A 72089-nucleotide genomic window follows, 5' to 3' on the forward strand; every position below is an offset into this window, starting at 1 on the left:
GTAACAATCCTCGTTCTTTGTGTAGGTTATACCGCATATTCTACCATTTGAGCTACATCCCCTTTTAATATAAAAATATTGACTTTTGTCCATTTTAATTACAACAAAGTCCTAATATCTTTTTCTGCTCATTTTCTTGCTAAATAATTTTTTAAATATGATATTTTAAGAAAATAAAATAAAATATGATATTTAACGAAAAATCAATAAAATGAATGGAGATGCAAGGTATCGATCCTCGTTCCTTGTGTAAGCTGTTCCACATGCTCTACCATTTGAGCTACATCCCCTTTTAATATAAAATTACAATCTCTGTCCCATTTAATTAGAACTTGTTTACTATTTAAATTTTGTAAAGGTTAATCTCTTTTCTATATTTCAAAAAGTTAATTATTGCATTTTTCTTTACTTTCAAAATTACCCCAATTTAATTAACTCATCCTTATTTCTAAAACATAAGAAATAGGGTTAAAACCATAAACTAACAAAAATTAAAAACAAGAAACCTACCGGGTAAAAATTCCCCACTAGATAGTAGATGGATACAAGTTCCTATCACAGGAAAAAAAAAATATTCCCACTACCCCACTTTTTTATATAAACAAAAAAAAAACAAACTTAGAGTTAATTTAAAATTTGATTGGACTAATATTTCCTTTTGGCAAAATTTATGTGAATAAAACACCCTCACTTTATTTTTTATTTCTTATTTTTAATCTTTTTGGCAAAATGTTTGGGCACAAAACACCATCACGTTACTTTTGTTTTTGTTCAAAATTCAAAAAATTTCTATTAGCAAAATTTTTGGGAGTCATTCTCAGTAAAAGAATTGTTTATTCTTTTCCAAATCAACTTTAGAACATTCTATCAAACTCATACTTATTTACTAAAGCAGCAATTATAGCAAAATATAAATAAAAAGAGTTACACCAACGTATTTTTCTACTCATTTTCTTTAGTATTATTCCTTTTTTTTTCCTACTCATTTTCTTGCAAAATAATTAAATATGCGATATTTTAAAAAAATAATAATAAAATTAATGGAGATATAAGGTAACAATCCTCGTTCTTTGTGTAGGTTATACCGCATATTCTACCATTTGAGCTACATCCCCTTTTAATATAAAAATATTGACTTTTGTCCATTTTAATTACAACAAAGTCCTAATATCTTTTTCTGCTCATTTTCTTGCTAAATAATTTTTTAAATATGATATTTTAAGAAAATAAAATAAAATATGATATTTAACGAAAAATCAATAAAATGAATGGAGATGCAAGGTATCGATCCTCGTTCCTTGTGTAAGCTGTTCCACATGCTCTACCATTTGAGCTACATCCCCTTTTAATATAAAATTACAATCTCTGTCCCATTTAATTAGAACTTGTTTACTATTTAAATTTTGTAAAGGTTAATCTCTTTTCTATATTTCAAAAAGTTAATTATTGCATTTTTCTTTACTTTCAAAATTACCCCAATTTAATTAACTCATCCTTATTTCTAAAATATAAGAAATAGGGTTAAAACCATAAACTAACAAAAATTAAAAACAAGAAACCTACCGGGTAAAAATTCCCCACTAGATAGTAGATGGATACAAGTTCCTATCACAGGAAAAAAAAAAATATTCCCACTACCCCACTTTTTTATATAAACAAAAAAAAAAACACACTTAGAGTTAATTTAAAATTTGATTGGACTAATATTTCCTTTTGGCAAAATTTATGTGAATAAAACACCCTCACTTTATTTCTTATTTCTTATTTTTAATCTTTTTGGCAAAATGTTTGGGCACAAAACACCATCACGTTACTTTTGTTTTTGTTCAAAATTCAAAAAATTTCTATTAGCAAAATTTTTGGGAGTCATTCTCAGTAAAATAATTGTTTATTCTTTTCCAAATCAACTTTAGAACATTCTATCAAACTCATACTTATTTACTAAAGCAGCAATTATAGCAAAATATAAATAAAAAGAGTTACACCAACGTATTTTTCTACTCATTTTCTTTAGTATTATTCCTTTTTTTTTCCTACTCATTTTCTTGCAAAATAATTAAATATGCGATATTTTAAAAAAAATAATAATAAAATTAATGGAGATATAAGGTAACAATCCTCGTTCTTTGTGTAAGTTATACCGCATATTCTACTATTTGAGCTACATCCCCTTTTAATATAAAAATATTGACTTTTGTCCATTTTAATTACAACAATGTCCTAATATCTTTTTCTGCTCATTTTCTTGCTAAATAATTTTTTAAATATGATATTTTAAGAAAATAAAATAAAATATGATATTTAACGAAAAATCAATAAAATGAATGGAGATGCAAGGTATCGATCCTCGTTCCTTGTGTAAGCTGTTCCACATGCTCTACCATTTGAGCTACATCCCCTTTTAATATAAAATTACAATCTCTGTCCCATTTAATTAGAACTTGTTTACTATTTAAATTTTGTAAAGGTTAATCTCTTTTCTATATTTCAAAAAGTTAATTATTGCATTTTTCTTTACTTTCAAAATTACCCCAATTTAATTAACTCACGCTTATTTCTAAAACATAAGAAATAGGGTTAAAACCATAAACTAACAAAATGTTAGGAATTACTTACTGTGGTCATTGGATGTACTATCTATAGTTACCTAGTGTATTCTAATAAGTGACTGCCTAGTGTGATAGTTACTACCATAGGCTTCTATGGTTAGGATTCTATGGTGGTTAGTTACATTGACAGGTAATAGGAGTTAGTTTGGTTAGTTAGTGACAGCTGGGAGCAGTTAGTTACACGGGGTATAAAAATAACAAGAAGCTGTGTAAAGAGACGGATGAAAGAGTTAATATCAAAATACTTCTGATTCTATTCTTCTTTCAATTCTCTGTTCTTAGGAGGCCTAGCTAACCTCGAAAATAGCTACAATCTTCCATTTTTTCTTTGGGTTCTTTACAATTATTTGATAAGTTGCAGAAGGAGCTCTAAGATTCAGCAAGACACAGGTAAGCCATCTATCTTGGGTCTTCCTAAAGTTGATACCTTTGTAGAAGCTAAGTCAAGAATTCCAATTAAAAGAATTTCCCCTGCCCAAATGGAAGAGAGGATGAAAAGAGTTAATATCAAAATACTTCTGATTCTATTCTTCTTTCAATTCTCTGTTCTTAGGAGGCCTAGCTAACCTCGAAAATAGCTACAATCTTCCATTTTTTCTTTGGGTTCTTTACAATTGGTATCAGAGCTCGCTTTCCTCGGCATCCATGGCAGAAACCCGTGCTTCTGCTGCAACCAACGAGGCCATTGCCTCACTTCGAACTACCACTGATCATCACACAAAGGAGTTACAAGAGATAAGAACCATTCAAGAGATCCATACAAGAACGCTGAATGAAAATACAAGAACGATGAATGAGAATACAAGAGTGATGAACGAAATGAGTCAACAGTTGACTTCAATCTTGCAGAAATTGAGTTATGGAGATCAAGGAGGATCTCTCCAATCTCAGAGAATTGGGGAAAATCATAACCCTAATTTGCCAGTGTCTAATTTGCCGTTGTCTCGAACCGTGAAGCTGGAATTTCCCAAATTCTCTGGTGAAGAACCTGCGAGCTGGATGTATAAAGCTAACCAGTATTTTAGATACTATAATACTCCTATTGGAGAGAAATTGATGCTAGCTTCGTTCCATATGGAGGGAGAAGCACTAACCTGGTTCCAAGAAAGTGAAGAAATTGGAGTGTCCTGTGACTGGGAGTCTCTAGTTCAAGCTATGCAAGTGAGGTTTGGCACAAATGCGTATGATGATCCTATGGAAATGCTAACCAGGTTGAGGCAAACAGCTACTGTGGCAACGTATAAGACTCAATTTGAGATTTTGTCAAATAGAATCAAAGGTTTATCTCCGGCACACAAGCTGAGTTGCTTTCTCAGTGGCTTGAAGGATGAGATACGCTTACCAGTAAGGATGCTAAATCCACAGTCATTGAATGCAGCTTTTGGATTGGCTAAAATTCAAGAGGAGTATTTGATAAGTTGCAGAAGGAGCTCTAAGATTCAGCAAGACACAGGTAAGCCATCTATCTTGGGTCTTCCTAAAGTTGATACCTTTGTAGAAGCTAAGTCAAGAATTCCAATTAAAAGAATTTCCCCTGCCCAAATGGAAGAGAGGAAGAAAAGAGGGTTATGCTATAACTGTGATGATAAATGGGGTCCGGGCCATAAGTGTAAAAGTGCCAAAATATTTCTTCTTGAAGGTATTGAATTGGTGTCTGATTCACAGTCTGCGGTTAAGATCACTGAGTTAGATGAAGAAGTTGGAAGTCCACTCAATGAAGGGTAGAATACTAGTACTAACTCTGAGGAGGTTGAGATAACTCTATATGCTCTAATTGGTACTCCCACACCTGGTACTATGAGGATTAGGGGTAAAATCAATGGAGTTAGTTTGGTAGTTTTGTTGGACACAGGTAGCACACACAATTTTATTGATGCAACATTGGTTCCTAATCTGAAATTGTTGGTTGATCAATCTCAAACTTTGGAGGTTAAGGTAGCTAATGGTGCAGTGGTGAAGACTCAAGGATTTTGTGATCGAGTATCAGTATGCATTCAAGGGGAGGAATTTCCCATTCAATTCCATGTTCTGCCACTTGGAGGGTGTGATGTTGTATTGGGAACTCAGTGGCTTACCACACTTGGTGATATTCAATGGAATTTTCAGTTCTTGACTATGGAGTTTTGTCATAAAGGGAACAAGGTTTTACTGCAAGGATTGAAGCAATCTGGTTCACATCTCCTTGATGGGGATCAATTCTTCAAAACTCCAATCAAGAAAGGCCTTTTGGTTCATATCTCAACTTCCTCCTCTGTTGAGGTGCAAGCTGCTCTCCCTGCAGAAGTGGCAAATTTACTTCAAGAGTTTACTCAGGTTTTTGATACTCCAGTAGGGCTACCTCCTCTTAGGGGGCATGAGCATCACATTACTCTTAAGGAGGGAGCTCAACCAGTCTGCCAAAGGCCATACAGGTACCCTTTTTACCAAAAGAATGAGATAGAAAAGATAGTTAAAGAATTACTGGCTGCTGGATCTATAAGGAATAGTTGTAGTCCTTTTGCCTCCCCTGTTTTGTTGGTAAGGAAGGCAGATGGGTCCTGGCGTATGTGCATTGACTATAGGGCCCTTAACTTGAATACTGTCAAGGATAAATTTCCTATACCTGTTATTGATGAATTACTTGATGAATTGAATGGTGCTTGTATCTTTTCTAAACTTGATTTAAGGTCTGGATATCACCAAATTAGGATGAGTGAGGAGGACATTCCTAAAACAGCTTTTAGGACTCGTGAAGGGCATTATGAATTTCTGGTTATGCCATTTGGCCTCACCAATGCCCCTTCAACATTTCAGTCCCTAATGAATCAAGTGTTTAAACCCTTTCTTAGAAGGTTTGTTCTAGTTTTTTTTTATGATATTTTGGTTTATAGCAAATCTTTGGTTGATCATGTCTCTCACTTAAGAGCTGTGTTGGAAGTGTTAGCCAAGGAACAATTATTTGCTAAGAAGTCCAAGTGTGTTTTTGCTTGTGGTGAAGTTGAGTATTTGGGGCACTTGATTTCTGGTGAAGGGGTAAGAACTGACCCTAAGAAAACTATAGCAATGCAGCAGTGGCCTACTCCAAAGGATGTTAAGGCTTTGAGGGGTTTCTTAGGTCTTACAGGGTATTATAGGAAGTTTATAAGAGGCTATGGTCAAATTGCAGCCCCATTAACTGCTCTCCTAAGGAAGGATTCTTTTACTTGGACTGAGGAAGCTGAGGTGGCTTTCCAAACTCTCAAATCAGCTATGTCTAACCCACCTGTTTTAGCTCTGCCAGATTTTGATAAGTTGTTTGTGGTGGAGTGTGATGCTTCGGGAGTTGGGTTGGGTGCTGTACTGATGCAGGAAGGGAGAGCTATAGCTTTCCACAGCCAAGCTCTCAAAGGCAGGAGTTTGGCCTTATCCACTTATGAGAGGGAACTGCTGGCTTTGGTGACTGCTGTGCATAAGTGGAGGCCATATTTGGTGGGAAAACCCTTTCTTGTGAGGACAGATCAGCAGAGCCTTAAGTATATCTTAGAGCAGAAAATTGGTACTCCAACTCAACAAAAATGGATTACCAAGTTGTTAGGGTATGCTTTTATTGTGGAATATAAGAAGGGTAAGGAGAATGTGGTGGCTGATGCTTTGTCAAGACAGGTTATTGGTGGTGGAATTCCTTCTCAAGAGGGTGTTTTGTGCCTGATTTCCTTTCCCACACCTGATTGGTTGGCTCAACTTAAGGCTAGTTATGTTACTGATAGTTCCATCATGGGTATCTTAGGTGCTTTTCAAGCAGGGAAGGAAGGTCCTAAGGGTTTCACTATGCGGAATGGATTGCTATTATATAAAGGCAGAATGTATTTGGGGACTTGTGATTCATTGAAGATAGCCATTTTGCAGCAGGTGCATGATGGGCCATGGGGGGGTCATTCTGGTTTCCTTAAGACATTGCATAGGGTTCAGAGAGACTTCTACTGGCCTGGGTTAAGGGCAGATGTTAGGAAGTATGTTAGGGAGTGTGATACCTGCTAAAGGCTCAAACATGAAACTTGTAATCCAACAGGTCTGCTACAACCCTTGCCTATACCAGAGAGACCTTGGGTGGCTTAGAGCATGGATTTTGTTGAGGGTCTTCCAAAATCTCAGATGAAGGAGGTGGTTATGGTAGTGGTGGATAGGTTTACAAAGTTTGTTCATTTTGTAGCCTTGTCTCATCCATATACTGCTTCTAAGGTAGCAAATCTTTATATGCAACATGTGTTCAAGCTACATGGGATGCCTATTTCAATTGTTAGTGACGGAGACCCTATTTTTACTTCTCATTTTTGGCAAGAGTTGATGAAGCTTCAAGGCATTCAATTAGCCATGTTCTCAGCCTATCACCCCCAAACAGATGGCCAAACAGAGGTTGTGAACAAGAGTCTTGAGCATTATTTGAGAGCTTTTGCAGCTGACAAACCAGCTACTTGGGTTGAGTGGTTGCCCCTTGCTGAATTTTGGTTTAATACTAATTTTCATACCTCACTTAAACTGACTCCATTTGAAGCATTGTATGGGTATCCTCCCCCTAGGCTTATGGACTACATTCCTGGAACAACAAAGATTGAGGGTGTGGATGCACATCTGAAGTCCAGACAGCAGCTAACATCCTTGTTAAGACAGAACTTGATAGCAGCACAAGAAAGAATGAAGCTATATTCTGACAAGCATAGGACTGAGAGGAGTTTCTCTGTGGGAGATTGGGTATTCCTAAGACTTCAAGCCTACAAGCAGAAGTCTCTTAAGCACACTCAGCTGAAGAAACTATCTCCTAAATACTATGGCCCTTTTCAGATTTTGCAGAAGGTGGGTGAGGTGTCTTATAGGTTGGATTTGCCTCCAAATTCTAAGATACATCCCACTTTCCATGTATCCTGTCTAAAAGCTAAGCTTGGGCAGCATGTGGTTTCTATTCCAACTTTACCACCTACTGATTTAGAAGGGGCTGTGATCTCAGAACCAGTAGCTGTTCTCAAGGAAAGGACCCATCAACTTCGCAATAGGACTATCACTCAAGTCCTGGTTCAATGGCAAGGTGAAAGTCCTGATGATGCCACATGGGAGAGCTTGTATGTTCTGCAGCAGAAATTCCCTCACCTTGCGGGCAAGGTCTTTTAAAGGGGGAAGTATTGTTAGGAATTACTTACTGTGGTCATTGTATGTACTGTCTATAGTTACCTAGTGTATTCTAATAAGTGACTGCCTAGTGTGATAGTTACTACCATAGGCTTCTATGGTTAGGATTCTATGGGGGTTAGTTACATTGACAGGTAATAGGAGTTAGTTTGGATAGTTAGTGACAGCTGGGAGCAGTTAGTTACAAGGGGTATAAAAATAACAAGAAGCTGTGTAAAGAGACGGATGAAAAGAGTTAATATCAAAATACTTCTGATTCTATTCTTCTTTCAATTCTCTGTTCTTAGGAGGCCTAGCTAACCTCGAAAATAGCTACAATCTTCCATTTTTTCTTTGGGTTCTTTACACAAAAATTGAAAACAAGAAACCTACCGGGTAAAAATTCCCCACTAGATAGTAGATGGATACAAGTTCCTATCACAGGAAAAAAAAAATATTCCCACAACCCCACTTTTTTATATAAAAAAAAAAAAACACACTTAGAGTTAATTTAAAATTTGATTGGACTAATATTTCCTTTTGGCAAAATTTATGTAAATAAAACACCCTCACTTTATTTTTTATTTCTTATTTTTAATCTTTTTGGCAAAATGTTTGGGCACAAAACACCATCACGTTGCTTTTGTTTTTGTTCAAAATTCAAAAAATTTCTATTAGCAAAATTTTTTGGAGTCATTCTCAGTAAAATAATTGTTTATTCTTTACCAAATCAACTTTAGAACATTCTATCAAACTCATACTTATTTACTAAAGCAGCAATTATAGCAAAATATAAATAAAAAGAGTTACACCAACGTATTTTTCTACTCATTTTCTTTAGTATTATTCCTTTTTTTTCCTACTCATTTTCTTGCAAAATAATTAAATATGTGATATTTAAAAAAAAAATTAATGGAGATATAAGGTAACAATCCTCGTTTTTTGTGTAAGTTATACCGCATATTCTACCATTTGAGCTACATCCCCTTTTAATATAAAAATATTGACTTTTGTCAATTTTAATTACAACAAAGTCCGAATATATTTTTCTGCTCATTTTCTTGCTAAATAATTTTTTAAATATGATATTTTAAGAAAATAAAATAAAATATGATATTTAACGAAAAATCAATAAAATGAATGGAGATGCAAGGTATCGATCCTCGTTCCTTGTGTAAGCTGTTCCACATGCTCTACCATTTGAGCTACATCCCCTTTTAATATAAAATTACAATCTCTATCCCATTTATTTAGAACTTGTTTACTACTTAAATTTTGTAAATGTTAATCTCTTTTCTATATTTCAAAAAGTTAATTATTGCATTTTTCTTTACTTTCAAAATTACCCCAATTTAATTAACTCATGCTTATTTCTAAAACATAAGAAATAGGGTTAAAACCATAAACTAACAAAAATTAAAAACAAGAAACCTACCAGGTAAAAATTCCCCACTAGATAGTAGATGGATACAAGTTCCTATCACAGGAAAAAAAAAAATATTCCCACTACCCCACTTTTTTATATAAAAAAAAAAAAACACACTTAGAGTTAATTTAAAATTTGATTGGACTAATATTTCCTTTTGGCAAAATTTATGTGAATAAAACACCCTCACTTTATTTTTTATTTCTTATTTTTAATCTTTTTGGCAAAATGTTTGGGCACAAAACACCATCACGTCACTTTTGTTTTTGTTCAAAATTAAAAAAATTTCTATTAGCAAAATTTTTGGGAGTCATTCTCAGTAAAATAATTGTTTATTCTTTTCCAAATCAACTTTAGAACATTCTATAAAACTCATACTTATTTACTAAAGCAGCAATTATAGCAAAATATAAATAAAAAGAGTCACAACAACTTATTTTTCTACTCATTTTCTTTAGTATTACTCCTTTTTTTTCCTACTCATTTTCTTGCAAAATAATTAAATATGTGATATTTTAAAAAAATAATAATAAAATTAATATAGATATAAGGTAACAATCCTCGTTCTTTGTGTAAGTTATACCGCATATTCTACCATTTGAGCTACATCCCCTTTTAATATAAAAATATTGACTTTTGTCCATTTTAATTACAACAAAGTCCTAATATCTTTTTCTGCACATTTTCTTGCTAAATAATTTTTAAAATATTATATTTTAAGAAAATAAAATAAAATATGATATTTAACGAAAAATCAATAAAATGAATGGAGATGCAAGGTATCGATCCTCGTTCCTTGTGTAAGCTGTTCCACATGCTCTACCATTTGAGCTACATCCCCTTTTAATATAAAATTACAATCTCTGTCCCATTTAATTATAACTTGTTTACTATTTAAATTTTGTAAATGTTAATCTCTTTTCTATATTTCAAAAAGTTAATTATTGCATTTTTCTTTACTTTCAAAATTACCCCAATTTAATTAACTCATCCTTATTTCTAAAACATAAGAAATAGGGTTAAAACCATAAACTAACAAAAATTGAAAACAAGAAACCTACCGGGTAAAAATTCTCCACTAGATAGTAGATGGATACAATGTTCTTATCACAGGAAAAAAAAAATATTCCCACTACCCCACTTTTTTATATTAAAAAAAAAAAAAAACACACTTAGAGTTAATTTAAAATTTGATTGGACTAATATTTCCTTTTGGCAAAATTTATGTGAGTAAAACACCCTCACTTTATTTTTTATTTCTTATTTTTAATCTTTTTGGCAAAATGTTTGGGCACAAAACACCATCACGTTACTTTTGTTTTTGTTCAAAATTCAAAAAATTTCTATTAGCAAAATTTTTTGGAGTCATTCTCAGTAAAATAATTGTTTATTCTTTTCCAAATCAACTTTAGAACATTCTATCAAACTCATACTTATTTACTAAAGCAGCAATTATAGCAAAATATAAATAAAAAGAGTTACACCAACGTATTTTTCTACTCATTTTCTTTAGTATTACTCCTTTTTTTTCCTACTCATTTTCTTGCAAAATAATTAAATATGTGATATTTTAAAAAAATAATAATAAAATTAATGGAGATATAAGGTAACAATCCTCGTTCTTTGTGTAAGTTATACCGCATATTCTACCATTTGAGCTACATCCCCTTTTAATATAAAAATATTGACTTTTGTCCATTTTAATTACAACAAAGTCCTAATATCTTTTTCTGCTCATTTTCTAGCTAAATAATTTTTTAAATATGATATTTTAAGAAAATAAAATAAAATATGATATTTAACGAAAAATCAATAAAATGAATGGAGATGCAAGGTATCGATCCTCGTTCCTTGTGTAAGCTGTTCCACATGCTCTACCATTTGAGCTACATCCCCTTTTAATATAAAATTACAATCTCTGTCCCATTTAATTAGAACTAGTTTACTACTTAAATTTTGTAAAGGTTAATCTCTTTTCTATATTTCAAAAAGTTTATTATTGCATTTTTCTTTACTTCCAAAATTACCCCAATTTAATTAACTCATCCTTATTTCTAAAACATAGGAAATACGGTTAAAACCATAAACTAACAAAAATTAAAAACGAGAAACCTACCGGGTAAAAATTCCCCACTAGATAGTAGATGGATACAAGTTCCTATCACAGGAAAAAAAAATATTCCCACTACCCCACTTTTTTATATAAAAAAAAAAAAAAAAACACACTTAGAGTTAATTTAAAATTTGATTGGACTAATATGTCCTTTTGGCAAAATTTATGTGAATAAAACACCCTCACTTTATTTTTTATTTCTTATTTTTAATCATTTTGGCAAAATGTTTGGGCACAAAACACCATCACGTTACTTTTGTTTTTGTTCAAAATTCAAAAAATTTCTATTAGCAAAATTTTTTGGAGTCATTCTCAGTAAAATAATTGTTTATTCTTTTCCAAATCAACTTTAGAACATTCTATCAAACTCATACATATTTACTAAAGCAGCAATTATAGCAAAATATAAATAAAAAGAGTTACACCAACGTATTTTTCTACTCATTTTCTTTAGTATTATTCCTTTTTTTTCCTACTCATTTTCTTGCAAAATAATTAAATATGTGATATTTTAAAAAAATAATAATAAAATTAATTGAGATATAAGGTAACAATCCTCGTTCTTTGTGTAAGTTATACTGCATATTCTATCATTTGAGCTACATCCCCTTTTAATATAAAAATATTGACTTTTGTCCATTTTAATTACAACAAAGTCCTAATATCTTTTTCTGCTCATTTTCTTGCTAAATAATTTTTTAAATATGATATTCCAAGAAAATAAAATAAAATATGATATTTAACGAAAAATCAATAAAATGAATGGAGATGCAAGGTATCGATCCTCGTTCCTTGTGTAGGCTGTTCCACATGCTCTACCATTTGAGCTACATCCCCTTTTAATATAAAATTGCAATCTCTGTCCCATTTAATTAGAACTTGTTTACTATTTAAATTTTGTAAAGGTTAATATCTTTTCTATATTTCAAAAAGTTAATTATTGCATTTTTCTTTACTTTCAAAATTACCCCAATTTAATTATCTCATCCTTATTTCTAAAACATAAGAAATAGGGTTAAAATCATAAACTAACAAAAATTAAAAACAAGAAACCTACCGGGTAAAAATTCCCCAATAGATAGTAGATGGATACAATTTCCTATCACAGGAAAAAAAAAAAATATTCCCCCTACCCCACTGTTTTATATAAAAAAAAATAAAAAAAAAACACACTTAGAGTTAATTTAAAATTTGATTGGACTAATATTTCCTTTTGGCAAAATTTATGTGAATAAAACACCCTCACTTTATTTTTTATTTCTTATTTTTAATCTTTTTGGCAAAATGTTTGGGCACAAAACACCATCACGTTACTTTTGTTTTTGTTCAAAATTCAAAAAATTTCTATTAGCAAAATTTTTGGGAGTCATTCTCAGTAAAATAATTGTTTATTCTTTTCCAAATCAACTTTAGAACATTCTATCAAAGTCATACTTATTTACTAAAGCAGCAATTATAGCAAAATATAAATAAAAAGAGTTACACCAACGTATTTTTCTACTCATTTTCTTTAGTATTATTCCTTTTTTTTCCTACTCATTTTATTGCAAAATAATTAAATATCGGATATTTTAAAAAAATAATAGTAAAATTAATTGAGATATAAGGTAACAATCCTCGTTCTTTGTGTAAGTTATACCGTACATTCTACCATTTGAGCTACATCCCCTTTTAATATAAAAATATTGACCTTTGTCCATTTTAATTACAACAAAGTCCTAATATCTTTTTCTGCTCATTTTCTTGCTAAATAATTTTTTAAATATGATATTTTAAGAAAATAAAATAAAATATGACGTTTAACGAAAAATCAATAAAATGAATGGAGATGCAAGGTATCGATCCTCGTTCCTTGTGTAAGCTGTTCCACATGCTCTACCATTTGAGCTACATCCCCTTTTAATATAAAATTACAATCTCTGTCCCATTTAATTAGAACTTGTTTACTATTTAAATTTTGTAAAGGTTAATCTCTTTTCTATATTTCAAAAAGTTAATTATTGCATTTTTCTTTACTTTCAAAATTACCCCAATTTAATTAACTCATCCTTATTTCTAAAACATAAGAAATAGGGTTAAAACCATAAACTAACAAAAGTTAAAAACAAGAAACCTACCGGGTAAAAATTCCCCACTAGACAGTAGATGGATACGAGTTCCTATCACAGGAAAAAAAAAAATTCCCACTACCCCACTTTTTTATATAAAAAAAAAAAAAAAACACACACACTTAGAGTTAAGTAAAAATTTGATTGGACTCATATTTCCATTTGGCAAAATTTATGTGAATAAAACACCCTCACTTTATTTTTTATTTCTTATTTTTAATCTTTTTGGCAAAATGTTTGGGCACAAAACACCATCACGTTACTTTTGTTTTTGTTCAAAATTAAAAATATTTCTGTTAGCAAAATTTTTGGGAGTCATTCTCAGCAAAATAATTGTTTATTCTTTTCCAAATCAACTTTAGAACATTCTATCAAACTCATACTTATTTACTAAAGCAGCAATTATAGCAAAATATAAATAAAAAGAGTTACACCAACGTATTTTTCTACTCATTTTCTTTAGTATTATTCCTTTTTTTTCCTACTCATTTTCTTGCAAAATAATTAAATATGTGATATTTTAAAAAAATAATAATAAAATTAATTGAGATATAAGGTAACAATCCTCGTTCTTTGTGTAAGTTATACCGCATATTCTACCATTTGAGCTACATCCCCTTTTAATATAAAAATATTGACTTTTGTCCATTTTAATTACAACAAAGTCCTAATATCTTTTTCTGCTCATTTTCTGGCTAAATAATTTTTTAAATATGATATTTTAAGAAAATAAAATAAAATATGATATTTAACGAAAAATCAATAAAATGAATGGAGATGCAAGGCATCGATCCTCGTTCCTTGTGTAAGCTGTTCCAAATGCTCTACCATTTGAGCTACATCCCCTTTTAATATAAAATTACAATCTCTGTCCCATTTAATTAGAACTTGTTTACTATTTAAATTTTGTAAAGGTTAATCTCTTTCTATATTTCAAAAAGTTAATTACTGCATTTTTCTTTACTTTCAAAATTACCCCAATTTAATTAACTCATCCTTATTTCTAAAACATAAGCAATAGGGTTAAAACCATAAACTAACAAAAATTAAAAACAAGAAACCTACCGGGTAAAAATTCCCCACTAGATAGTAGATGGATACAAGTTCCTATCACAGGAAAAAAAAAAATATTCCCACTACCCCACTTTTTTATATAAAAAAAAAAAAACACACACACACTTTGAGTTAATTTAAAATTTGATTGGACTAATATTTCCTTTTGGCAAAATTTATGTGAATAAAACACCCTCACTTTATTTTTTATTTCTTATTTTTAATCTTTTTGGCAAAATGTTTGGGCACAAAACACCATCACGTTACTTTTGTTTTCGTTCAAAATTCAAAAAATTTCTATTAGCAAAATTTTTGGGAGTCATTCTCAGTAAAATAATTGTTTATTCTTTTCCAAATCAACTTTAGAACATTCTATCAAACTCATACTTATTTACTAAAGCAGCAATTATAGCAAAATATAAATAAAAAGAGTTACACCAACGTATTTTTCTACTCATTTTCTTTAGTATTACTCCTTTTTCTTCCTACTCATTTTCTTGCAAAATAATTAAATATGTGATATTTTAAAAAAAAAATAATAAAATTAATATAGATATAAGGTAACAATCCTCGTTCTTTGTGTAAGTTATACCGCATATTCTACCATTTGAGCTACATCCCCTTTTAATATAAAAATATTGACTTTTGTCCATTTTAATTACAACAAAGTCCTAATATCTTTTTCTGCTCATTTTCTAGCTAAATAATTTTTTAAATATGATATTTTAAGAAAATAAAATAAAATATGATATTTAACGAAAAATCAATAAAATGAATGGAGATGCAAGGTATCGATCCTCGTTCCTTGTGTAAGCTGTTCCACACGCTCTACCATTTGAGCTACATCCCCTTTTAATATAAAATTACAATCTCTGTCCCATTTAATTAGAACTTGTTTACTACTTAAATTTTGTAAAGGTTAATCTCTTTTCTATATTTCAAAAAGTTAATTATTGCATTTTTCTTTACTTTCAAAATTACCCCAATTTAATTAACTCATCCTTATTTCTAAAACATAAGAAATAGGGTTAAAACCATAAACTAACAAAAATTAAAAACAAGAAACCTACCGGGTAAAAATCCCCCACTAGATAGTAGATGGATACAAGTTCCTATCACAGGAAAAAAAAAATATTCCCACTACCCCACTTTTTTATATAAAAAAAAAAAAAAAACACACTTTGAGTTAATTTAAAATTTGATTGGACTAATATGTCCTTTTGGCAAAATTTATGTGAATAAAACACCCTCACTTTATTTTTTATTTCTTATTTTTAATCTTTTTGGCAAAATGTTTGGGCACAAAACACCATCACGTTTCTTTTGTTTTTGTTCAAAATTCAAAAAATTTCTATTAGCATAATTTTTGGGAGTCATTCTCAGTAAAATAATTGTTTATTCTTTTCCAAATCAACTTTAGAACATTCTATCAAACTCATACTTATTTACTAAAGCAGCAATTATAGCAAAATATAAATAAAAAGAGTTACACCAACGTATTTTTCTACTCATTTTCTTTAGTATTATTCCTTTTTTTTTCCTACTCATTTTCTTGCAAAATAATTAAATATGTGATATTTTAAAAAAATAATAATAAAATTAATGGAGATATAAGGTAACAATCCTCGTTCTTTGTGTAAGTTATACCGGATATTCTACCATTTGAGCTACGTCCCCTTTTAATATAAAAATATTGACTTTTGTCCATTTTAATTACAACAAAGTCCTAATATCTTTTTCTGCTCATTTTCTTACTAAATAATTTTTTAAATATGATATTTTAAGAAAATAAAATAAAATATGATATTTAACGAAAAATCATTAAAATGAATGGAGATGCAAGGTATCGATCCTCGTTCCTTGTGTAAGCTGTTCCACATGTTCTACCATTTGAGCTACATCCCCTTTTAATATAAAATTACAATCTCTGTCCCATTTAATTAGAACTTGTTTACTATTTAAATTTTGTAAAGGTTAATCTCTTTTCTATATTTCAAAAAGTTAATTATTGCATTTTTCTTTACTTTCAAAATTACCCCAATTTAATTAACTCATCCTTATTTCTAAAACATAAGAAATAGGGTTAAAACCATAAACTAACAAAAATTAAAAACAAGAAACCTACCGGGTAAAAATTCCCCACTAGATAGTAGATGGATATAAGTTCCTATCACAGGAAAAAAAAAATATTCCCACTACCCCACTTTTTTATATAAAAAAAAAAAACACACTTAGAGTTAATTTAAAATTTTATTGGACTAATATTTCCTTTTGGCAAAATTTATGTGAATAAAACACGCTCACTATATTTTTTATTTCTTATTTTTAATCTTTTTGGCAAAATGTTTGGGCACAAAACACCATCACGTTACTTTTGTTTTTGTTCAAAATTCAAAAAATTTCTATTAGCAAAATTTTTGGGAGTCATTCTCAATAAAATAATTGTTTATTCTTTTCCAAATCAACTTTAGAACATTCTATCAAACTCATACTTATTTACTAAAGCAGCAATTATAGCAAAATATAAATAAAAAGAGTTACACCAACGTATTTTTCTACTCATTTTCTTTAGTATTATTCCTTTTTTTTTCCTACTCATTTTCTCTCAAAATAATTAAATATGTGATATTTTAAAATAATAATAATAAAATTAATGGAGATATAAGGTAACAATCCTCGTTCTTTGTGTAAGTTATACCGCATATTCTACCATTTGAGCTACATCCCCTTTTAATATAAAAATATTGACTTTTGTCCATTTTAATTACAACAATGTCCTAATCTTAGCTTTCCCATGTGTCATATAAACCACCTCGATTAACATCATCAAATCTATGTACAGGCTTATCCTCAAGTTAATTAACAGAAGTTTCCACTCTTAAAGAGTGGATAAATCATTTGGCCCTAGTTCTGTTGGTTTAAAAAGAGAAAATGTTACGGATTTCTAAGAGGTAACTATTAAATAGCAGTGGAAAAATGCCAAGATCTCTTATCCTTCTCTTCTGAAAGACACATCCTCAGCTTCTAAGCTAGAAACCAATTAATGAAATTAAGATGAGCATAGCACAACAATCAATGCCATTGTAAAAAATGCCAGAGGAAACTCTGAAATTTTACTAAGAAAAAAGTTCCCCGAATGAATGTTTTGTTTGCACATTTGCAAATGGAGCATGCAATTTATACATTCACAATAGGAGAACCATGTGTTAAAATAAAATCACATATATTCAATTTCCTATATCCAGAATTCCAGAACTCAGCTATCTAAATTGTGGTCTATTGGATGAGCACAAAGCACAGATATGTTTATATTTACAAAGGAAAACAGAAAATATTTATCTAGAGAGATGAATAACAACACCCCAAAGAAACATGCTCTCTTTGGGCTTACCTTGGCATGTCCATGGGATGCATGCTTTCAAATAGCCGAAGAGTTGCACAAACAACAAATTAGGAATAACCATAACATATACTGTTCCTTTCACCTTATATAATAGAGCCATCCTAGCATGATTAACATCAAAGACCATAAATAAGGATGTAGACACAAAAATTAGGTGCTAGTTCCTAGGCTGCTAAATCCGAAACAGAATTCTGCAATCTAGCACAACGAATGCTCCAATATCAGCATCGCATGGAATGCTCACCCGGAATATTCCTGTGGTTAATGTTCACATAAAGGTGAAAGAGAAGTTGGTAAGTTCTAATTAGCCTGGCAAAATGTTAAATTCATGAATAAACCAATCTAAGACTAACTCTTTGGTGCATTGAACACGCAATTGACGTGCATTTTCTTCAAATTTTTGCCTCCTTTTTGGTGATCAAATTCAATAAATCACATTATCACGAATCATTTCAATACCATCACCAATAAGAGACAACCTATCTTGAACAATCAAATTCAAAATATGTGCAGCACACCTCATATGCAAAATAGACCCACCTAACATAAGAGAACTAGTATCAAGCTTATTCAAGAGAAGTCTTATCATGGCATCATTAGTACTACAATTATCAACAGTTATTGTGGACAACTTTCTATCAATGTTCCACTCTAAAAAACAATCAACAAGGACTTCAGCAAGGACATCTTTCGTGTGTGGAGAAGGAACATAAACAAACCTAGAAAAATAATAGGAATAATTATAACATAACTCAATAAACATTCAATTTAACATAACTTAATAATCATTCTAAATGTAAAGTCTTTAACATTCAATTTATAGATAAAAAAAATTACCTTAAAACTCAGCTTTGCAACGTCCAAATAAGATCAATAAAATGAGCGGTAATGACCATAAACTCTCTCTTTTTATTACTTGAAGTCCACATATCAATTGTAATTGCCATCCTACTTCCATTTTTGTCCATCATCTTCAAAGTATTTCTTAAGACAAGTTTAAACAAAGGTTGAAGAGAAGCCACAAATTCTCTAAACCTAACGTTGTCAACTATTGAAAGGGGATATTCATGTAGGATGACCATACGAGCAAGATTATTCCTCACTTTGACTTGATCAAATTGATAAGCATTTAAACTCATAGTTCTATCCACCTTATTTTGTTGTTTAATTAAGACTTGTTGTCGCATATCCCTTATATCTTTAAACTTCAACCGTGAACATCTTGCTAAATGATTACGCAAATGGGTTGTACCTTGGCTAGAAGCACCCAAGTAAAGTTTGCTACAATGATGGCATTGGGCATTAAATTTTCTATCAACTTTCTTCCTTGTAAAATAATCCCAAACATTTGAGGTAGTCTTTCTTTTTCTACTTGTATCCAACTCCAAGTCCTCATTTGTAGGCTCTTAATCTCCCTCTTCCTCTGTCCCTTCTTGTTCCTCTACCTCTAAGTCTTCTCCCGCTAAGTCCACCGTCGGGGATTTTGAATTCCTAATTGGTTCAAAAGTTTGGGAGTTAGAATCACAACAAATATTCACAAATTTATTATTACACATACTCATTGATTAATAGGCACAAATTCATAATTACACAGATTCACAAATTCTATCAACCCAAACATAATTAAACATGATTAACTACAAATTCCAAACACTTACTCGTTGTTTGATGGGCATAAATGTGATAGTGATCCTGAGGGTGAGCTGTCAGGCGACAATGGCGAGGGTGATCGTGAAAATGACGAAGGAGACCGCATAGCTAGCAAGGGACAACGTCCAGTTCTCAAGGGAGAGCCACTTGGTGAGGAAGTACCAGATTTGTTTCTCAAGGAAGAGCCGCTTGGCGAGGAAGAACTAGATTTTTTTGTGTCTTCCATCTCCATTTTAGGCTCTGCATTCCCAACAAACACAAAACAATAAACAATTTCTTCCATTAGCACAAAATGGTTGAATTTTTAGTTTTTCAATTTAACAAAAATACGAAATATCTTGGATAAATCAATGCAACAATAATAAGGATCTAAGCACACACATGTCTCAACATAAACTGAAAATACATGTCTCAAGTCTAAACATTATTATTGCTAATGGACAGTAGTATACCGATAGACAAAACAAAGACAACATGAGAAAAACTTAAGCAACTTCATTATCTATTTTTAAAAGATGGATACAGAAACTGGTAGCTTCTTTTTCCTTATATCCATGATTACAAAGATAATCTAATAGAACTGCAATAGTAATCACATAATTTTACATAAATGATAAATGATATTTATTAGAAACAATTGTTCATCATGCATTTACTAATAATAGAAAAATCATCAAATTTGATCAGTTTGGATTCATAAAATGCAACACCCATCTACTAAACAACTATCTCTAAACCAACAACAAATTATGAAACACTTCAACATAGTGGCTGTTCAACAACAATGTGACTATCGGAAAACACATTTCATGACAACCTCAAAAAAAAAAGAAACCCAGATTTTCAAATCCCAACAATGCTCCTTGACACAAACACCAACCACAAAAAATTAATTGAATCATGCCATTAAAGAACTTGATCCTCCTCCCCTTTTCAAGGTAACTTTACACCAATGTAAATAACAAATATCCAACCAACTCCTGCCAGAAATTTCCTATTACCAAAAAAAAAAAAAAATTCGAGAGAGATAAACTGACCGTGAAGGCATGATGAGGCGTGGCTACGTGCTGAGGCGTGAGGGCGTGATGAGGTGTGGCTGCGTGCTGAGGCACTAAGGCGGGAGGGCGTGATGAGGTACTGAGGCGTGAGGGCATGATGACTAATGAGGCACTGACTGAGGTAGTGAGGCGTGAAAATGGGAATGAGATGAGAGGCGGCTGGGTTAGGGAGTAGTGACTTAGGGTTTCAAAATTACAATGATATATATAAGGGGGGTTTTATTAATCTCACATAACCAAGTAATATCTAGGTTGGGTTTCGGGTTTTTTTTTATAAAACCCGAACCTAACCCGGACCCGCTTCGGTTTTTTTTTTTTTTTTTTTTTTTAAAAAAACCCATACCTAACCCTATTCTTTATCCGGCCGGGTAAAATCCGGCCCATTAGGGTTGGGCTGGGCCGGGTTTCCACGAGTCGGATTTAAATTGCCATCCCTACTCCAAACTAGAATCCTCTTCCCCCCCGCCCCCCCACGATAGAAATGCTCTTTCCTCTCTTCTCCAACTACCTCCACCCATGCTCAAATCTCACAAATCACCAAATCCGTCCCATGCACTGTTCATGGACCAGCCAGACAAAAAAAAAATGTAGCAAGTTGATTACACGTTTTCAGCTTTAAAAAATATTTCTTTACAGTATTTTCAGTAATAAGTTTTTAGTTTCAGCAAAATAAACGATATCCAAACAGACCATATATGTGTTTATAGGTGTCAAGTGTTTGTTCTATTTGTTAAATGTGCTAGGGTATTAGATGCCAATGCATATGAGAAGTTGCACAGGGCGCTTGTGACTTACCTGAGGAAATGTACTTTGTTTTTTTGGGGGGAGGGGGAGCTAGCATGTTTTAATGGGGATCTAGTACGTGCATTTTGCTATGCTACAATCTCTGAGTATGCAAAGTCATCATTAAAAGATCAAATTTACAGAGTAACCTGTGTCTGATTTTTGGCCATATGTATTATGTAGGATCTATATGTGTTTCTTAATCATCAGTCAACATGCAAGTTGCGCGGCGGATATGTTCATCTTTATTCTCACTACCAGAGAATAGATTGTTGCTCATCATTGACATATTAATGTGTGTGTTGGATTCCATTACCTGTGAATGCAAGGGAAAATTGATAAATTGTATACATGAAAGAAGTTTTAATGAATCAGGCATATGGTTCAAGGAAGACTTCTATCATCAGGTTCACCTATGTCCATGTTTAAAGCCAAAGATATGGCCATAATGTTATCTTCTTTAATTACACTTTTTAAGATATGGAATATGGTATCTATACAAATATAATATCTTTTACAAGTAAGATGATCACTGGTTTGTTGTGTCATGTCTCATGTGTATTGAATGAAGATTTTGTTGTAGGAAAAAGAGCTTTGGGCATAGAAAAAACAGATCCTTGTCTATTATTTTCAACACATTATGATATTACCTAACCTGAAACTTCTTCATGAACATCAATAGACTATAAATCCCAGTCTTTAGCTAACCTAGGTATCTGAGTAACACACTCAAAAGAGAAGTCTAGACAAATTAGGCACAGTTGCATTTCTATCAGCAGTAACATAAAATAATTTTAAGTAAGCATCTTTCATTGGCATATCATTACATCATTGATCATTCCAAAAGCAAATTCGAGAAAATTTCCAACCTCATATCTAATATAACTTAGAGAATAAATCTTGTCCGCCCCTGATAAATTTCCACGCTTCCATACCATATGAACCAACAACTACCCCCATTGAACTCCATACTTTTTATCTACTACCTCCTCCATAAATTATTAGTTTGCACATTCATTATTTGGAGAAGAGTACTATTAAGTTTTCAGAGTTATTGCATTGTCTAGTAATCTTATGTTTTGGAGACGGTTTTTAAACCCATGACCTCAAAGTTTATTTTATTTTTCCAGTTCGAGGTGGAAAATACTGGAATAGAGTATGTTGAACTTGTCTCTTATTGTGCCAATAAATGCCGAACTTCAAGTGCAAACTTAAGTATTACAATGGCGACACATCTAAACAAAATAGCAGGTGATTCCCATCAGGTATCTTGTTTATGTAGTCTATCTTGTGCATTTTTCATTCGTGGTGTTATTTACATGTCTCACATTGTAATTTTAGTCGAATTTGTTTGGTAGGTTAGATTTGTTGGGCTTTGTGGAGCCTAGTTTATGTGTTGATCCGGTTGACGACCTGACCCGACCCGAATAATGTTGCGTGGTTTTTAATGGGAGATTTTTTAAGGCTTAGTCCATAGAGTAGAGGCTTGGGCCGACAGGCCCGAGCCGGATGTATAAAATGTAGGATGTATAAAACACATCTCCCTTTGATATGATACTGATCGAGGCTATATGCAGTTGGGTTGCACCTTATCAATTCTGATGCGAAGTCCAAAGGTGCTATTCGAATTTTACATGATGATGGGGATATACTGCAGAACTTAGTTGCTTTGCTTGGTTCTTTGGGTAGTTACTTTCATATTAGCTGCAAAGAGAATTGTGTGACATGTAATGTAAAACATACAGATTCTTTTTGTCAGAGTTGTTCACAATTGAGTTTTGGTTATGAGGCATCTATAGATTGCCCTCAGAATGATAGAAAAGCTTATCTGCTCTTTTACCTAAATGCGTTGAAATTTTTATGCCAGCCCCAAGCGGATTTAGTAAATTCAAAAAGGAAACAGCTTGTTAGTGAAAATGAAGATGCTTTTATTTCTACAAAACAATGTATAATCCAAGATGCATTCTATCAATTTGTTGATATTTTTCATTCCTGTCAAAGGTAAGTTAATTGTGGGTTTCTTTTACTTTGTTTTTCTTTCGCACCCCCCATCCTTTTCATTTTATGGTATTTTCCACTTGTGTTACTTGGAAGGCCACCCTTTGTGTTTGATGCTGTGCATTTACAATTAACATAAATTTAGGGCTGTTGAGCTGTTTACAATTCCCCATCTTAGTGCTCTAGAGAGAAAACCAACTTAACCGTCAAAAGGTCCTTGGCCGGGTTACACCGGTCATCCTTAACAGTCTTTTCTTTTCTTTCAGGTTTATAACCATAGCCTGAAACATTCCAGTGTGCCGATTTTCGTACATCATGAACTAGTATATTGAATCCTTAAGGTTGAACCAAAATGAGAGGTTAAGAAAAAAGATTCAAAATAATTGGGTTTTTTTTTAATAAAAAAAAATGTAATGCACACGTACCCAACAGGTGACCTTCATTTTAATTCCAAATGGAAAATGTTGAGGATGGAAATATAATAGTAATTTGAAATGTCAATTAAATCATGAGGTTAGCTGTGTAAAATGCTAGTTAGCCCACAAGGAAAGTAAGAGGCTTTTCTTTTTCTTTTTTCTTTTTTTAAGAGACAAGGAAATTAGTAAGCTAATTTAAAATTAAACGTGATGATTTTGTTTTAACCCTAATACGACAAGGATAGGTTTTATTTTTATTTTTATCCAAGATAGAAATTCTATTATAGTCTAATTTAAGTGTATATATGTGTAAAGCTTCCTCCTTGAACTTGAACCCCGACTCTTGTACTTATAGAGTTACCATCGCATTAAGGGTTTACGATAGTGGCAAGGATAGTTCTTACATATTAAAGAAATTGTTTGCTAACTTAAGCATAAGAGAGTCACCCGTGAGCATAACCCCAAGTGGCATCTAGTTTTTTTATTTATTTCTTGTATGTGGTTGTGAACGAGGTGGTATCGATCCTCTGTTTTTTTTTGGCTGAATCAGTGGTATCAATCCTCATTTCTTGCTTAACTTGGACTAAATGTTCCACTATTTCTACTACATCTTCTTTTAATTCGATTAAAATATAAATATATAGTTTTCCTAATTTAACAAGTACTACAGGGAGAGAAATTTTAACAATAGTTTTCATAATAAATGTTATAGTGCTTAAAAAAAATTTAAAAAAAAAAAAAAAAAAAACTCTAGCTTCCAAACTCAACAGTTTGAAAACCCCCACGAGCGAGTATTTGTGCCCTTTAAAAACACAAGCTAACCCATGGTTTCATTCTCATTTCCATACCCCTTTCCTTTTCCTTCCATTAAAACTTACAACAATGTCCTAATCTTTTTTCCTGCTCATTTTCTTGCTAAATAATTTTAAAATATGATATTTTAAGAAAATAAAATAAAATAAAATAATTTAGACTACATGTTCTACTATTTCTGCTACATCTCCGTTTAATTTGATTAAAATATAAATATATAGTTTTCCTAATTTAACAAGTACTACATGGAGAGAAATTTTAACAATAGTTTTCATAATAAATGTTATAGTGCTTAAAAACAAAAACAAAAACAAACTCTAGCTTCCAAACTCAATAGTTTGAAAACCCCCACGAGCGAGTATTTGTGCCTTTTAAAAACACAAGCTAACCCATGGTTTCGTTCTCATTTCCATACCCCTTTCCTTTTCCTTCCGTTGCAACTTACAACAACATCCTAATCTTTTTTTCCTACTCATTTTCTTTCTAAATAATTTTAAAATATAATATTTTAAGAAAAGAAAAGAAAAGATTATATTATATTATATTTAAAGAAAAATTAATAAATTTAATGGAGATGCAAGGTATTGATCCTCGTTCCTTGTGTAAGCTGTACCACATGCTCTACCATTTGAGCTACATCCCCTTTTAATATAAAAATACAATCTCTGTCCCATTTAATTAGAACTTGTTTACTATTTAAAATTTGTAAAGGTCAATATCTTTTCTGTATTTCAAAAGGCTAATTATTGCATTTTTTTACTTTCAAAATTACCCTAATTTAATTAACTTATACTTATTTCTAAAACATAAGAAACAAGGTTAAAACCATAAATTGGCAAAAATTAAGAACAAGAAATCTACTGGGTAAAAATTCCCCACTAGATAGTAGATAGATACAAGTTCCTATCACAGGAAAAAAAAAATTCCCACTGCCCCACTTTTCTATAATAAAAAAAAAAAAAAAAAAAACACTCTTAGACTTAATTTGAAATTTGACTGGACTAATATTTCCTTTTGGCAAAATTTCTGTGAATAAAACACCCTTACTTTATTTTTTGTTTTTGTTAAAAAAAAAATCTTTTTGGCAAAGTTTTTGGGCACAAAACACCATCACGTTACTTTTCTTTTTGTTCAAAATTCAAAATTATTCTTTTATCAAAATTTTCAGGAGTCATTCTCAGTAAAACAATCGCTTATTCTTATCCAAATCAACTTTAGGACATTCTATCAAACTCATGGTTATTTACTAAAGCAACAATTACAGCAAAATATAAATAAAAAGAATTACACCAACGTATTTTTCTACTCATTTTCTTTAGTATTGTTCCATTTTTTCCCTACTCATTTTCTTGCAAAATAATTTAAAAATGTGACATTTTAAGAAAATAAAATAAAATAATTAAATATGTGATATTTTAAGAAAATAAAAATAAAATTAATGGAGATATAAGGTAACGATCCTCGTTCTTTGTATAAGTTATACCGCATATTCTACCATTTGAGCTACATCCCCTTATAATATAAAAATATTAACTTTTGTCCATTTTAATTACAACAATGTCCTAATATTTTTTCCTGCTCATTATCTTGCAAGGTATTGATCCTCATTCCTTGTGTAAGTTGTATCACATGCTCTACCATTTGAGCTACATCCCCTTTTAATATAAAAAAACAATCTTCGTCTATTTCAATTAGAACTTGTTTACTATTAAATTTTGTAAAGTTCAATCTCTTTTCTATATTTTAAAAAGTTAATTATTGCCTTTTTGACTTTCAAAATGACCCTAATTTAATTAACTTATCATTATTTCTAAAACATAAGAAATAAGATTAAAACCATAAATTGACAAAAATAAAAAACAAGAAACCTGCCGGGTAAAAACTCCCCACTAGATAGTAGATAGATAGAAGTACCTATCGCAGGAAAAAAAAATTCCCACTACTCCACTTTTCTATAAATTAATAATAATAAAACACTCTTAGACTTAATTTGAACTTTGCTTGGACGAATATTTCCTTATGGCAAAATTTCCGTGAATAAAACACCCTCACTTTATTTTTTGTTTTTGTTTAAAAAAAATTTATTTTTGGCAAAATTTTTGGGCACAAAACACCATCTAGTTACTTTTGCTTTTTATTCAAAATTCAAAAATTTTCTTTTAGTAAAATTTTCGACTTTGGAACATTCTATAAAACTCATACTTATCTACTAAAGCAACAACTACAGCAAAATATAAATAAAAAGAATTACACCAACTTATCTTTCTACTCATTTTCTTTAGTATTATTCTTTTTCTTTCCCTACTCGTTTTCTTGCAAAATAATTTAAAAATATGACATTTTAAGAAAATAAAATAAAATAATTAAATATGTGATATTTTAAGAAAATAATAATAAAATTAATGGAGATATAAGGTAACAATCCTCGTTCTTTGTGTAAGTTGTACCGCATATTCTACCATTTGAGCTACATTCCCTTTTAATATAAAAATATTAACTTTTGTCCATTTTAACTAAAACTTGCTTAGTGTTTAAATCTTGTAAAGGTTGATAATAATAATAATCATCATCATCTTTTTCTTCTTCTTATGACAGGATGTAATAGTAAATATCATTTGAATGGTCAATGGTATAAATTTTAGTTACTTTTACTACGATTCATAATTAATCTAACATATGTTTGGTACATATGATGCCAAACAAGTAATATGTTTTTTTTTTTAAGTCAACATGACAACTACGAAGGATGTTATTACCACTAGGTTACTGCTAGAACCCCTCAAATAGGCACTATGTATTATGTATTGTAGAAGTTTCATATCGTTGCCTTTTTTTTTCGACTTAAGTGATTGCCTATTACAAATGGGGTGTAATAAAAGTTCCAAAAAAAATCCAAACAATGGGGCTTTGGTTCTTTAGTTGTTTTTGTTGTCTTTAAGGCTACTTGTTTTATCATTATACCGAGTGACAAGTACTCTTTGTAAGTGATAAGGATAATTTATTATACTGTTGGCTATTCTATTTTATGGGCAATTTTCATTCCATATTTTCCATTTTCCCATCAATACTTATCGTACTTATTTTTGGGGAAATACCGTTTGCGCCATGTACCCTGTTAATGACCAGGTTTGGGTGATAAACGTTACCCCACCCTTAAAGATTGGTTTTTGGTTTGTGGGCAATTTTCTTTGTCATTTCCCTTTTATAACTATCAAAGTTTGCTAGCCTTTCTGATGATGACATTTGTCAGCAGTTTAAAATTTTTTCAGGCTGTTCTTAGTTACCCTCAACTATATGTAGATGGTACTTTTATTTGTGGCATAGAAGTTCTTGGGACAATGCAATCATGTGGGAAACTAGGGTTTATTAGTACCAGCTCGACACATTTTGTGGCATAAGACAAAATTTAAAGTGAGGCATTTTAGGTAGAGTTATTAGTTTTCTTTGCAATATTCCAATGGTGGTACTACCGTTGAACACTTCTTTAGAAAAAGTCATCAATTTGATATATATAGTTAGGTTCAAGTTACACCTAGTGTACCTCTAAGCAATATTACACCACTCAATAACTTATTATTAAATACAATATTATGAAAATCCAACCGATGAATTACATGTTTTATATGTTCTTAACATGCATGCCAAATTTCATGTCAATCAAATGTAATTTACCATTCGATCCACAAACTAATCTTTTATGCATTATTCAAACTACAAAAACTTGAATTTAAATAATTGATTAATGACATGGCTATTGATTTTTGATCACCTTGAAATTTTGCAAGCATGGAGAATATACAAAAACAATGTAATCTAACGGTGGATTTGTCAAAATTTGCATTCAATTAAAAACTATTGGTTTGTGTAACATTACTTAGAGTTACACTAGATGTAACTTGAACCTAACCCATATATATATATATATATATATATAAACAAATTTAGTGTCAATTGAATTGGTTTCTTTGTATTAATATTACTATAAGCATGCCAAAATTATGCAATATTAACCATGTTATTGGCATGTTATGTCTTTCATGCAAAATATGACAACATTTTTTATGACGAATTTTCATATGTACAGAGTATTTTAAATATAAATAAAATTAAAAAAAAAAAAACTTGTAAATTCTAATCGATGTCATTTTTACTAAATTCAGCTTATTCTTTTCATACGTCGCTCAATTAGATGACCAAAAGACAGCATTGAATTTCATCACTTCTTAAAGCTTCAATAACCACTTTAGAATCTCCCTCAATTATAACGGAGGACAGACCAATTTGATGAGCAAAATGAGTTTTAACAGCAGCAATTTCTTCTAACATTGAAACTAAGGAAAATCTCATGATTTTTATGCAAAGACAAGTTTCTTTTAAAAAGACTTTGCTTGTTCAAAATATTTTTTATTTGAAAGAAATTCCAACGTGGTAAAAACTTTTTTTATTTAGACACATTTTTTTGGATTTTTGAAAGACCTTTCTGTCAACTTTTGTTATAATTTTTTGAAAAAAAAAATCTAGAAAATATTTTCGATCACTAATTGAATTTTTTTTTAATTTAAAAAATTGGAAGAAATATTAAAAAAAAATTGAAAAATTAATTGTAAGGACACAATTTGCACCCGAACCCAATCGTGCGAAGGGTGCAGGCCCAAAAAGCCTTATACAATAAAATTTGTAGAGCGTGGGCTTGAAACCTAGGGTTTATGGATATTGGATAACAAGTATGATGGGCTAGATCGCCAATACATGTGCAATGAAATGATTATATGACAGAAACTCTCCTCGTACGTAAACCGATGATAACTTATATTGCTCTTTCTTCTTTCAACAATAGATTATAGTCGAAGGTGGTGTGTATAGTATTTTCTCTTTCTTTTTCTCGATCCCTCCTATTGAATGCCTATCTTTTTCTTTTATATCACCTTCCTTCTTCCCACCATTTTCCACGTATGGACCAGATCACCCATCTAGATACTTGTCCCATTCACCGCTTTCTTGAAGTCCTCAAACAATAGCTGTCACACTGATCACTATTGTTCAAAGGTCATTTCTCCATTAATGCGGCCAGAGAGGTAGATGCAGAGTCTTTAATGTGGTGGTAGCAGCCTTCTCAAAGATATTTCTTATTCACTCCTTCTCCCTGTGCTCATGTGGAACACATCCTCCCTCACCAGACCTCCTAGAATTCCCTTATATACATCGGGGTGTATGGTATGACCTTTATTTCATATAGCCGAGGAGATCACCCTCCTCGGACCATTTCCACCAACTCCTTTTGTAATAATTTGTTCATGGGCTTTTATATTAAATATAGTTATTACCAATAAGACCTCCTCAGACAGGTTAATATCCTCAGACCAAGCCCAAGGCCCAAAAACATATTCTGACCCTTCTGCCCTTACATTAACCATAACATATAACAAAAGTTAATGAAAAAACGTTAATTGAATAAACTTTCAAGTTAAAAGATTTAAATGAACGAAAACAAAGTTAAAGGGCTGAAATTAATTTTGGTGTTGTCTCTTTAAACACAACACTATCAAGATTTACCTTAAAATATGAGGATGGTGGTGAAGACCATCAGAATCGAGGATAGGTGAGAGAAGTGGGAAAAACTGGCTTGATTGGGATAGCTTAGTAAAAATCAATTATATTAGAGCTTGAAGCTGTTTGTTAATTTTGTTGTAGAATTAAATAAGTTGAAGTTGTTTGTTATAGAATTAAAGTATAACCAAACTGTCAATGTTGGTTTCCCCTTGATCGATTCCAAATTTCCAATTAAGATCGCTTGAGGTCAGTAGGTTTAGGACTGTGTGGTAAAAGCAAATCGATTAAGAGCATTGCATTGGGTTAAGTTGTATCTCAAATCCATTGATCAAACCCTCACCACTCATCATATTTAAACACCAAAACCTAAGATCTAAATAATAAAACCCAATATCTAAAACACCAAAACCCTAGATATATACACAAAACACATAACCAATGAAACCCACATCCACGTCAAATATTACCTCACGGGATTTGCTTTAATTTTCTCTTTGACAACCTAGCTCAACGGTATGTGAAAGCAAAAGAGAGAGAAACACTGGTGAAAATTTCAGATGGGTTAGGGTTTTGTGAATCAACCACTAAGAGAAGGTAAAGAGAAAGTTGAGAGCTCATTTCCATTATATATATATATATATATATATATATATATATATATTTAACCCTCGTTTTCATTATAAAGGTCATCGTGCTTAAAAAAAGGGAGATTTTAAATTGTGTGGTTTTGTGTATGAATAAAGCAAGGTGACTGAGTGTTTGTAGGTTTTTGTAAAAAAAATGGAGATACAAGGTATCAATCCTCGTTCCTTGTGTAAGCCTTCACATGCTCTACCATTTAAGCTATATCTCCTTATATATATAAATCCTCATTTTCATTATAAAGGTCATCGTGCTTCAAAAAAAATAATGATAATAAAAGGTCATCATGCTTAGAAAAAAGGGTGATTTTGAATGGTGTGGTTTTGTGAATGAATGAAGGAAGGTGAGCGAGTGTTTGTAGGTTTTTGTAAAAAAATGGAGATGCAAGGTTGGGTTCCCCTTGATTGATTCCAAATTTCCAATTAAGACTGCTTGAGGTCAGTCGATTTGGGACTGTGTGGTAAAAGTAAATCGATTAAAAGCATTGCATTGGGTTGAGTCGTATCTCAAATCCACTGATCAAACCCTCACCACTCATCATATTTAAACACCAAAACCTAAGATCTAAATAACAAATCCCAATATCTAAAACACCAAAACCCTAGATATATACACAAAACACATAACCAATGAACCCCACATCCACGTCGAATATTACCTTGTCAAATTTGGTTCGATTTGCAAGGGATCAATCCTCGTTCCTTGTGTAAGCCTTCACATGCTCTACCATTAAGCTATAACTCCTTTTGATATATATATATATATATATATATATATATATATATATATATATACTCTCATTTTCATTATAAAGGTCATCGTGCTTTAAAAAAAAAGAATAATAAAAGGTCAACATGCTTAAAAAAAGGGTGATTTTGAATGATGTGGTTTTGTGAATGAATGAATTAGGGTGAGTGAGTGTTTGTAGGGTTTGTAAAAAAAATGGAGATGCAAGGTATCTATCCTCATTCTTTGGGTAAGCATTCCCATACTCTACCATTTGAGCTACATCCCCTTTATATATATATATATATATATATATATATATATATATATATATATATATATATATATATATATAAACCTCATTTTCATTATAAAGGTCATCGGGCTTAAAAAAAGGGAGATTTCGAATGGTGTGGTTTTGTGTATGAATGAAGCAGGGTGAGTAAGTGTTTGTAGGTTATTGTAAAAAAAATGGAGATGCAAGGTATCAATCCTCGTTCCTTGGGTAAGCGTTCCTATACTCTACCATTTGAGCTACATCCCTTTTTAATCAAACCTCATTTTCATTATAAAGGTCATCGTGCTTAAAAAAAAAGAATAATAAAAAGTCATCATGCTTAAAAAAAAGGAGATTTTGAATGGTGTGGTTTTGTGTATGAATGAAGCAGGGTGAGTGAGTGTTTGTAGGATTTTATAAAAAAAAATGGAGATGCAAGGTATCGATCCTCTTCCCTTGAGTAAGCATTACTCATGCTCTACCATTTGAGCTACATCCCCATCTATTAATTAATTAATATATATATATATATATTTATTTATTTTAACCCTCATTTTTTCATTATAAAGGTTGGTGTGCTTAAAACTCTAACTAAAACTATTTTCATTATAAACATATTTAGTCATGATATGGAGTTGTTTTCAAAAAAAAATTTATTTTAAATTATATAAGCTAAAGTCTAATGTATACCATGTGGCTTTGGCTTATGATAGTTTTAATTCATACTTTAATTACTAGTATATTAAATCCTTAAGGGTTGAACCAATATGAGAGGTTAAGAAAAAAGATTAAAAATAATTAGGTTTTTTTTTAATAAAAAAATATGTAATACACACACATACCCAACATGTGACCTTCATTTTAATTCCAAATGGAAAATGTTGAGGATGGAAATATAATAGTAATTTGAATTGTGAATTAAATCACGAGGTTAGCTAGGTAAAATGCTAGTTAGCCCACAAGGAAAGTAACAAGCTTTTCTTTTCTTTTCTATTTTTGTTAGAAACAAGGAAGGTAATAAGCTAATTTAGAATTAGACGTGACGATTTTGTTTTAATCCTAATAAGGCAATGATAGTTTTTATTTTTATTTTTATCAAAGATAGAAATTCTATTATAGCTTAATCTAAGTGTATATATGTGTAAAGCTCCCTCCTGAAGATTTGAACCCCAACCCTTGCTCCTCACATCCTACAAACACTTATACTTATAGAGTTACCATCGCGTCAAGGGTGTACGGTGGTGGCAAGGATAGTTCTTAGTAAAATAATCACTTATTCTTATCCAAATCAACTTTAGAACATTCTATCAAATTCACTTACATTTTCGGGAGTCATTCTCAGTAAAATAATCACTTATTCTTATCCAAATCAACTTTAGAACATTCTATCAAATTCATACTTATTTACTAAAGCAACAATTACAACAAAATATAAATAAAAAGAATTACACCAACGTATCTTTCTACTAATTTTCTTTAGTATTATTCTTTTTTTTCCTACTCATTTTCTTGCAAAATAATTTAAAAATATGACATTTTAAGAAAATAAAGTAAAATAAAATAATTAAATATGTGATATTTAAGAAAATAATAATAAAATTAATGGAGATATAAGGTAACGATCCTCGTTCTTTGTGTAAGTTATATGCATATTCTACCATTTGAGCTACATCCCCTTTAAATATAAAAATATTAACTTTTGTCCATTTTAATTAGAACTTGCTTAGTATTTAAATCTTGTAAAGGTTGATAATAATAATAATCATCATCATCGTCATCTTTTTCTTCTTCTTATGAGAGGATGTAATAGTAAATATCATTTGAATGGTCATTGGTATAAATTTTAGTTATTTTTACTACAATTCATAATAATCTAACATATGTTTGGTACATCTTATTTTTTCAGCCTTTTTGTATTTGGGTTGTTTAAAAATGTTGTATCTAGAAAAAGTGAACTTTATAAAAAGTTATATTTTGAAAAAGTGTGGTTTCAAAATATGATGCCAAACAAGTAATATGTTTTTTTTTTTTTTAAGTCAACATGACTACTACGAAGGATGTTATTACTAGGTTACTACTAGAACCCTCAAATAGGCACTGTGTGTTGTGTATTGTAGAAGTTTCATATCATTGCTTTTTTTTTTTCGACTTGAGTCATTGCCTATTACAAATGGGGTGTAATAAAGGTTCCAAAAAAAAAAAAAAAATCCAAACAATGGGGCTCTGGTTCTTTAGTTGTTTTTGTTGTCTTAAGGCTACTTGTTATATCATTATACCGAGTGACAAGTACTCTTTTTAAGTGATAAGGATAATTCGTTATATTGTTGGCTATTCTATTTTATGGGCAATTTTCATTCCATATTTTCCATTTTCCCATCAATAATTATCGTATTTAGGGTCTGTTTGGATACAGCTGAAAACTGAAAATAATACTGTAGCAAAATAATTTTTAAATGTGTGAATAATATTGCAGGACTCATTTTTAATAAAAAGCTGCTGAAAAGTGCATGCACAGTGCGTTTGTCCCCTCAAGTCTAAAACGCAGTAGAATAAAAAAAATAAAAAAAGAAGGAAAATGCTAACCGTTGGACGCATTCAACACAATCCAAACCAAGCCTTAGGGTGTGTTTAAATACCGCTTATTTGTTAAAAATTGAAAATAGTGTAACAAAATAATTTTTAAATGTGTGAATAGTACTGTGGGACCCAAATTTATATTGAAATTTGTGTTTGAATATTTTTGTGAGTCCCATGAACAATGCCGTGGGACCCCAAAAAAGACAAAACGCAGTGCTGAAATAATTTCAGTGCTACGCAAACGCACACTTAGTGTGAGTTTGGATGTTGCTAAAAACTGAAAGTTTGTCGTTTGACATTTTTTCTAAGGGTCCCGTGCACTGTTCACGAGACTCACAAAATACGGAATTCAGCAAATTTTAAGTTAAAATTTGGTCCCATGGCACTATTTACACATTTAAAAATTAATTTGTTACAGTATTTTTAATTTTAGTTTTCAGTAATAAGCGGTATCTAAACAGACCCTTATTTTTTAAGAAAACCATTTGCGCCATGTACCCTAACCAGGTTTGGGTGATAAAGGTTTTTTTTTTTTTGGGTTAAAAGGATGATATATATAGCTATTTTGGGTGATAAAGGTTACCCCACCCTTAAAGATTGGTTTATGGTTTGTGGGCAATTTTCTTCGTCTTTTCCCTTTTATAACTATAAAAGTTTGCTAGTCTTTCTGATTATGACATTTGTCAGCAGTTTAAACTTTTTTCAGGCCGCTCCAGTTACCCTCAATTGTATGTAGATGGAACTTTTATTGGTGGCATAGAAATTCTTGGGACAATGCAATCATGCGTGAAACTAATGTTTATTAGTACAATACAGTATTGAGGTATTGTTCCTTAGATTCTCCTTATAAGATTATGTTATGTGAATTTTTTCTCGTGAGATCAAAGTGTATTTTTTAATTAAGTAGCCACATGGTTGAATCTTAAGAGGAAAACTTAAGGAACAATACCTAAGGTACTGTACCTAAATTTTATCCTACATATATACATATATATATTAACAAATTTAGTCTCGATTTAATTGGTTTCTTTGTATTAATATTACTATAGTCATGCCAAAATTATGCAATATTAACTATGTTATTGGCATGTTATGTCTTTTATGCAAAATATGGTAACATTTTTATGACAAATTTTCATATGCACAGAGTATTTTAAATATAAAATAATTTTTTTCAAAAACTTATAAATTCTAAATGATGTCTTTTTTACTAAATTCAGTTTATTCTTTTCATACCTCGTTCAATTAGATGGCCAAAAGACACCATTGATTCTCATTGCTTCTTAAAGCTTCAATAACCACTTCAGAATCTCCCTCAATAATAATGGAGGACAAACCAATTTCATGAGCAAAAATGAGTTTTAACACCAGCTATTGTTTCCACATTAGCTATCGAAAGGGGGAGAGTGATTTCTTCAGACATTGAAATTAAGGAAAATCCCATAATTTTTATGCAAAGACAAGTTTCTTTTAAAAAGACTATGCTTGTTCAAAATATTTTTTATTTGAAATAAATTCCAACGTGGTAAAAACATTTTTTGAAAATGTTATTTCTTTGGACACTTTTTTTTTTTGTGGATTTTTGAAAGACCTTTTGGTCAACTTTTGTTAAAAAAAAAATTGTTAACATTTTTTGAAAAAAAAAATCTAGAAAATATATTTTGATCATTAATTGAATTTTTTTAATTTAAAAAATTTGAAGAAAATTTTGAAAAATTAACCATAACATATAACAAAAATTGATAAATAAATCCTTAATTGAATAAATTTGAAAGTTAAAATATTGAAATCAACGAAAACAAAGTTAAAGAACTAAAATGAATTTTAGTGTTGTCTCCTTAAACACAACACCATCAAAATTTGCCTTAAAATATGAGGATGGTGGTGGAGACCATTAGAATCGAGGATAGCTGAGAGAAGTGGGCAGAACTGGCTTAATTGGGATAGCTTAGTAAAAATCAATTATATTAAGCTTGAAGCTGTTTGTTAATTCTGTTATAGAATTATATAAGTTGAAGTTGTTTGTTATAGAATTAAAGTATAATCGAACTATCGAGGTTGGTTTCCCCTTTTTCAATTCCAAATTTCCAATTAAGACCGTTTGAGGTTAGTCGGTTTGTGACTATCTAGTAAAAGCAAATCGATTAAGAGCATTGCATTGGGTTGAGTCGTATCCACTGATCAAACCCTTACCACTCATCATATTTAAACACCAAAACCCAATATCTAAAACATCAAAACCCTAGATATATACACAAAACACATAACCAATGAAACCCACATCCACGTAAAATATTACCTTGTCAAATTTTCTTCGATTTGCTTTGACTTTCTCTTCGACAACCTATATCAATGGTATGTGAAAGCAAAAGAGAGAGAAACGTTGGCGAAATTTTCAGATTGGTTAAGGTTTTGCGGATCAACCACTAAGAGGGTGTTTGGATTGGCGTCCACGTCCACGTCTGAGTCCAATTTTTTTTTTTTTTTTCCAAGCGCATCTGTCACTGTTCATTGGCCATGAATAGTGATTTTAGGCCAATGAACAGTACTTTTTACACATTAAAAAATTATTTTGGTACAGTATTTTCAGTTTTCAGTTTTCAGTTTTCAGCAATAAGTTCTATCCAAACAGACCCTAAGAGAGGGTAAACAGAAACTTGGGAGCTCATGTTCATATTATATATATATATATATATATAACCCTCATTTTCATTATAAAGGTCATTGTGCTTAAAAAAAAAAGAGATTTTGAATTGCATGGCTTTGTGCATGAACAAAGTAGGGCGACCGAGTGTTTATAGGTTTTTGTAAAAAAATGAAAATACAGGGTATCAATCATTGTTCCTTGTGTAAGCGCCTTCACATGCTCTACCATTTAAGCTACATCTCCTTTTAATTAATTTTTATATATATATATATATATATATATAAACCTGAAATTTTCATTATAAAGATCATCGTGCTTTAAAAAAAAAGAATAATAAAAGGTCATCATGCTTAAAAAAAAAGGGTGATTTTGAATGGTGTGGTTTTGTGAATGAATGAAGTAGGATGAGTGAGTGTTTGTAGGTTTTTGTAAAAAGATGGAGATGCAAGGTATCGATCCTCGTTCCTTGGGTAAGCATTCCCATTATTTACCCTTTGAGCTACATCCCCTTTTATTTATTTATTTATTTAATAAATAAATAAATAAATAAATAAATAAAAGTAAGTCATCGTGCTTACAAAAAAAAAAAAAAAACTCTTCCTTCCACGCTTCCAGACTAGTTTGAAAAATTTCATGAGCGGGCTCTATTCGCGCCCTTTAAAAACACAAACAAACCCCACCGTTTCCTTCTCATTTTCAATTTTCCCCAACCCTTTACTCACTCTCATTCTCAGACCGCTCTTCTCTCTCTCTCTCTCTCTCTCTCTCTCTCTCTCTCTCACTTTCAGTAATGTCCTCCGCCACCGAATCCTCTCTCCTCTCCAAACTCGAATCCTCTTCCCCCTCCACGACGGAAACGCTCTTTCCTCTCTTCTCCAACTACCTCCACCCATTCTCAGATCTCACAAACCACCAAATTCGTCCCCTCGCCAAGCAATTCCTCCCCTTCCTCAACCGCGCCCTTTCCCTCCTCCCCAAGCGCCTCTCCTCCTCCGATCCACACTCCTCAAATGACCGATTTGCCCTCGACCTCCTCAACATTTACCAACTCTGCCTCACTTGCTTGGACTCCCTCTCGTCCCAGCTTTCTTGTAAACCCTACTCCGTTCACGTCCAGAGAGTTCGCTTGTTGCATTGTATGGAGGGGTTGGGGCGGTACCGCGATGCCGAGGCCGAGGGGCTTAGGGTTTTGGAGAGCTTCAGAGGGATGGATTTTGGTGTGAAAGTGAAGAAATCGGCGAATTCGGCTGGGAAGTTTGTGCCGGATGTGGCGAAAAATGGTGGAGATAAGGAGTTTGCGCTGTTGGTTGTGGAGGTGGTCGCAACGATGGTGAAGTGCGCGGCCATGGGGCAGAGGAAGGACGAGGAGGTGTATAGGAGGGTGATTGGTTTGGTTGAGGAGGTTCGGCCGTGGTTTAGGTATGTTAGTTTTTTGAATTTTTGGAAGATTGTGTTTGGTTGCTAAGAAAATGTGGGAAATGAAAGGAATTTGATATGTTTGGAGGTTTTGATTATTTGGAACTTCTGAAATATGCACTAATTTTGAATGGAATGGGCCTAACATTACTGACCTTTTAGTTGTGTGAGTTTTGATTGTTTGAATGGTTGTGTTTGGTTGCTGAGAAAATGTGGGAAATGATAGGAAATTGATATGTTTGGAGGTCTTAATTATCAAACTTGTGAAATATACACCAATTTTGACTAGAATGGGGCTAGCATTTCTAACCTTTTAGTTGCGTGAGTTTTGATCGTTTGGAAGGTTGTGCTTAGTTGGTGAGAAAGTGTGGGAAATGAAGGAAAATACGTTTTGAGATTTTAATTATTTGAAATTTGTGAAATATGCACTAATTTTGACTATGATGGGGCTAACATTACTAAATTTTTAGTTGAGAAGAGTTTTGATTGTTTGAAAGATTGTGTTTGGTTGGTGAGACAATGTGGGAATCAAAGGAAGTTGATACCTTTGGAGATTTTAGTTATTTGAAACTTGTGAAATATGCACTCATTTTGACTAGAATGGGATTAACGTTACTAACTTTTCAGTTGTGTGATTTTTGATTGTTTGAAAGGTTGTGTCTGGTCGGCGAGAAAGTGTGTGAAATGAAAGGGAAGGAGATTGAACCCTTTGGAAATTTTAATGAAATGCAGCTTTTGAAATATGCACTAATGTTAGCTAGAATGGGGCTAGCAATACTAAATTGTTAGTTGCAGGAGTTTTGTTTATTTGAGAGGTTGTGTTTGGTTTCCGAGGAACTGTGGGAAATGAAATGAAAGGAAGTTGAAGCCTTTGGATATTTGAATGATTTGAAACTTCTGGATTATGCTCTAATTTTGACAAGAATGGGGTAACATTAATAAATTTTTAGTTGGATCGGAATTGAAACATAATAACTATAGAGATTGGACTTAAATTTGGTATCTATGATTTGTAGTTTTGGCTTTTTGTTAAGGGTTTTTGGAGCAAACGTTGTGTTTGGTAGTAAATTTGTGTCTGTGTTTATAGGCATAGTAGTCAAAACGTGAATCGTATCGTGAATCGATTTTTAATTTTTATGTACTGTGTATCATACCATATCGTGTATTGTAAGATACACAAACACTTAATAAAATTTATAAAAAATTATAAATATACATATATAAAAGGTATATTCATTATAAATTTTGAATATATTCAACTAATGACTAATTTATTCATCACTTATGTAATAATATTTAATAAGATAACTAAATAAATCAAACTAGTATGTATTTATAATATACACATTCAAATTACTTAAATTCAAAAGTGATAATATATTACAAATGCCCCTATTATAATAATTTATTATCATCATATTGCCTAATCAACCTCATCTAAGTCAATTCTATCATCATGTTTATAATTTTGCAAACTTATTTCTTCATTAAAATTTTCTTCATCATCATTTTTCATTAACATTTACTATCTCTTCCTGTTCTTTTTATTTTAATAATTTTTCTTGGCATTCTAGTTTCTTGAACTTATAACAATAGTGATAAAAAAAAAAAAAATTGTATTGTCAATTAATATTTTATTCATAGTATATAAAATAAATTTGTAAATATTAAAGTGAAGGGTACGTAAGTGTGTATTGTGTAGTCCAATTGTAGGAGAGAAAAGGAAAAAAAAGTTTATGAATATATTATTTTAGTAGGCTAAATTAAGTAAACTAATAATTTTATGTTAAAAACAAGTCTAACAACTTGTTAGATTCAAATAAAAGTAAAATTTTTAACAAAAAAAATCATTTTAAAGCATTTGTTTATATATCGTACGATACGTATGATTTTACGATATGATACGATTCATACGATATGCACCTTGTATCGTACGATTCATATACACTTACGATACGTTGATACAATACGGTATGATACGTATCACGTATCGTACGATACTTTACACTTTATAGGTGTAAAGTGTTTGTTTGGAACAGGACGACTAGTGCAATGATTGTTTGATTGAATTTAAATGTGCTAGGGTATTAGATGCCAATGCATATGAGAAGTTGCACAGGGCGCTTGTGACTTACTTGGGGAAATGTACTTTATTTTTGGTGGGGGAGCTAGCGTGTTTTAATGGGGATCTAGTACGTGCATTCTGCTATGCTACAATCTCCGAGTATGCAAAGTCATCATTAAAAGATCAAATTTACAAGGTGACTTGTGTCTGATTTTTGGCCATATGTATTATGTAGGATCTATATGTGTTTCTTAATCATCAGTCAACATGCAGGTTGCGAGGCGGATATGTTCATCTTTATTCTTGCTACTAGAGAATAGATCGTTGCTCATCATTGACATATTAATGTGTGTGTTGGATTCCATTACCCGTGAATGCAAGGTAATATTGTTAAATTGTATAAATGAGAGAAGTTTTAATGAACCAGGCATATGGTTCAAAGAAGACTTCTATCATCAGTTTCATCTATGTCCATGTTTAAAGCCAAAGACATGGATATAATTTTATCTTCTCTAATAACACATTTTAAAATATGGAATATGATATCTATGCAAATATAATATTGTTTACAAGTAAGATGATCACTGCCTTGTTGTGTCATGTCTCGTGTATTGAATGGAGATTGTGTTGTAGGAAAAAGAGCTTTGGCCATAGAAAAAACAAATCCTTGTCTATTCTTTTCAAGACATTATGATATGACCTAACCTGAAACTTCTTCATATTGGATGCCCCCACATCATTCTATCCTCCTCAACCCATCAAACTTTAGTCTCATACAACATATCCATGAACATCAATAGACTCTAAATCGCAGTCTTTAGCTAACCTAGGTATCTGAGTAACACACTCAAAAGAGAAGTCTAGAAAAATTAGGCACAGTTGCATTTCTATCAGCATTAGCATAAAATAATTTTGAGTATGCATCTTTCATTAGCATATCATCACATCATTGATCATTCCAAAAGCAAATTCTTGAAAATTTCCAACCTCATATCTAATATAACTTAGAGAATAAATCTCATCCACCCCTGATAAATTTCCACACTTCCATACCATATGAACCAGCAACTACCTCAGAACATGAACAACCCCATTGAACTCCATACTTTTTATCTACTACCTCCTCCATAAATTTGTAGTTTGCATATTCATTATTTGGAGAAGAGTACTCTTAAGTTTTCAGAGTTCTTGCATTGTCTAGTAATCTTTTGTTTTGGAGACGGGATTTAAACCCATGACCACAAAGTTTATTTTATTTTTCCAGTTCAAAGTGGAAAATACTGGAATAGAGTATGTCGAACTTGTCTCTTATTGTGCCAATAAATGTCGAACTTCAAGTGCAAACTTAAGTATTACAATGGCGACACATCTAAACAAAATAGCAGGTGATTCCCATCAGGTATCTTGTTTATGTAGTCTATATTGTACATTTTTCATTTGTGGTGGTATTTGCATGTCTCACATTGTAAGTTTAATCGATTTTGTTTGGCAGGTTAGATCTCCCTTTGATATGATACTGAGGCTTTATGCAGCTGGGTTGCACCTTATCAATTCTGATGCGAAGTCCAGAGGTGCTATTCAAATTTTACATGATGATGGGGATATACTGCAGAACTTAGCTGCTTTGCTTGGTTCTTTGGGTAGTTACTTTCATATTAGCTGCAAAGAGAATTGTGTGACATGTAATGTCAAACATACAGATTCTGTTTGTCAGAGTTGTTCACAATTGAGTTCTGGTTATGAGGCATCTATAGATTGCACTAAGAATGATAGAAAAGCTTATCTGCTCTTTTACCTAAATGCGTTGAAATTCTTATGCCAGCCCCTAGCAGATTTAGTAAATTCAGAAAGGAAACAGCTTATTAGTGAAAATGAAGATGCTTTTATTACAACAAAAATCAGTATAATCCAGGATGCATTCTATCAGTTTGCTGATATTTTTCATTCCTGTCAAAGGTAAGTTAATTGTGGATTTCTTATACTTTGTTTGTCTTTTGCACCCTCCATCCTTTTCTTTTTATGGTATTTTCCACTTGTGTTGCTTGGAAGGCCACCCTTTGTGTTTGATGTTGTGCATGTACAATTAACATAAATTTAGAGCTGTTGACGGTGTTGCAATTTCTGTTCCTAAGCTGAAGATGGAGTTCCTTCACTTGCTTTCTTCTTTGGTTACTAAGTTACCTGTGCTTCCATTCTTTTTCTTTTTTGTAATTAGTAGTTTTATTAATGTAAGCAAGAATTTGTTTTACTCTGGTTTTGGAAAACTACTCTGATCCCCTATCAGAAAACTTCCCAATTCCCCCTTGGGGGCTTCGACTCCTATTCCCCAAAAAGTAGATCCCGCTCTAATAGCTCCGGATAAATTTTGTTTACTTCTTTTGTGCTCGGACTTCTCTCCTCTCTTTATCTTGTTATAAAGAAATCTTGTTCCAAGGTCATTCTTTATGTCTTTGTTTAGTTACCATAGCTGTGAAAAATATGGCTGCTTGTGCACTAGAGTAGTTGTAGTGTTTTGTTGTGCATCAATTTTGGAAACTATTATGGCCCAAACAACATAATAAGATTAAGTTTATAAGCTATCTAAATTTGATTTTCAAATTATATTAGTTTGTAGTGATGTGTTTAGAGGTATGGAGGGTAGAATTTATATTTAGTGCCTACCCCATGGGCTCTTACACCAATCTAGAATGTGAGATGCACCTTTTAGATGTTTTCTTTACATTAGTTTAAGTGTTATAAATAACCAAGAAGAGCTCCTGAAAGTGAAGCCTTAGGACGTAGGGAGCCTACTTGTACAGAGGACTGAAACTTATGTTGATAATTTTGGAACTTTTCATTTCTTAATGTCTTGCATTGTTTAGAAGATGAACCAAGTTAGCAATAAGGCTTCTCTGAATTTTCTTGTTCATGGAGCAGTTGTATATATGAAGGGGAGAGAGATGGATTCAATGAAAACAGCAAAGCTGTAATTAGTGTAGCTATCGCCGCTTTCACCCTCTCTGCCAGAACAAAGCTTAAAATGAAGGTTGGCTCTTTTATTATGTAATATTTAATTTCCTAAGCACTGTGTTTCTGATTCATTCTTGATTCTCTTTATTATTGCAGGATTCAATGATATGTGTTTCAGTTAAGCTAATTGGTTTGACATTTCTTATTTCAGAGGAGTATGCATTTAGTTAAACGCATTATTACCAGTGAATGGGTTCAAACTCAAGGGCTAAAACACCTATTTGCCTCTTTTCACAACATTGGTGTATTTTTGTACAGAAATAAGCAAGTAATAGAGGTACTTTTTATTATTATTATTTATATATATTCTATTGTGTTTTTTAACTGTCTTTTGATTGTAACCCGTTCTTTCCACGTGTTTGTTTCAAGCTTATAGCGTTAAGTTGGGAGCTGCACTATCATTTTGTGGGGATAGAAATGCTGTCATATTAGGTTCAGTAGATTATTTCCTTCTATTATCAACGGGCGTTTTTTTTATTATTATAAAATTTGAAAGATAATTCCAAAGGCAGTGCATAAGCTACTGTGTTAGGTCAATTTTGTTGCTGCTCTTTGGCTCATGTTAAAATTATTTTATATCATTATTTCAGTTTCATTACCCTACATTGCCATTACTAATTGTTTCTCATTTTAACCAAGAGTATGGAATAAGGAAATTTGAAAAAACTTGACAATTTTTCTTTCTATCCTCGTTTTGACCATTGGAAGTTAGACAGATAACACCTATACTAGAAAAGTAAGATTTTTAATGTATTAAAAATTTAGTAAAAGACTTTAATCTGTGTTTTGGCATGGAATAGATGTGTTAGATAACTGTATAATTGATTTCTTTAGTACCAAAATATTGATTGCTTTTGTCTGAAGTCAGCTTTATGCCTTTTACAGGCAATTTGAGTATTTATTTAACTGTGTTAGATGGTAGATTATGCAAAATGACTGCTGAACCAAATCCATTGATTACTCACATGAAGAGTTCACAAGACTGTATGATCAGAAGGAAAATTGAGTGAGCTCTGACATCATCTTACAATAAGCACTCTCTTATTATTGCCAATGAGCTCTAGCTCCATTGGCACTTCCTCCTCTTATAAGTTCTAAGGAGAGGGTGAGGTTGTGGGTTTGGGGTTCAAGACCCAATGGATGTGTGTGTAATTTACCAAAAAAAGTAGCTATTTTTTATAGTCATATCTATTGCCCTTAACGATTTTGGTTTGTATAAGTGTTTAATGGATGTTATTGGGTTCAAGTGATAGCTCGGTTGTAATGGCATTCTTTGCGGTGCCCCATGTCTGTGTTTCAGAACCCACCTTCCCTTCCACACTATCTGTCTTTAAAAAAATAAGTGTTTAATACCTTTGCAGGCTTCCAAGGCATTGAAATTATGTTGTAGGGCATCATGGACTTGTGTCAAACGTCTTTGCCAGCTTTTTGTACAGAAACCAAAAGGGTTAGAGTTTGATATTTCAGAAGACGCTATTATAGAGTTTGTTAATGAGGCTTGCACTAGAAGTGCTTTTCTTTTGGATGTTCTCCATCAGTGTGATAGTCATAAGGTGAAAAGAACAATTGCAGAGGTCCTTGAAGATTGGTCTGTTCCTGGAGAGGTGTTTGAAATGCTGTCAGGTCCTGTACCCTTGGTGAAGCAGTGGGTAAAGGTAAGCACTTTTGAGAGCTTTCAAGTGTTGTCACTATTATTTGTTTTGCTTCTTTTGCCTCATATTTAATTGTTATCTAGATTGAATGTAAACGTTGTACAAGCGTGGCTGAGGGGGATAGTGCTCCAACTTTGTACTGTTTGCTGTCATCTTCTGTGCATGTGTCAAAGAGGACAATTGGCATAATCTTAGAGCAGGTCTGGCTTTTTTGTCAACTTTTCCGTTCTATAAGCATTTAGTTATTATGTCCCCCCCCCCTCCCCACCCTTTCCCCTCTTTTATATCATATATTATGGATGTGGCTCATAGCTATTTTCTCTACATTTCTTTCATGGAATTTTTTTAGGAACTGCTTGCGTATGAGGAAATGAATGCGCTTTACCCAGAATTTTGTCAGCAAATGCAAATGAAAATTATTGGTATCCTCCTGCGAGATGTGTATGTTACACCTCATAATCATTTACAAAAATCAAGAATTTTAGTGAGAAAGGGAAAGGCATTAAGAGTCTGTGGGATTGAAGGTTTGAAGGACAGTATTCAGTGTCTGTCAGAATCCATATATACAATTGTAAGCTTTTTAGATTTGTTTAAGCTTTATTATATTCATCATTGATAGTACATTTAGAGGTTATTCCCATTTTTACTTATCAAAAAAAAAAAAAAAATTAGTGGTCAATTCTATGCTCTTTCTGGATTTTTGTTTTTGATTGAAATGACCTCAACAGAGTGAGGTGTATGGTGAAACATGTAGCTGTGGAATGCCAACTTGTCATCAATTAGCTGTGACATACTGCTTACGTGCACTATGTACCCAGGAAGCTGAACCAAACTCAAAGGTGTTAATGCTTAAAAGGCTAGTCTCCAGAATTGAGTAATTAATGCTTTAAAGCATTGTATGTTTAGTTTATATCTTTGTATGACATTGACAGTAGCAGTTATTCTCATTTACTAAAAGTTTGCTTGGATTTGTTACAAGCAGCAAATCTTCCAAGATATTAATGCTGCCCTACAGCTATGGTTGAGCATTTCTATTCGAGATCACTGCTCTGCAGATGACCTGGGCTCTATGCTGCCCGAAAATACACTGCTACTACTGTATAATATGATTGATATGTTATCACTGAAGGTTTGTTTCTTGATCATGTTATGTGCTGCAGGTTCTGTACTGATAGCATATTATTATGGTTTTTCTTGACATTACTACTATTTATTCACAACATTGCTTTCTTTTCTGCTATATTCTCAGGGATGCATGGATTTTCACCATGACATATATAGGCTGATGACTAGATTATTCAAATGCAAGAATGTTCCACCGGAGAATTTTTTGGCCAAACTGTGGGAAAGTAGAAGGACTAGTCATGCACTTTGTATTTCACCTGTAAATGAGACATTAATCATTAACTTATCTGAGCAGTATGGTGACCTTTGTAAGTCTGTTGATTTCTGGATACGCTGTCTAAAGAGGTCGCATCCACTGTTAGTTGGCTTCCAACAGAGTTTCTCATTTTCATTTGCAAGTTCCCAGGCCTCTTGCAATCTTGAGAGCACTTTTAGATCAGATATCACAGTTGATGAAGTTAAGGAGGCTGCATTTCAACTCATTTCGAGTGTAAGAACCTCTTTAGTAGTTACTTTGGTTTTTGATCCCCAATAAAAAATACTTATTATTATGTCTCTCTTATTATAGGTTCCTGTGTCCAGTCAATCTGTGTTCCTTGCTGGATATCTTTACTATGACTTGTGCGAAAGACTTGTTTCACATGGAAGGTTAATTGAGGTATTTTCCATTTGGTTTGCTTTCAGATTTTATGAACCTAGAGTATATCTTCTTAGTCAGTCAATCCTGCAATGTTGTTGTGCATGAAGTTTGGAAATTTTGATGTAATGTTTGGCACTTAATCTTTTCCATTTAGAGTTCAAGATTCTGAACTCTTGGCTTTTTGCAGCATCAGATGCATCAAAAGATTGAAAAATTACAGATTCAAGTTAAGGCCATCAAAACAGGAGTTTGAATATGACAAATATGAATTGACATGATTGAATTATAGAAGTGACCACTTACTAAAAAAGAAAAAAATTGTAGGAGCGACTTCTTATTTAAGATTGTATTTATGGACAAAAAAGATGATGCTATTACATATAAATAATATTGCAATCAATATTTTAGAAATTTCCAAAAGATTTGAGAAAATGCAGAAGAGTTTGAGGATGACCCTTTCAAACTCATGTAAAAGAATAAGCCTCTAAAAAGGATGAAGCATGGGTATAGGTAAGACACAACGACACAACAATTTTTTGAAAATTAGCCCTTAAGTAGGAAGCATGGGTACATCACCTCAAATGAAGGGTCCGTGCTTCCTAGCATAAAATTGTATTCTTAGGTGGATCATTATTATTTTTTTATAAGTGCATTCTCAAGTGGAAATTGATAAGTAATGTTCTCTTTTCCTGAATTTAAGGTCTGATAAAGAACTAAGAGTTGTAAATCTTTGCTGAGAAGATTTACCATGCCAGTGTTGATTTTTAGATTCTTACCTTTCATGATATCATCAAATAATGTTTTATCAGCATATGTTGATCCAGTTCAAACCTTTGAAGATTTCAGTTTACATGTAATGATAATATAATATGGATTAAGGTGTTTGGCACGGCACAGAGAGCTGTGGTCTGTGACATCCAATCTAATGCAGGATCTTTAGGAATTCAACACTATAGTTAGACTTCTTGACGGGATCCTGTTGGGCTTTGTATAGGGTTAATTAGGTATGTAAAAGGTTGGATCTTGAAGGCTAGCTACTGAAGTTAGGAATCAAGGTTGCTGGCTATTCTGGCTTTGGTTGTTGAAACAAAGATTTTATAGAAGAAAACTGCCTAGGCTGTCATATTTAGGTTTCATAGGCATTCACACCCAAAAAAGGGACAGCAATCACACCTCAAAGTTTTTAGAAAGTTGCTGAAATTTATCGAGTTGTATTCTGAATCACAGATTACATAAAGCTTTTTTATGAGTTATTGGCAATTCTTTTCCTACAAGTATTGGGATTCCCAAGTAAAACAGAAGTTATTCAATAACTCCTGAACAATGTTGTAAAACTGCTAAACATGATATTAACACAGAAATAAGACTTTTTAAGATTCCAACTAGGCCCCTTTAGACCATAGTTTTATTTTTGTTAGATTCCAACTGCTTGTACTTTTATTTTTGGGAGCATCTTGCTGCCTGTATCAGTGTTACTCAATGGACAAGGACTAATTTAAATTTGACCAATTGCCCCAACATTAAACAGTGTGGAAAAAGAGTATAGTGGGGTCTGATAAAAATTAAATAGTTCTAAGTACTTCTCCATCCCAAATTGTTTGTCTATATTAGAAAAAAGCCAAACTTATTAAGGGGACATTATTTAATGTGTTATGTGAAGTGGCAAACAAAACAGGAGTCCTGACTTCAATTAAATTAAATCATAAGCCAGGGTCATTATTAAAATTGTGTCCATTGACTTTCCGAAGTGGGTAATATTTTTGAACTTCTCAAAATGGAATAATGGACTAATAAAATGGGACACAAGGAGTATAATGTTGAAAGTTGATTGGGTTAAGGCTCCTAATCATAACATTCGATTTTAAAATAGAGGTTTCAACATAAAAACATTACTTTCTTTGGCTTTAAATTGTGTAGGGGTTTGAATTCTTTGAACATAGTTTTTTGGATAGATAATACAATTTAGGCAGCTTCATTTTTTTTTTTCAGTTAGTGCAACTCATGCACCCTGTGAGATTCAACCCCTGGCCTCACCTTCCATCTCCACCTCTCATGTACAGGGTAGGAAATGCCATTTGATCCATAACCATTGACTAGAATTCTTCATAGTTCTAGAAATCTACCAGACTGTTTCTGAGTTACTTGATCCTTCACGATTTTAGTGGTTATTTTGCTTGGCTTAATCTCATAATACACTTGCCTCTAGTATGCCGTTGCATACTTCTGTTCTGTAATGATTTTTTTCATTTTCTGTAGGCTCTTTCGTATGCAAAAGAAGCTCATCGGTTGCGAACTAGACTTTTCCAAGAAAATTTTTTGTACTCTGTTGAGCAGCACACTGAAAAGTACAATGAAACTGGGGATGTCATTCAGAAGCTTACTTATGGTCTTAAGAATCTCCAAATTCGCAGATCAATTGCTACTGAAATTTGGTCCTTTGATACTATTCAATGGGACTTGGAAGGCTGTTATCTTAGTCCATGGAATGTACTTCAATGTTATCTTGAAAGCACTCTTCAGGTTTGACTTGTCTTTCTTTCAATCATTCTAATCTAGCGATTCATCGCAGTGAGTGCTAATCTTTCTTTTACTAACATTTTGCATTACTGTTATGTTCATTATACAACACAGATTGGGATTATTCATGAAATAACTGGAAATGGAGCTGAAGCTGAAACTTTTTTAATCTGGGGAAAAAACATTTCTTGCTCACAAGGCTTGCCATTATTTACAGTTGCTTTCTCCTCTGTCTTAGGTATGGAGGTTGAATGAAATTTTGCTTACCATAGTATTTGTTCCTATGATTATAAATACTTCATTCTCTACTTGGTTAGAATAGGTTTGGTAGTGAGCTAACTAACAGAATATGTTTAAATTTTGCCAGGAAAACTATACCGTAAGAAACAACTTTGGGATTTGGCTGAGAAGGAACTTCAAAGTGCCAAGAAAATTTTAATGGATACCAGTACGACTTTTTCTTGCATAAAGTGCAGATTGATGATGGAAGCAACTCTTGATCAGCATCTAGGTGATTTATCACGAAGTAATTCTGATAGTACGATGGCAGATACTTCTGTAGAGAGATTATCTCATGCTGAAAATCAGTACAAATTGGCCCTGGACAAACTAGATCTTTCCGTGTGGAAAAACTGTGTTAGTTGTCCTGAAAAGGCAAATGCTGAAAGTATGATGCTTGGGAAATTTTTTGTGAAAGATGCTGAATGTGTTGGCAGCAATAATTCATCTAGTTTTGTAGAAAATGATCATGGCACAGGGAAATCCACAAGAGAGGCACCAAAAGCGAAGATGGAAGCCAAAAAGTCTAGAAAGAATGCTCCAAAACCTTTACTAAAGGATCAGTGTTTAATCCCTGAGAAAAATTCGAGGGTAACTCGTTCCAGATATCGATCTACACAGAACCTAAGTATGAGAGCATCTGGTGAGTTGCAAGTTGGATCTGATTGCTCTGATATGCTTAGCCAAAGGGAGTTACCCGTGGAAACGAATGGTTGTATAGTTTCCTCTGGCTGTGAAGTAAAATGCATTCCGGACAAAATGAGGTGTTGGCATTGTCTTCTAATGGAAGTTATGAAATCTGGGTTAGTGAATAATTTTCTAAATATGAAGTGGGAGCTTGTCCGGAGACGGCTTTCATTGAGGCTACTTACTGGCATAGGTATGGACGCAAACTTTTTGCTCTGATTTTCGGCAAAAAAAAAAAAAAAAAACCCTTTTGCTCTGATTATTCACTTGCTATTTCTCATGCACAAACACTTCCTGATTGTCTCTTATTGTACTTGTATTCTTTAAGATGAAGCAAATGTATGCCATGTTTAAACCTTTAAATGAAGAGAGGATTTAGTTACTCTTTGCCTATCACATTCTTTGTTGCCGAATGTTTTCCACAGATATCGTTGACATATGCTTTATACCCATTCTCAAGACAGTCATTTTCAGATATTATCTGTCAATCTCACTCTCCACCAGCCCCCACAAAGAATAAGTGCTGATATTTTTTGTGATATCCTATTTACTCAGGTTATTGTTTTGGATATTGTATTATTTAACATATTTGTGAAGTTTCTTGTTTAGTTATATATAGTTGGAATGAGGTAACTGGGTTGTTAGACTTATCAAAAAAAAAGAAAAGAAAAAGGTAACTGGGTTGTTAGGTCATGGATGCCCAAAACATGTAAAGGACTAATCTGAAGGTGTAGTACATAATGTATTATATTACAAAAGTTAAATAAGGGTAAAGATGAGTCAATTATCTAGTTTTTCTTTTCTTTTTCCTTTTATTTCGCTATTATTTTAATTCTGCGTACATAGTACTACTTTATATATATATATATATAGTTGGAATGAGGTAACTGGATAATGTAATGGACTAATCTGAAAGTGTGATAGATAATTTATTATATATTACCAAAGTTAGAAAAGGACAAAGATGAGTCAATTATTTAGTTTATTTTATTATATATATAATTTTTTTTATCTCTTTATTTTGCTATTATTTTAAGTCTGCTTATATAAGTACTAGCCAGTTTGTTTTTTTGGTTAAACTAGAATAGTTATGGCAAAGGAACATTGCCAAATTCTTTCCAGAGTTTAGATGGCATTATTTTGCACACAAAGGAAGGTGGAAGATTGTTGTTAGTTATTATAGTCTAGGAAAGAGTTTGGCGCAGGGTTACCGGGTGCTTGACTGAACTGTTTTCCGGTTAACATTACTCTTGTTTATGGTGGCTTTGTGATTTTGTTAGATCATTGTTTGAATGGTTTTGTCATTGGTTCTAGTGGAAGTAATTCTATTGCATACAACTCTAGGTAACTCTCCTTCAGAGATTGAAGCCCATATCACTTGTCATTCCAAAACCTCACTCGGTTTCCATCCAATCACTCAAATTGCACATGACTTGTGAATCTATTTCAACCCTCCATAATACTTCTCCATATGCTACAACCATGGATACTTCTAATGTGCTTCGTTGTCCATCGTCCCCATACTTAGCAGCAACTCAGCTCTCCCAAATTTCCATAACCATATGCCCAATAGGGCTTGATATAATGTTCCCCATTGGACTTTGGAGAGCAAATTGTATTCCACTCAACAAAGATGGAATTTGAACTCATCTCATGAACAACTCCACAAAAATTCCTCTTTTGATACCAACATCTTACTTTCCTCTTCTTAAGCTCTCTTCTCCTTTTAAATCTCTTTCACATTTCACAACACTCATGGTGTTTGGATTATATAGTGGTAGTATTTGTGGTACTTAGGATGTGGAAATTGGGGCAAACCACAGTTGCTTCAGTTTTGTGCCCATTTGGATTTTCAACCACTGTAATTGGAGCTCTGGAACTTGGAATCAGGTTTGGGGAGTAAGAGATGGAGGATTCATTGTAGCCAAAGTGATAGCAATCAAACTATATCACATCTGACAACTACTGTTTTTTCCATTGATGAAAAGAAACCTTTATGCTTGAGAACGTCTGACACCAATACCAGCAACTATGAAAAACTATTTCAACAAAAATGCGAAAATCAGTACTATTAGGGACTTGCATGGTGGTTTATCTGATGAAGAGACAAGCTTCTGTTTCTTTTACATCATTCTTGCAATTGAGGCTAATTAGTGACATCCATTATGCATGGAGTTTAGATTCTTTCTTTCTTATATGCCTATTATAACTATAATTATAATTAATGTTTTTATTTTCAGGAAAATGCTTTGGGGATCGTGGTCAGATTCATGAAACACATAAAGTTTTGTTTCAAAGCATATCAGTCCTAGTTAGTAGAAATTCGTTTGGTTATGTTGACTCTTCCGTTCCACCTACTTTTTTGCTTGATTTTATTGGGAATGAGATATCTGGAGATGCATTCACTATTGAGCGTGCGGCAATACTTTTTAACATATCTTGGTTTTCTTTGAAGAGTTACCATTCTAAGGACACCAGGTATCTGTAACAATAGGTGCTTGTGTGTCTGTTATTCATTTTATTCATGTGTATGGATCTTTATGTGTCTATACTTCCCTTATTTCCTATGAAGAATTTTTAAGAATGGCAATGGTATAAATACTTAGATATTGCTGATTTCTAATTGGATGGGCTGCTGTTAACTTGTCTTTCTCTCATAGGAATGATCATAATTCCTGAACTTGCATTCATGACTTTTATGGGATTGAAAATTTTTGGACTGTGATTCTCAGGGGCATGAGATTTGTAGGTTATATTACCTTAATAATCTTTTCCTCTGTTTGTCAATATGCCTATTAGATTAGTAATGATCTTTTGGTTTTACTAAGGACAATAATTTTTTTTCCTACCTTTTTTAATATCCCCATTGAAGATGTGGTGTGGTAAGTAAAATGAATGTTCAAAGGTTGTTTTGATATTTCATTCACCTCATCAAATTGTGTCCATATTTGTTTTGCATTGTTGCATATGTTGTTCATCTAATGAAGTCTGTCAGATTAAAAGATTGTTTTCTTTCTGGTCTTGTACTTGTCTGCTCGTGTGCGCACATATTTTCAAACACACACACACACTGTTCTCCTAGATGATAGGTTTGATAGATTACTCTCTTCACTCAGGGCTGTGTGCAATGACTTGATAGTATATTAAATTGGTTGGATCTATAATAGCACTAATAGGCTCTCTATGCGATCAAAAATTGATAACTAACCTCCTTTGCCTTCTCTTTTTTGTTGGTTTTGTTAGGACCTCTTGCTGTGATCTATTTGACATTCATTTACCAAAATTAGTGTCTTGGTTGATGCTGGCATTTGTTCTCTGCCGTGAGGTTCCTATACTTTTTCAGAAGGTGAAATTTGTTTAATTTTCTGTCTTGATATTGATTCTTTATGTTTGGTCGTTGAAACTTTTTGCTGGGGCACATTACTGAATTTAAAGGTGTTTTAAGGCTTGTCATCCAATGATTGCAAGGAGTATTTCCTGTGTCTTGGATTTCTAGAATTATCTTGTCCCCCTTTTGTAGATCTTTTGAAATAATTTATATCTAGTCCAAGTATCTGTTTCTGCTGCATAATGACTTATATTTCCTAGTAGATGGCCGTCAGTTTTTAAAAAAACTAATCTAGTTTTTTATGCAATTATGCCAATCCAGTATTTTCCCCCCTTAATAAAGTACAATCAAATTTGTAGTTATTTTTTCCCCTCGTGTTACTTAAATTGTTTTCGAAGGGTCGTAAATCTCATTATTGTAATCAAGAAACAATCTGGTTAATTTGTCCCATAAAACCTGGAATTGATCTAAAATCTGGTTTTCTGTTTATTGAGGTTGGCAATGGCAAAATAGATTGTGCAATTATTTTGATTCAACTTTTAATATATATTTTGTTAAATAAAATTATTAGGTCATGATTATTTTAATAAAATATACATACCTAAACTTGTGGCTTTCAATTAATGTTCGTGACCACAAATCAAATCTCATTATGAATGTGACACTGAAACTTATGGGAGACGTAGTAGTTTTGAATCATCTGACTTCATCCCAAGATGCTGTTGCCCATTTTGATTGGTGTCAAAGCTTCTTATTGTTGTATGATCTTCCATTGATATTTACCTAGAAAGCTTGATTGACAAAGTATGTGGTTGAGGGTTTATTTGAGAATCAAATGGATAATTAGAACAGACATAAATCAACTATAATTTGTCTTTTTTGGGATTTGGGACTATACAAGAGTTTTTAGGAATTTTAATTGTGGTTTTTGTTTACCAACTAAGTTTAGTTGGTTTATGTATTAGTCCTATTTGCGGATCTAAATATGTTGTCATAATTGTCATTTATTTTTATCTAAATTTCCCTTATTAATTATAGGAAAAAAGGTATTTGTATCAGATCTGGTTGCAATATGACCTTCTGGTGTTAGTATGAATTTTGTGAGTTAGATACGGGGATATCAATATCTGGGTATCTAAAAATTGATTTGGCTTTCAGCTTTCAGTGTCAAGTTAAGTACATACTGTAAGTTCTGGGTTTTTTTTTTTTTTTCCTGCAAAATATTCTGTTTTGGAATTTGGATTGTTAGAATTCTACTCAAGTTCATTTCACTTTTACCTCAGCTTCCATGTGTTGCAGTTGCAAGTAATTCCCTATTTTTTTGATTTTTTTTTTGTTTTTGTTTTTTGGATAAGTAATGAAACCCTCTTATTTTGAATTTTGAAAGCTCTGTGCTGAAGTATATACTTTGTTTCATAATTTCATGTAATCATGGAGATTATTAACTGTTACTTTTAATGACACAACAGGTTTCTAAATTACTTGCTACCATATTTGTACTTTCTGCCTCAACTGAGTTTTTTCCGTTGTCCCCTTCTTGCAAAGCACTCTCTGAAAATCATTGGGCTTCATATTTTCATCAAGCTTCACTTGGCACTCATGTTAATTACCAGTTCTTTTCAAATATGATTGGGAGATGCAAAGTACAACACCTTGTGGATGCTGAGGTATGTTCACAAGCTTCTCTGTTTGCCTATCCATTTCTAATTATTGGACTAACCACAAGTTTTGTGAATCTTCCCCTTAGCTTGATTTTTATGTTCACTGGTTTTCCAATTTGTATTTTTTTTTTATAAAAATAATAATAATTATTTTCCTGCTTTTCTGAAGCATTTTTGGAAAGCACATAGTTGCTGACACTTTAGGCCGTACCTCCTTAAATTGCATGTGATGAGTATTCCTCTTGATTCTGTGTGATAAGAAATAAGTACAACAAAAGTTTTCATTATTTATTTATATAACTGATGAGATTTGCACTGCAGAATGGAAGGTCACATCTGAGGCCACTTAAGAAATTTCAAGGAAATAATAACTTGGCTTTTTGTGACTATCAATTCGCTCAGTCCATTGCTCCCTGCCACAATTATGATTTTATATGTCCAATACTCCAATAAAACTTGAGACATTGTCAAATTACAATGTAGTTGTTGGCTGTGTCTTTGAAGATCTTTGTAGAAATATAAATCACCTTTGAAAGACATTCTTATCAATGAAATATGCATTGTACAATATGTAAGAGTCATAACTAGCTCTAGTAATTCCCTGGTGATTTGTTTTAAAGCACATTGCATGTGTTCTATTTTTTGAGTTTGCATGTTGTTAGTGTGGCTACAAGTATAAGATGGGGACCATATCTCACTTTGGTAAGTTGGTTATTAATAATCTCAATGCATATTCAGCTTGAGTTTTGTAAGGCTAATTATAAAATATTTGATAAGATGCTCTCTTCTTGAGTAAAATTTATTATTTTGACAAGACTTCTGCAGCAAAGACCCCAATACAATATATATAGGAGATCAGGAATTTGGGGAATTTTATTCTAAGCAGTAGATATCACTTCAGAAAGTGAGTTCCAAGTTATGCAATGATCAATCGAAGTTCTATCGTTGTCCTGCCTCCCTGCTATTATCTGTTCTGATGGCAATTGTGAATAATTATAATTTTTTAACCTTCTCAGCAAATTCTTGCTCAATAGGGAAATGAACAATCATTTGAAAATTTCATGCCTCTACCCCATTGAGATGTTACATTTGTTTGTTAATAAGTTTTAACAAGAACTTGGGTGTCGGCAATACATCTTTTGCTCTGCAGATTAACATTTTGATTCTGGAATTGTTCTTTTTGATAGTCACTTGGTTCATCAGTGTATAAGCACTTGCTGTTTCATAGTTTAATAAGTTTTATTTTCAGGGCTCACATGTTACTGGCTGCGGAGTAGAAGAAACAAGCAACTTGATCAGGTTGTGGCTATTGCCTTTGAAGACTGAATCATCAAATCACACTTCCTAACGCAATAGTCTCTTTTTCCTGCTGCAGGCTTGCACCTGACACTATTAAGGATCTTGAAGAATTTGTAGCAAAATTCTTTGTGGGCCTTCCTTGTATGACAGTCATTTGCATAAGTTTTCTTGGAGGTGCTTATGCTAGTTTAGTAAAAGATTTGCTGTGTTATCCTACACGTGTACGTGCATGGATGCTAGTGTCGCGCTTGAACTCTAAGAGACAACCTGTTGTTGTACTTTTGCCAGTGGATCCTGTTATAGAAGGTATTTATTTGACACTTGACAGAGATGGAATTTGTAAATTCATGGTATCTCATACACATACCAGTACTTGTATGTATAACATCCTAAATATTCTGTAAAATTTTGGCAGAAGCATCTGATGATGATGCTAACTCTGGCTCTGATAAACTTTATAAGAGCGTTGACTTGGGTGAACATTGGCTTTGTCCATGGGGTTCCACTGTTGTTGATGATGTAGCTCCTGTGTTTAAATTGATATTGGAGGAGAACTACTTATCATCTTCAACGTTTCCTTTAGAAGATACAAAAAGGAATAGGACACAATGGTGGATGTGGAGAAAGAAGCTTGATTGTCGTCTGGGTAAATTACTGAGGTAGGTTACCTCTTTTTTCGTTTTACATTTGAATGCCTCCTTTTTGTGTGTAAGCCTCTATGTTATTGTGTGTGGACTTGCATGGATTCATTAGTGTTTGGGATTCGGCAGCCCTACCCAAACTTTGTTCCCATATTTATTCTCTAATTTCATAGATTCTAGTTTAGGTAACAACTGTCAACTTATGCTCTTTTTCTAATGGCCTTTGAGAGTGTTTCACTGCAGTTCATAGTTTTATCTTAGCCTTGGGTATTCATTTTTGAGAAACAATTTAATTGTTAGTGCTTGCATGATGGCATCCACTAGGAACATAGAGGATTCATGGTTGGGTCCTTGGAAATATTTGCTTCTGGGAGAATGGTCTAATTGCAACCGCCTGGACATAGTATATAAGAAACTGATGCGTGATCTAAAATCTAAGTGCGAACTGGACGTAAATGAGAGTCTTCTAAAGGTTATTCTTGGAGGCTCCAAGTATGCATTTGAAGGAGAAGCATGTATTTCACAGCAGTGCTTAAGAAGTGGTTGCTATGTTGGTAGAGTAAGATATTGCGATGAAGCAAAGTGTGGGACATTGTCTAATGCCTCTAATGGAGTAGACAAGAAGTCTGAGCTGGCCTTCCAACTAATACAAGAAGCAGCGAATGAGCTTGGAGGGGAAGACTCTATAAATCGAGAGCCAATAATTCTAGTGTTGGACAGTGAAGTGCAGGTGGGTCTTTGATTTTACATTTTTGTTCATATTTTTACTGATCCAGAGATTCATGTTGTAAAGTCGTAGATGATGTCTCCACTTATTCAAATGATTTTCAAATTGGCATTAGTTAATTTATTGATCTGGTAATAGGAAGTTTATTAAGTGAGTATTTGGTTTTGGGGTCTTAAAGTAACTAAGCAATATTACTTCAGTATAAAATTAAACTTGACTATTCTACACATTTGTTGATGTGTTCTTCTAAGTGCTGGTCCAGATGAAAATACTGTAATGTATTCCTCCTGATTCTTCATCCATGGTCTTTGGCACTTATTTGTAAGTAAAATTTGTCATTTTAGGAGATGTCTGTTTTTTTCTTACCAATGCAAATTAAGCAATGAACAAGTTTCTGAATTCATGCACTGTCTGCAGCGTGTATTCTATCCTTGGGAATGGGGGGATGATTTGTTCTATTTCAATACCTTTTTATTTTATTTTTTATTTTTAACATTCCCATTGACTTTGACAGATGCTTCCATGGGAGAATTTACCAGTATTAAGAAACCAGGAGGTTTATCGCATGCCTTCAGTTGGCAGCATCTCTGCAACACTTGATAGAAGCCACCGCCGGCAAGAGCAAGCTGGGAGGATTTGTGCCACCTTTCCTTTGATAGATCCCGTGGATGCATTTTACTTGTTGAATCCCAGTGGTGATCTCAGCAGCACCCAAGTTGAATTTGAGAACTGGTTTAGAGATCACAACTTGGAGGTACTTTCTTGGTCTCTCCTTATGTCGGAAAAGAAAACGATTGAAGAATGCTAGAATGAAAAATGTAATTGTACTTTGTATGGTGTAGTGCCATTCATGTGTACACATGTAGATGCATACATACATACATGCATGTGTTATATGCACCTATAAACATATGCATGCATCTATAAACATATGCATGCATGGATTTATACTTATGCGTTCACACGTGTCTTTGGACCATGCAATTGATTTTTTTTTTTTAAAGAACTTTGTGATTTGGAAAGTATTCATCACAACCCACATTTTATATTAAATAAGTTGCATAATTTATTTCTTTCTTAAATTTAATTCTCTTGAAAATAACTCTACAGGGGAAGGCTGGATCTGCACCGACCGCTGAAGAATTGGTTGCGGCCTTAAAAAGCCATGATCTCTTTATTTATTTTGGCCATGGAAGTGGTGCGCTCAATAAAACAAATTAATCACAGTGATTTCATATATTCTTCCTTTAAAGTATGTTGAATTTTAGTTCTGTATGTTGATGCAGGAGCACAGTACATTCCTAGGCATGAGATTCAAAAACTTGAAAACTGTGCTGCTACACTTCTGATGGGATGCAGTAGTGGTTCTTTGACCCTAAATGGAAGTTATGTTCCACAAGGAACTCCACTGTCCTATCTGCTAGCTGGTTCTCCTGTCATTGTTGCCAATCTATGGGAAGTGACAGACAAGGATATTGACCGATTTGGGAAGGCCATGCTTGATGCTTGGCTAAGAGAAAGATCAAGTCCTTCCTTAGGTTGTGCCCAATGTGATTTAGTAGTGGATGAATTTGAGGCCATGACGATAAGGGGCTGTAAAGGTAATGTGAGGAGGAAAACCCGAAGGAAGAAATCACCTGAAGCTCATGACACAAGTTCCTTTAAGGACTCCTGTGAGCATGGTCCAAAGATTGGATCATTCATGTCTCGGGCTCGTGAAGCTTGCACACTTCCTTTTTTGATTGGGGCATCACCAGTATGTTATGGTATACCAACAGGTATAAGGAGAAAAACGGATTTATAGCACCTCTGACTAGGTGTTCAACTGTTCATCAATATTAGCTTGGACAGTTACCATTCTTTTTATTCGGCCCCCCACCCCCCCCCCCCCCCCCTTTTTTTTTTTTAATTTTTTTTATAGAAGATAAATGTCAAACATGCATTGGCAGGAAGAGTCGGCAAAGATGGGCTCTTACATCTTCATTCTTTTTTTTTTCCCCCAAAATAATTTCTAATCCCCATTTTATAGAAGATACATTTCAAACATGCATAGGAAGGAAGAGTAAGTGAAGATGGGGTCTTACATCTAGTGCATGGTAAAATGTCTTACATCTAGTGCATGGTAAAATGTCTTAACTCTGGTCGTCCCTTGCAGTTTGCAATCCTGAGCATTTGGTTTTTCCTTTTTTACTTAACTGTAACATGCTGTTATTACTGTAAGGCCCCTGTGCAACCCTTGACTACGTTAATGTTGAAGTATTCCCACATTCCATCCCATGAAATGACTATTTTCTTTGGAATAGGGAGGATTGGAGAGTGCAGCTTTGATATTGCATTGTAAATGAAAAGAAATTATCCAGTTTAGCTTGCTTTTAGTGTCTTCAATTTTGTAAAATGTTGTACTGTCGGCTGACTAGATTGGCCATTGATTTAGCAATATCCACTAGGGTGACTTTCCAAGGATCAACCACTTAATTTAGGGTGGTCCATGTTTTAAATTGAGTTCCACTTCACTTCTCTGCTGTTTAAATTCATTGTAATTAAAGTTTGGGTGATATGTGTAAAGATAGCTGAAGAAGCGAGTTCAATCTTTAAAAAGAAAAACGACATGTAGTTTGGTATCAAGACATAAACTGCATGTAGTTTATAAGACTGTTAGTGACTCAATTAGTTACATAATGGGATGTATGATCCTAATCTATTGGTTCATTAGAAATTCTGTTAGAAGCTGGAGTAATTGGCGCTAATCTGTTAGAGGTGGTTAGCTGTTAATCTCTTGTATAAATATCCTTATTTTCTTGTAAGCTATTCAGTTAAGCAATAATACAAAATTCATTATTTTGGATTCCTAGATATTGGGCTGTTTGGTAGTATAACTAGAATAATAGTTTTCAGTGTTTAAATAACATTACATGTATTTTTACATTTTTTCATTTACATGTATTTTCTAAAAATACAAATAACATTACTAGAACAATATTATCAAAAACTTGGTCTTTCTTTACAAAATGTTCATTGTGGCATGTTTCTTTTTCCAAATGTGAATGCATTGTGGTGTGAATCAATTGCTACTTTTTAGTTTTTACCTCAAAATGCATGCATGGATTTGAAACAACAGCTATTTTAACCTAAGAAAATATGACCAAAATTATGCTCTCCGTATTAAAAAGGATTTCAAATTCATAATACATTATGTACTTTTGTTTGAGCAAAGGTTTCAAGGTTCAAATTATCTTGTGTTGTTAAATTTATATCAACTAATTTATATTAGTAATTGGTATGATGATGTAATAAAATTATATTAGTAATTGTTCTTCAAAATCTTTATCATCATAGATCAACACCATTAATATTCCAAACAAATAAATTAAAAAAAATCAGAACCTTTATTATCATTGATAATACAAGCACTTAATTAGAAATATTTGTAATTAACTTGAGAACAAATTCAAGTGTCAGATTCAAAAATGAAATTTGAATACATGCTGGCAGATTAAAAAAAAAATCCTTATTCCCTTTTAGGGGTCAAACTAGGTCTATGGTTGAGATTTGAAGGTCCAAATCTGAATTAGGGATGACAATTTAATTTTGACCCGCGGATACTCGGTCCAGCTCGACCTTAATGGGTTGGATTTTACCCAGCCTGATAAAGAATAGGGTCGGGTATGGGTTTAAAGAAAAACCCGAAGCAGGTTCGGGTTGGGTTTGGGTTTTATAAAAAAAATCCGAAACCTGACTCGAAACTCAACCCGGATAAATACCCGGTTATGTGAAATGACTAAAACCCCCTATATATATATCATTGTAATTTGTAACCCTAACTCACTACCCAGCCTAGCCGCTCTCATTCCCATCAGTCCTCAGCCCCTCATGCCTTTAGCTTCACGCCTCAGTGCGCTCAGCCCTTCACAGCTCATCACGCCCTCAACCCCTCACGCCTCATCACGCCCTCAGCCCCTCGTTGGTGTTGAGTCCGTGGCTTTGGCTTTGGCTTTGGCCTTAGGCTTTGGGTGAAGCTGGGGCTAAGGTCAGGTGCTCTCTGGGTGTGTTGCTGGTTGGCTCCCTACCTCTCGTTGGTGTTGAGTCCATGGCTTTGGCTTTGGCTTTGACCTTTGGTTTTGGGTGAAGCTGGGGCTAGGGCTAGGTGCTCTTTTGGTACGTTGCTAGTTGACTCCCTGCCTCTGATTTTGTTTGTTTGGTGTTGTTCAGTTGCTGTGCTTTTTTTGGTTGGGCCAGATTTGGGCCCAAGAAGATAAAAGGGGCCCGGCAGGGTGGGTTTGGGCCTCGGAAAAAAATCCAATTAATAATTGGGTCAGGTTCGGGTCGCGGGTCGGGTCTGGGTATGCAAAAACCTAGCCCAAATTCAACCTGTTGCCATTCCTAATCTGAATGATATCTCTTACCTTGAGATCATTGTTGGTTTTGACTTTGTTCTTGGGTGAGCTTAACGTGTAACACATACTGCTACCATTCTTCCACTTCTTCAAAGAGATGGTGCATTCTTCAAGGCTTAACTGTATCAGTAGCACTTCCATACCTTTGTAACGAACCCTATCTTCTTCCTTTTGTTGTAGAATAAATTGTTCCTCTTTGCTTAGAAACTCAGCACTCATTTGTCCTTTTGGTAATGAAAGGCTAGCGAACTGATCCTTCATATCGGATGGGGACAGTTCCTTTTGGGTCATAAGCTTTATATCAGAACCTTTCTTAGCCTTGATTATTATGTTCTCGAACTCAGTAGGCATATATGGTAGTGGGTTTGGACTAGCTTGTTTAATCACTCTAGGATTCTTGGATTTGGATGGTGGGTTTCATTTTGGAAGGATTTTTTCTTAATGGGTTTTGATCATGTTCTTGAATTGTGGAAGACTTGAAACCCATTTCAGAACCCAAAGTCTCCTTAGTGATCTTACAGGCTTTTCATTCATGATTAGTGTTGATGATTCCCTCAAAGTCAATGTTTGTTTCTCATGGATCTTTCTTTGTGATTTTTCCAAGAGGCAATATGAGCAGGCCTTAACAATTCCTCAACAGTAAACCTACTTGAATCAATGGAAGTTGATGGTTCTTGTTTGATCTTTGATGGGCTTGAAATAATTGTCTTTTCTTGATGGGTTTTGAGCTTCTTGAACTAGGTTTGGTTGTGGCAATGGTAGCTTTGCTTCATAGTAGTGTTAATTTCTTTCCAAACCGAGAGGCTCATGAGTGATCATAAAAGGATTTTGTTTCGCCATTAATGTTGTTGATTCTCCCATAGACACAGACACCACCAGCTTTCTCTTCATGTATCTTTCTTTGCAATATTCCTGTTTAGCAAAACTATCAACCTCTAACAAGCACGAAAACGGAAACGAACTTGGATCAATGTATGGAAGACTCTTGAAATCCTCCATAATTACCAGGAGAGAGAGACAGACAGAGAGAAAATAAGAAGAGGGTTTCCACTTTCTTGGGCAAATGGTGTTTCTTGAGGCTCAAGAAACCATAATCTCAATATTTATAACATTGTTTCTGGGATTTGATTCTTTAACCCAACGGTTAGTAAACTCTCAACGTCTTGTATTAGGAGTTTCTAGGGCGATTGGGTTTTTAAGCTGCTAAGTTCTACTTTATTTATTGTGAAATTTGAACTATATAGTATAGTTTTACAATTTCCCTTAAGAGTTAAGACCAGCGTATATATATGTGTGGAAAGTAATTTGCATGAAAAAGCAGTGCAGCAAAGAAGTACCATGTTGAGTGAGGGAGAGAGAGAAAAAGTCTTTTTTTAAAAATTAAAAAAAATTTCAAAATAGACTCAAATGAGATGAATTGGTATTTTAGAACCACAAAGTTGATGTATTATATTAGATATTGGTTTTTTTTTTTTGAGAGAGAGAGTTTCAACCTATGACATCCGTTCCTGATGATAGTTCTTTATCATCAAACCAAGACACCAATAAGTTTTTGGTGTAGGCGGGGATTAAACCCCAGATATTTTATTTAACCATTAGAAACTTTACTAGTTGAGCCAGTTAGAACCTACAGATATTGGTTTTTTCAGTGTTCATGTTTAGATGTTCTGGTGTATTTTTTCCGGTAAATTATTGTATTAATTTCTAATTTTTAATATTCTTGTTTTCTTTTTTTAAATTTATTGTAAAATCAGCTTTAGTAAGTTGTTATTCATAAATATATTACACACATAATTATCAACTGATCGACACAAACACACCACAAACTATAAGTATCGACTTTGATTTTAAATTAGCAATAGCTAATTAGTTGATAGATTTATAGTAAAAAAATAATAATTATATTGTTATTACTCCTTATTTTCCTTAGTCTTGTATAGTTCCTAGAGAAGAAATATTGAAATTAAATATTGGTATAATTTTATCCAGGAAAAAAAAGTTATAGATGATTTTATAATTATATCAATAATAGTTAATTTTTTTTTGAGAAATATAATAGTTACAAATTGGGATTTGACTAAAGATATTTTAAAAAAAAAATGTGATTACCCATTAACCAATATGATTTAGAAAACATAGTTCCTTTATTGTTTGATATCTGAGGAGAGGGAAAGAAGCTCAAAAAGAACATAATTTCTAGTAAAAGAACTTCGTCGGATACAAAATGAATGTCACTTTTTCTTGCTAAGAAAATTTGCACATGACGCAAAAAATGGTGTATGGACTCTACTTTATTTGTAATACACTACTAGCTAGCTACTATAGCCTACTAGGTGATGACTCGCAAAATGCATAAACATGCTTCAATTTTATGTCAAACTTTTATATAAAAGTTTCTATATAATTCACGTGTCACGCTTATTCTATGATGTATGGTGTAATTAATATTCTGATTGTATGAATTTAAGGATTTGAAGAAAAATTAATGATATAAATATTACTTGATATAAATTTAAAAACACATGATGATTTGAACTGTGAAACCTTTGCTCAATAAACAAAAGTCAAAAAGCACATATTATATTATGAATTTAAAATAAAATCTTACACCTAATCATCTACTTATGAACAAAGCTTAAATCCATTCTTGTTACCGCCACTAATCTTTTTAATATGGTGAGAAAGCATAATTTTTTCATATTTGACAGGTTAAAGTAGCAGTTCTTTTCAGGTCCATGCATGCATTTTTAGGTAACAAGTAGCCATAGATTCAGACTACAATATATTCAAATTTTGGTGAAAAGAAACATGCCACAATGAACATATCACCCAAAATTTAATTCCATGAATTCAAAAACCTAAGGTAAATAGTTCATGTTTATAGTAATGACAACAAATAAAAGCATCGCTACTTTATTAGCACACCATAACATAAATAGTTCTTGTTTATAGGTAATGAAATATACAAATAGAAACCTTTTCTCTTCTCTGTGTATTAAAAATACTTAGTATTCTTAAAATAAGAAAATTACAAATAAAATGAAAGCATCGCTACTTTATCAGCACACCATACATTTGTATGTCTAGAGATTGGTGGGGCCATATGGCCCATGTCAAATACTAAAGTGACGGTAATGGAATATACAACGGTACAACCTCAACCTTGGAACGAAATTGCTAAAAATAACGGACTTGAGGTCGGGGATATTATACAGCTTTGGTCCATCAGAGTCGACCATAGTCCCTGCTTGGTCCTTATTCAGCTATAATTGAATAAGATTAATTTAATTTGGTGGTTGCTATAGTTGCAGATGTTTCTGATTTAAGTCCTCGTGATAGTGATTATCAAATAAAGTCTTCGTTAAAGTTGCATATGTTTTTGATTTAAGTTTAAGTCCTTGTAATAGTTGCAGATGTTTCTGATTTAAGTCTTTGTTATTATAAATATACTAGTCGTTGACTCGTGCGATGCACAGAAAAACTATTGAGTATATAAAATATTATTTAATTTCGGTTTATTTACAACAATCATCATATGATAAATGTATAGTATACTTTTAAACGTAAGGTAACGTTAATAATATACAAATTATTTTATATAATTTTATTATATAATTATTTTATAAAATTTTATATAATAAATTAAGTTCTATCTAGCATATATTTTAACTCTTTAAGTACTATCTGGCAAATATTGTAACTTTTTTGGGAATGAACGTTAAGTGAGCACAATTATTAATTTATTTTTCTAAGATGTAAATGAATGTTTTGCAAATGTAACTTTCGTTGATTTTTGTAAGAATATTTAAACAATTAATTGTTTCTTCTTCTTTGATTGCAAAGTTGGATTTCAATCTCAAAAATTCCTAACCTCAATATAAAAAATTCAACTGCTAAATTAAAAAATCAATTAATAAAAATTATGATTCTAGTCCTTAGTAACTACAAGAATTTTGGTCTTTTGCGACCAATATTTTAGCGACGACCAAAAAGTCGTCACTATTAGGCATACATTAGCGACGATAATAAATGTTCATCGCAAATAAGTGTATTGTAGTGACAACACTAAGGTAGTCGCTAATAAGTCGTGCTAACACCATGGAGGGAATTTTATTTACTTTTGGAAAATGGAGGGAAAACTTTTAGCAACGACAATAAATTTTGTTGCAATGACATTTACGTTGCTAAAATAAGGTTTATTTTAATGACGATATCCATCGTCTCTAATAATCATCTTTAGTGACGACTTTATGTTTCATCACAAATATGTGGCCAAAAATATATAATAAGTAAATTATATATATGCTTTATTTATCGGCGATGACACATTAGTGGTCACTATTAGAAGGCTATTTACGAGGACACAACATGTCATTGCAAATATATCTACCTAAATATTATGGAGGGTAAAATTTCACTCTCAAAAAGTGGTGGGAATTATTGGAGGGAAGCAGATTATATATTAACAACGAATTAGGTTGTCGCTATAAGGGATCTTTTAATGAAGACAAATATTGTCGTCACTAATATGTGTCTAAAAGAATATTGATATAATATGATTTTTTTTTTATATCAAATCCTCCAAATGCCTCGTAAAATATTTAAAATGACATGAATTCCTTTAAAATATTTGAAATGATTAAATACCATTAACCTTGTCAAAATGACCAAAATACCCCCAAACTTATAGAATGATCAAAATAAACTTAAAACCTCCAAAGTAACTTAAAACTTTCAAATCCGTTAAAAAAAAAAAAAGAGACAACGGAGGGCTTGTTGCTTCAAAATACTCTCAAATCATAATGTTACCCATTTGAAACTTGAAATCAATAAAATGATAAAAATTGAGAAAGTTCTAATTCCACTTAAAATACTGACTAATTTGCATAGTTATAAAAATGTGAATCGTATCGTGAATCAATTTTTTATTTCTCTGTATCATGTGTCATAAGAAATGTATTAGTCAATATTTACCAAACTAATAAATATAGGAAAGGTATATTCATTATAAATTCATAATATATTCAACTAGTAACCAATTCAATCATCAATTATGTAATAATATTTACCAAAAGTAAGTAAATAAATCAAATTAAAATATATTTATAACATACTTATTCAAATTAATTAAAATCATAAGTTGTAATACATGATATATGAGCAAAAAATAATAAACTTTTTCATCATTTTGCCTAATCAACTTTATCTAAGTTAATGTTAACATGATGTTCATCATCTTTCAAAATTATTTCTTTATTAACATTTTCTAACAACTACTCCAATACCCAATAATCCAATGATAACCTTCCCACTGAACCCAATTTCACAAAGTCTAGTGGTCTAGAGACAATCTATTAAGTTTGACTGGGTTTGACTAATTTTAACTAAACTTTGACTTTGACTTTGACTTTGCCTTTCTCTAAATCCAGCCATTTGATTGTGACCATAATTTGCTAGAATTATTCTTTCATTACTCTCTTCAAATCCAACGGTTAGATTTCAAATCTAAGGATGGCGCGTGATAAACATATGTTATGTACCTTTATGGCTATTTTCTCTCAATCTAATCATCTAATTGTTTTCAAATTTCACCAACACCAATATGTCACCATACTCTTCAATCCCAATGATCAAGATTCGAATATGAATTTCACAAAGTCTAGTGGTCTTGGGACAATTTATTAAGATTAATGGGGTTTGACCAACTATAACTAAATTTTGACCGCGCCTTTCTTTAAATCCAGCTGTTTGATTGTGACCATAATTTACTAGTATTATCCTTTCATTACACTCTTCGAATCCAACGGTTATATTTCAAATCTAAGGATGACGTGTGATGGTCATATGTTATGTACCTTTATGGCTATGTTGTCTCAATCTGACCATCCAATTGTTCTCAAACTTCACCAACACTAATATCTCACCATACTCTTCAATCTCAATGATCAAGATTCAAATATAAATTTCACCAACTCCAGTGATCTCGGGACCATCTATTAAGTTTGACCGGGTTTGACAAACTTTAACTAAATTTTGACCACGTATTTCTCTAAATCCAACTGTTCGATTGTGACCATAATTTACTAGAATTAACTTTTCATTATACTCTTCAAATCCAACGGTTAGATTTCAAATCTAAGGATGGTGTGTGATGGACATATGTTATGTACCTTTATGGTTATGTTCTCTCAATCTAATCATCCAATTGGTTTCAAATTTCATCAACACCAATATGTCACCATACTCTTCAATTCCAATGATCAAGATTCGAATATAAATTTCACCTAGTCTAGTGGTCTCGGGACCACTTATTAAGTTTGACCGGGTTTGACCAACTTTAACCAAACTTTGACCGCGTCTTTCTCTAAATCTAGCCGTTTGATTGTGACCATAATTTACTAGTATTATCCTTTCACTACACTCTCTGAATCCAACGGTTAGATTTCAAATCTAAGGGTGGCGCGTGATGGACATGTATTGTGTACTTGTATGGCTATATTTTCTCAATCTGATCATCCAATTGTTCTCAAACTTCAGCAATACTAATATGTCACCATACTCTTCAATCCCAATGATCAAGATTTGAATATAAATTTCACCAAGTCTAGTGATCTTGGGACCATCTATTAAGTTTGACCGGGTTTGACCAACTTTAACTAAATTTTGACCACGTATTTCTTTAAATCCAACCGTTTGATTATGACCATAATTAACTAGTATTATCCTCTTATTATACTCTTCAAATCCAACAGTTAGATTTCAAATCTAAGGATGACGTGTAATGGATATATGTTATGTACCTTTATGGCTATGTTCTCTCAATCTAATCATCCAATTGTTTTCAAATTTCACCAACACCAATATGTTACCATACTCTTCAATCCCAATGATCAAGATTCGAATATGAATTTCACAAAGTCTAGTGGCCTCGGGACAATTTATTAAGTTTGACTGGGTTTGACCAACTTTAACTAAACATTGACCACGCTTTTCTTTAAATCCAGCCGTTTGATTGTGACCATAATTTACTAGTATTATTCTTTCATTACACTCTTTGAATCCAACGGTTAGATTTCAAATCTAAGGATGGCGGGTGATGGTCATATGTTATGTACCTTTATGGCTATGTTTTCTCAATTTGACCATCCAATTGTTCTCAAACTTCACCAATACTAATATGTCACCATACTCTTCAATCCCAATGATCAAGATTCAAATATAAATTTCATTGAGTCCAGTGATCTCGGGACCATCTATTAAGTTTGACCGAGTTTGACCAACTTTAACTAAATGTTGACCACGTATTTCTTTAACTCCAACCGTTTGATTGTGACCATAATTTACTAGAATTAACCTTTCATTATACTCTTCAAATTCAACGGTTAGATTTCAAATCTAAGGATGGCGCATGATGGACATATGTTATGTACCTTTATGGCTATGTTCTCTCAATCTAATCATCCAATTGTTTTCAAATTTCACCAACACCAATATGTCACCATACTCTTTAATCCCAATGATCAAGATTCGAATATGAATTTCACAAAGTCTAGTGGTCTCGGGACCATTTATTAAGTTTAACCGGGTTTGACCAACTTTAACTTAACTTTGACCACGCCTTTCTTTAAATCTAGCCGTTTGATTGTGACCATAATTTACTAGTATTATCCTTTTATTACACTCTTTAAATCCAACGGTTAGATTTTAAATCTTAGGGTGGCGCGTGATGGACATGTATTGTGTACTTGTATGGCTATGTTTTCTCAATATGACCATCAATTCTTCTCAAACTTCACCAAAACTAATATGTCACCATACTCTTCAATCCCTATGATCAAGATTCAAATATAAATTTCACCAAGTCCTGTGATCTTGGGACCATCTATTAAGTTTGACTGGGTTTGACCAGCTTTAACTAAATTTTGACCGCATATTTCTCTAAATCCAACCGTTTTATTGTGATCATAATTTACTAGAATTAACTTTTCATTACACTCTTCAAATCCAATGGTTAGATTTAAGTATGTCGTGAGATGGACATGCGTTATGTACCTGTATGACTATGTTCTCTCAACCTAACCATCCAAAGGTCATAAATTTCTCCAACACCAATATGTCACCATACTCTTCAATCCTAATGATCAATATTGGAATATGATTTCACCAAGTCCAATGGTCACAGGACCATCTATTAAGTTTAACTGGATGTGACAAACTTTAACTAAACTTTGATTGTTCCTTTCTCTAAATCCAATTGTTTGATTGTGACCATAGTTTATTAGAATTAACCTTTCATTACACTCTTCGAATCGAATGGTTAGATTTCAAATCTAAGGCTGACGTGTGATGGATATATGTTGTGTACCTGTATGGCTTTGTTCTCTCCAATGTTATGAATACCATTTTAGATCCTGTTTGGTTTGTCTAGTAGAATGAAATATTTTAATACCGGCCAATTTCGATATACCGTTTTAGGACAATTCAAATTTCAAAATGTATAAAACTATTTTCTTTTGAAAACATGTTTCTTATATTGATATATATATATATATATATATATATATATATATATATATATATATATTCTTCAGAATCTATTACTTTTAAAAACATAAGAGTTATATTTATAAAACCTTTTATTTTAATATTAAACTAATCAAATCAATTAAACTACTATTATTTTAATTAAAATACTAATTAATTCTTTTAATGTAGCAAATTGACAAACGAAGGCTAGACTCACTTTTTACCAAAAAAAAAAAAAAAAAGGGTAGGCACACTACACAAAGTCAAACCATCTCTATTCCAACAATTTATTATATTTTACTTTCTTATCATTTCTTATCTCTTGTTTTTTCTAAGCCCCACACATATTCATTTGTGTCTGACTCCTTTATGTCTATCCTTCATCACATCTTTCTCTACCGCTTTCATCTTTATATGCACATTGGCTCGGACACGCAACTTAGATTTTTCATCACACCTTCCAAGATTTTATTAAAAGTTTTTCTCTCTAGAGCACGCCTTCACAGTAATTAGTATTAATTTCAGGAATAGAAATGATATATCTATAATATTTTTATAATAAATTCTAGTGAAAGGTTGTTATTGGTTATTATTATTATTTTTTTCTCATATTTTAATCAGTTGTGGTTTTTTTTTTTCCTTTCATATGAAATATTTAGGTAGAGAAATGATATGTCCACAACATTTTCACAATATTTTTACAACAAATCTTAAGTAGCAGATTATTACTGGTTATTATTGTTGGAGCAAAAAAGTAATCTTAGTGTAACAAAAACTAACCACCTTTAATTTGTTGTGAAAATATTATGGACGTAGCATCTATTATTTTAGTAATAATTGAAATTTTTTTGTCACAATAACTCATGATATGTATTAAAAAAAAACATCTAACATAATGGATTTTGAAGTCCCATGATGAGCATGATCCCCAATCTTACTCAGTCATTATCGCCAATTATATCACTCATTCATTCTCTCATTTTTTCTCACATACCCACTAAACCTATAGATCCACTGCCGTTGTTCAAGTATTTTCTTTTTTCTTTGCTTCTAGTTTTGTTCTTAGTGTTTGTTATTAAATATATGCCTGTTTTAATTCTATTTTGATAGAAAATTTGTTTCAATCCCCCTATCTGCTTCACCATTCTCATGATGA

The 72089-nt window shown here is 32.5% G+C and overlaps 1 protein-coding gene across 2 annotated transcripts; it reads left to right on the top strand.

Annotated features, from left to right (window-relative positions):
• The first annotated feature begins 37665 nt into the window (after positions 1 to 37665).
• On the top strand, positions 37666 to 60543 carry LOC142622659 (separase). 2 transcript variants are annotated; one of them, XM_075796179.1, is made up of 27 exons: positions 37666 to 38386; positions 40467 to 40644; positions 40722 to 40829; positions 41713 to 41847; positions 41941 to 42404; positions 43365 to 43473; positions 43609 to 43734; positions 44819 to 45112; positions 45193 to 45309; positions 45459 to 45680; positions 45838 to 45948; positions 46092 to 46238; positions 46359 to 46724; positions 46803 to 46892; positions 49131 to 49394; positions 49506 to 49629; positions 49759 to 50550; positions 52598 to 52835; positions 53601 to 53703; positions 55155 to 55352; positions 56596 to 56645; positions 56722 to 56951; positions 57061 to 57304; positions 57611 to 58016; positions 58528 to 58767; positions 59124 to 59211; positions 59300 to 60543. In XM_075796179.1, exons 1-27 carry the CDS (start codon positions 37758 to 37760, stop codon positions 59815 to 59817), a joined length of 6591 nt encoding a protein of 2196 aa, XP_075652294.1. In that variant the 5' UTR covers positions 37666 to 37757; the 3' UTR covers positions 59818 to 60543. The 2 variants fall into 2 exon arrangements, with proteins under 2 accessions (XP_075652294.1, XP_075652295.1); XM_075796180.1 differs by lacking the exons at positions 37666 to 38386; positions 40467 to 40644; positions 40722 to 40829 and having other exon boundaries at positions 41725 to 41833.
• The last annotated feature ends 11546 nt before the right edge of the window (positions 60544 to 72089 follow it).

Source organism: Castanea sativa, chromosome 1 (assembly GCF_040712315.1).
Source record: "Castanea sativa cultivar Marrone di Chiusa Pesio chromosome 1, ASM4071231v1".
Lineage (NCBI taxonomy): Eukaryota > Viridiplantae > Streptophyta > Magnoliopsida > Fagales > Fagaceae > Castanea > Castanea sativa.

What these genes read in the sequence shown, in the direction of transcription:
- LOC142622659 (XM_075796179.1), top strand. Translation starts at nt 37,758, where the DNA reads ATGTCCTCCGCCACCGAATCCTCTCTCCTCTCCAAACTCGAATCCTCT. An exon ending in CACATGGAAGGTTAATTGAG is followed by an intron (nt 46,893 to 49,130) that starts GTATTTTCCATT and finishes CATTTTCTGTAG; the next exon opens with GCTCTTTCGTATGCAAAAGA. An exon ending in ATCTTGAAAGCACTCTTCAG is followed by an intron (nt 49,395 to 49,505) that starts GTTTGACTTGTC and finishes TATACAACACAG; the next exon opens with ATTGGGATTATTCATGAAAT.